The 66,727-nt window shown below is 38.0% G+C and overlaps 7 protein-coding genes and 2 pseudogenes across 7 annotated transcripts; 8 read left to right on the forward strand and 1 right to left on the reverse strand.

Annotated features, from left to right (window-relative positions):
* The first annotated feature begins 292 nt into the window (after window positions 1-292).
* Window positions 293-5,787, forward strand: LOC126803613 (uncharacterized). The gene is made up of 9 exons (XM_050531394.1): window positions 293-421; window positions 516-762; window positions 933-1,010; window positions 1,308-1,857; window positions 2,718-2,896; window positions 4,159-4,229; window positions 4,314-4,560; window positions 4,711-4,782; window positions 5,160-5,787. Exons 1-9 carry the CDS (start codon window positions 402-404, stop codon window positions 5,715-5,717), a joined length of 2,022 nt encoding a protein of 673 aa, XP_050387351.1. The 5' UTR covers window positions 293-401; the 3' UTR covers window positions 5,718-5,787.
* A 112-nt stretch (window positions 5,788-5,899) lies between these two features.
* On the forward strand, window positions 5,900-14,007 carry LOC126802756 ((+)-neomenthol dehydrogenase-like). The gene is made up of 5 exons (XM_050530451.1): window positions 5,900-7,574; window positions 7,654-7,900; window positions 8,084-8,161; window positions 8,542-8,788; window positions 13,477-14,007. Exons 1-5 carry the CDS (start codon window positions 7,555-7,557, stop codon window positions 13,785-13,787), a joined length of 903 nt encoding a protein of 300 aa, XP_050386408.1. The 5' UTR covers window positions 5,900-7,554; the 3' UTR covers window positions 13,788-14,007.
* A 333-nt stretch (window positions 14,008-14,340) lies between these two features.
* LOC126803614 ((+)-neomenthol dehydrogenase-like) lies at window positions 14,341-18,265 on the forward strand (annotated as a pseudogene).
* A 4,310-nt stretch (window positions 18,266-22,575) lies between these two features.
* Window positions 22,576-24,802, forward strand: LOC126802759 (short-chain dehydrogenase/reductase 2b-like). Its single transcript, XM_050530453.1, has 5 exons — window positions 22,576-22,751; window positions 22,930-23,180; window positions 23,318-23,397; window positions 23,645-23,821; window positions 24,189-24,802. Exons 1-5 carry the CDS (start codon window positions 22,732-22,734, stop codon window positions 24,564-24,566), a joined length of 906 nt encoding a protein of 301 aa, XP_050386410.1. The 5' UTR covers window positions 22,576-22,731; the 3' UTR covers window positions 24,567-24,802.
* Window positions 24,803-34,959: 10,157 nt separating this feature from the next.
* On the reverse strand, window positions 34,960-36,597 carry LOC126803615 (uncharacterized). Its single transcript, XM_050531395.1, has one exon. The coding sequence runs from the start codon at window positions 36,595-36,597 to the stop codon at window positions 34,960-34,962; it is 1,638 nt and encodes a 545-aa protein (XP_050387352.1).
* A 5,201-nt stretch (window positions 36,598-41,798) lies between these two features.
* On the forward strand, window positions 41,799-44,783 carry LOC126801938 (phosphomannomutase). The gene is given in 12 exon segments (XM_050529437.1): window positions 41,799-41,886; window positions 42,037-42,081; window positions 42,192-42,227; window positions 42,230-42,266; window positions 42,684-42,760; window positions 43,407-43,442; window positions 43,556-43,611; window positions 43,694-43,793; window positions 43,886-43,981; window positions 44,162-44,251; window positions 44,392-44,443; window positions 44,529-44,783. Coding segments are annotated over 12 exon segments (750 nt in total). The 5' UTR covers window positions 41,799-41,817; the 3' UTR covers window positions 44,585-44,783.
* A 449-nt stretch (window positions 44,784-45,232) lies between these two features.
* On the forward strand, window positions 45,233-53,115 carry LOC126803616 (putative threonine aspartase). The gene is given in 11 exon segments (XM_050531396.1): window positions 45,233-45,325; window positions 45,552-45,672; window positions 45,829-45,913; window positions 46,114-46,195; window positions 46,934-47,063; window positions 47,487-47,626; window positions 47,707-47,870; window positions 48,149-48,272; window positions 48,347-48,451; window positions 49,099-49,181; window positions 52,902-53,115. Coding segments are annotated over 11 exon segments (1,203 nt in total). The 3' UTR covers window positions 52,978-53,115.
* Window positions 53,038-54,845, forward strand: LOC126802428 (disease resistance protein At4g27190-like; annotated as a pseudogene).
* LOC126802427 (uncharacterized) lies at window positions 54,729-56,228 on the forward strand. The gene has a single exon (XM_050530055.1). It carries the CDS (start codon window positions 54,729-54,731, stop codon window positions 56,103-56,105), a length of 1,377 nt encoding a protein of 458 aa, XP_050386012.1. The 3' UTR covers window positions 56,106-56,228.
* The last annotated feature ends 10,499 nt before the right edge of the window (window positions 56,229-66,727 follow it).

Genomic DNA, 66,727 nt, shown 5'->3' on the forward strand with positions numbered 1-66,727 from the left:
AGGAAAACGTGTAGAATAATCTAGTAGTGGGAACCACGTGTCAAATGCACAATGGTCGGTGTGCAAATACCAAAAAACGGAAGGTGAATAAAATCGTTTCCTTTAAGTTATGAGAATCCAAATTCTCATGGAGTCAAAAAAGGCAATCCATTTGTTTTATATTTCTTCGTAGACGAATTTTCTATTCAAAGTTCCAGATCAGCGTATGCATTTGCGTCACCACAACAATGAACCAACTTGCTACAAGACTACTTATCGAAGCATATATATAACTTGAAGAAGGTGTTCCATTGTACAAACAAGCAAATTGCCATTTTCTTCATAGCTTAATTTTAAGGAAGAGTAACTTCCAGATTTCAGTTGTGCCAAACCTCAAAGAGAACAGAAGTCTGTAAACATCCATGGCAGAATCAACTAACAGGTAGTAATACCACTACTAGACACCTGTACTAGCGATCATCATTTTCTTCTCTCTATCTGAACTTGAACTTGCATTGCTTCTTGTGTTGTTCCAGGTACGCAGTTGTGACAGGATCAAACAAAGGGGTCGGATTCGAAACAGTAAGGCAGTTGGCCTCAAAGGGAATCACTGTGGTCTTAACTGCCAGAGATGAGGAGAGGGGTCTTAAAGCTGTTGAGAAACTTAAACAGTCTGGCCTCTCAAGCCAAGTAGTTTTTCATCAACTTGATGTGGCTGACCCTGCTAGTATTGCTTCTCTGGCAGAATTCATAAAAATTGAGTTTGGGAAACTTGATATTTTGGTATGACTGATTGAACCTCGTTTATCAAAAAGTTTGGTGTTGAGCTCATTAATAGTTCAATACTACCTTTCTCAATATATAGTAGCACCTAGATGTTTTCAACTGAGTGAATGCTTTGTTTTCCTTTGTTGGTAAAATAACATAAGAGTTCTGATTGTTGAACTTTGCAGGTGAACAATGCTGGGACTATGGGAGCTATAGTTGATGTTGATGGTTTTAAAGCTGCAGTTGCATCTGGTGCTGCAGATGTAAGTAGTAATTTTAATTTAAAGTTGCAATAATTAGTTCTTTATTGTTCCAATATTACTACACAATGAAGCAATGAGACTCTACGGAGCTATAGTTTACGCACTGAAGCAACACTTAGAAACCAAAGTTAACTTTGCCATTTTTTTTGCGGTTCATCTGTTTCATTTCCCGGCAGCATATTACAAAATTCAATTAATATCCATTGCCAACTAGATTCTTCTTAGTTTAATGTATTCATGGCCTAAGGTCCGTATAGAACGTAAAGAAATAACTGTTTTCCTTCTCTGTTCATTTAGGACTCGGGAGAGAGTGTTGATTTCAACAAGTTGTTTACTGAAACTTATGAGTTGACACAAGAATGCGTGCAAATCAATTATTATGGTGGTAAAAGAACAGCTGAAGCACTTATTCCACTCCTCCAGCTATCTGATTCACCAAGAATTGTTAATGTTACATCGTCGACAGGGAAGTTGAAGAACATACCAAGTGATTGGGTGAAAGGAGTTCTTAGTGCTGATGTCGAAAACCTTTTTGAAGAGAGTGTAGATGAAGTTTTGACAGAGTTTCTAAGCGACTTCAAGGATGGTTTACGTGAAACCAAGGGTTGGCCTTCTTTGATTTCAGCCTATACAGTGTCAAAAGCAGCAATGAATGCATATACCAGGATACTAGCCAAGAAATATCCTGGTTTTCGCGTCAACTCTCTCTGCCCTGGTTTTGTTAAAACAGATATAAACTTCAATGCCGGAGTTGTGTCTGTTGAAGAAGGTGCTTCACATTCTGTGAGGTTAGCACTGCTGCCCGGTGATGGCCCTTCCGGCAAATTCTTTGTTCAGTCTGAAGTTAGCACTTGCTGATGTCCTAGGAGAAGATTGATTCATATGCAAATAATTGTGACTTGTCACAAGCACCATTCATATATATTCAAATGAATCTCTGGTTTTTTAAGTGTGTTGTAACTTACGTTAGTCTATTGATATCAAATATAGATTCTCTTTACCTGTATAGCTTGATAAATATGATATATGAACTCATGATTATTATTTTCATTGCCAATCATTCTGTTGATAGCATTTTACCGTGCAATAACTTCTACATATAAGTAGTCCCTGCAAATAAACCTTTTTTTTCTTTTTCCAATGATCCTGCAATAAGACTTTGAAGTGAAGCTTATGTGGCCTATTGAAACTTGGTATTGAGGTTCTTATATGAACATAAGTCCAGATTAATAACTTCAGAGTTTGACTAGGAACTTATGAGGATTTTCTTTTTTTAGTTTCAAAACTCTTTTTCATGGTCATAACTCATAAGTCATAACTTCAATAATTGTGATGGAATCTCATAAACTTGCCACACCCAAATCTATAAAATGGCAGTGTCGGAAAAAAAAATCTATGAAATGGCACATTGATCAGTCATCTAGTCACCTGTATGGATTGCAGTATAGCACTCATTCTTATAGGATACAAAAACCAGAAAAGAAGGCTGAAACACATCAACAATGACAGAAGGAGATAACAGGTAACAGAAGCTACTTTGCAATTTTCAGTTAAATATCTGTAAGACTCTTTCCCATAACAATCCTCATATGTTTTTGTTAACTGCATGTTGATGATCTTTTCGATAATAAGTTATGCAGTCGCTACGGGTTCAAATCAAGGGATTGGATTTGAAACAATTAAGCTATTGGCTTCAAAAAATAAAAGGGGTCAAGGTTGTGTTAACTGCTTTAGATGAGAAGAGAGGTCATGAAGCTATTGAAAAGCTGAAAGATTATGGCTTCTCAGACCTTGTGGTTTATCATCAGCTGGATGTAACAGACCCTAATAGCATTGCTTCCCTTGTTGATTTTGTCAAATCGCAATTCGGGAAACTCTATATCTTGGTATGATTCCATATGTGATACACTTGTACATCTCTTTGTCATGCTAAGATTATATGAGCATAGCCTATAAATGAGGATATATATGTTCGTGACAAAGCAAGATTAGTTTTTATGAATTCGAAGTAACTATATATATCAGTGCTCATTCAACAGAGATGCATTGAATGTTCATGCCATAGGTAAAACAATGCAGGGATTGGTGGAACCATTGTAGACCCTGATGGAAGCTCTCAAAGCCTCTGCTGCTGCAGGCATGGCATGTACAGGGTAATATAAGCACCTTTAGTACATTGTTTCATTATCAGCAATGTGAGAAGCTGAAGTTATTGAATCATGAGTCCTCTCAGACAAGGTCTGAAGATAGTGTGTTCTCCAGTGAACTGCTCTAGTTTCACTCTGCATATGTAGCCTCAAAAGCAGCTTGAATGCATACACTAGATCATTGTGGCCAAGAAGTACACAAACTTAGGCGTCAATTGTGTCTGCCCCGGGTTTGTCAAAACAGAAATGAGCGTCAATGCTGGTGACCCTTTTGACCTTTTGAGTATATTAATTGTTTCAGTATTGTGCATATACTGTAAATCTAGTATTTCAAATAAAATTGTTTTATGGCATCATTCATGATATTATATAAGGACATTTTGTTTATGACAAAATGGCATAAAGTGCAGAAGTATTATAACAAAGAGTTCTCTCAATCTCTACGCCAAAAGAGAGACTAAGAGAGAAAGTTCTAATTCGGATATCTACTAATATTCTTATTTTTATAGCGTTATTTGTGTGTCAAAAATATTTAATCATTTTTAAGAATACACATGTATATTTGGGTGCTTATAGTTCATTGTCTATGTCTCACGTGACTGTAATCGTGACACATTTTCTAGTAAGGAATGCGCTTTTGATTTCGAACTTTCATGTTTAGGCCAACGATAGCCCATATTGGATTTCTCCTATTATATACTTTTTTTGGGTACAAATTTCTCCTATTATATACTTTAACGGACGTTAACCATTTACGAAAAGTAAAAAAAATCCATATACAAGTAAAAACAATTTCATATTTGATTCTTATCCAACCTTTGAAACCCACTTGACAGCCGCACCCCACAGGCCACAGCTCCAAATTCTCTTCTCTCGGTCTCTCCACTCAGAAAACAATTAAAGGAGGTGTATTGGGTTTAAGCAGCACCAGCAGCAGAGAGGAGAGCTTAGTGATGGGTGGATTTTGGGTCGGTAATCTTCCTTGATTCCTCGGTAATTAGTTTTCATGCAAATCTTCATTGTCGTTCATGTTCCCTTCCCATCTGATCATCATGGCAGAATTAACCAAGAGGTAGTTACACTACTACAAGTACACATCTGTCATAGCTTCATTGTTTTCTTCTCTCATTCTGAACTTGCTTCTTGTCTTTCACAGGTGTGCAGTTGTGACAGGATCAAACAAAGGGATCGGATTCGAAACTGTAAAGCAGTTGGCCTCAAATGGAACCACTGTGGTCTTAACTGCTAGAGATGAAAAGAAAGGTCTTGAAGCTGTTGAGAAACTCAAAGAGTCTGGACTCTCAGGCCAGGTGGTCTTTCACCAACTGGATGTGGCTGACCCTGCTAGTATTGCTTCTCTGGCACATTTCATCAAGACCCAGTTCGGGAAACTTGATATTTTGGTATGAATCGATCAAAGCTCATTTGTTTAAAACTTAATGCATGCCCTTTGGAATAATGCTCATGAACACTACCATTTTGAGGACTGATAAATTAAGAGATTGACATGAACCATGGTTTGTTATAACAGAAATGTTGTTCAACTTTGTCAGGTGAACAATGCAGGGATTGTTGGAGGTATAATTGATGCTGATCGTTTTAGAGCTGCATCTGAATGTGGTGTTGTAAGTCTTTTTAACTTACTGCTTTGTATTCCACTTGATAAAGCGATATCTGGGTTAATTATGTTGCTCTAAGCTTCTATTTGGTTTCATTTGTTTCATTTATCAGTACAGTATCTTACACTGCTATAGTATTGCCATAGTACTATCTACAACTAAATGCTTCACTAGTTCAGTGTCCTAATTGGGGCAAATGAGTTTGGTGTTTAATTAGCCAAAGATATTTTTTGAGTTTATACCATGCCTTCATATATTAATGAAAAGCTATCTTTACAAAGTTCATCGTCCTCCATAGTTTGTGATACTGGAGCTGCTGCTGCTAAGTTTGAGGGACTATAAAAGGTTAAGTTATTTTTATTTTTTCCTACTAATGCATGCAGGAAGGAGGTCAGAATGATTGGACAAAGTTCTTGACCGACACTTACGAGTTAACAGAAGAATGCTTGCAAGTGAATTATTATGGTGCTAAGAGAACAGCTGAAGCACTTATTCCACTCCTCCAGCTCGCTGATTCACCAAGAGTTGTTAATGTTTCATCCTCAATGGGGAAGTTAAAGAAAATACCAAGTGATAGGGTGAAAGGAGTTCTTAGTGCTGACGTTGAAAACCTAAGCGAAGATAGTGTAGATCAAGTATTGACGGACTTTTTAAACGACCTCAGAGAGGGTTTACTTGAAAACAAGGGTTGGCCTTCTCTGATGTCGGGCTATACAGTCTCAAAAGCAGCTATAAATGCATATACAAGGATTCTAGCCAAGAAGTATCCTGGTTTTCGTGTTAACTCTGTCTGTCCTGGCTATGTCAAAACAGATATAAACTTCAATAACGGCTTCATGACTGTTGGAGAAGGTGCTGCAAGTGTGGTGAATTTAGCATTGCTGCCTGATAATGGCCCTACAGGCCAATTCTTTTTCCGGTTTAAAGTATCATGTCTTTAAACAAAGATGGAGTTATGCAAATCCCTGTCAGCTGTAACTGATTGAATTTGGAAGCACTATTCTCATTACAATCCATCTTGGAGAAGGTGCTGCAAGTGTGGTGAATTTAGCATTGCTGCCTGATAATGGCCCTACAGGCCAATTCTTTTTCCGGTTTAAAGTATCATGTCTTTAAACAAAGATGGAGTTATGCAAATCCCTGTCAGCTGTAACTGATTGAATTTGGAAGCACTATTCTCATTACAATCCAGTGAATCAGCTATGGGGTATGTTTTAAGTTGCATAGCCCCTTGGAGATTGGTGTCCTAATTCCTTCTTGATCCCATAAATGATGCAACATGCAACTATTGTGAATTTGGGAGTAGAATGGAATAGTGATGAACAAAATGGTGAGCCGTGTTTCTCACACAAGACTGACGAGTGAGGGGACTTTATGCTTTTGCAGAATTCGATTGGAATGCTGCATTAATTCAAAACACCTGCCTCTAACATGGAGTGAGTCCTTAATCATCTTTATTTTACTATCTCAAGGAGTAGGAGTGATGAAGTGGTCTAGCAGTTTGACGAGATTGGTGAATTATCTGTTAAAGCACTCTCTGGGGTTTCTATTCAGTAAAACATGGTTGTTGAACATTGTTGAAGAATCATGTACCACTATTCAGTGGCAAGGATATGAAAGTGTTTGGAATCAGCTATCAGATCGGAAAACTACAAGGTGAAAATCTTTATTATGAAGGCCATTATTTCCGCTTCCCTGTGCATCAAACCTGCATCTTTAGTATGCATTAGTTGAGTCATTAATATCCCGTAAGCTCTTGATTTTCTTCAACTGAACAGGAAGTAAACTTTCTACAAATCTTTGTAATAGCTATGTTTAAGATTCGAAAGCTTTCTCCAAGTGGGTTTAAAAAAAAAAAAAAAGCTTACTCCAAGTTAAATGTCATCCATCACAAACATCTTTGAAAGCAATTGGAAACAAATCCATCCACAGCCTAAACCCTTTGATTTTACATTGGTTGGATCCCAATCATCTGAGTTAATCAAATTGACAAACCAGTGTCACTCAAAGTTTACATACTAAGATTGAAATACAGATATCATGATGTTAGTAATGTTATTGATGCATGCGATCATTCATATTAAGTTTCATTAGAGATGCACATGAAACAATCGTACTCTACCACCAAACTTCTGCTCACCAAACTGCACATTGGTGTAAGACCTGAGTTTTGATATAGTTTTTGTTTTGAATCCTCATGAAGACCTGCTGTGGTATTTAGACCATCTTTTCTCTACAATAGAAATGTTGGTTCTTCCAGACCAGGAGTAAAAGACATTACAAGTTTAAATAGAGTGCTCATTGAGAACTTTTAAAGTCTGCTTGAGAGACGCAGTTCATGATCACAGCTTCGGGGGTAATGCAACCCAAGCTTTGGAAAGGGGACAAGGATAACCATCCATGAAGTTAGAAACTAAGCAAGGATAAGAAAATAATCAAATATTGAATCTCAAGCTTTCCTCAAATTTGGGTACTACGATTTCAAGGTTTGAACTCCATGGAGTCAAGAGTTCATTCATAAGAGTCCAAATTTCCATCACAGAAATTTTCAGATTAACGTAGGCATTTGCGTCACCACAATAATGATTCAAGTTTTGTCAAAGATAATATTTCGTTCCTCGTTTCCATATCCACGTACTACAAGAATATAATATCCACGTACCACAAAGTTTTGTCACACAGTAGTGACAGTTCAAACAAGCAAATCGTCATTTTCTTCCAGACTTCAGCTCTCCCAAATCTGAAAGACAACAATAGTCACTCCCCATTTCATCAACCATGGCAGAATCAACTAAGAGGTAGTAATACTACTACTAACACACAACTGTAAGTTTCTTCTGTTTATCTCTTTTGTGAGTTTGGTTCTTGTTCTTCCAGGTATGCAGTTGTGACAGGATCAAACAAAGGGATCGGATTCGAAACCGTAAGGCAGTTGGCCTCAAAGGGAATCACTGTGGTCTTAACTGCCAGAGATGAGAAGAGGGGTCTTGAAGCTGTTGGGAAACTTCACGTATCTGGCCTCTCAGGCCAAGTGGTTTTTCACCAACTTGATGTGGCTGACCCTGCTAGCATTGCTTCTCTGGCACAATTCATCAAAACACAGTTTGGAAAGCTCGATATTTTGGTATATATACGATCAAACCTCTTTGAATTGAAAAGTTTATGTATTTGAAGTTGAGCTCATCATATCACCTTTCTCCAATAGTAGCACGTAAATTGATGTATTAGATTGAGTGGTGGTGTGTACCACATGTTTTCCTTTGTTAGTAAACGAACATAAAATGTTTTAATTTTTCAACTTTGACAGGTGAACAATGCTGGGATTTTTGGAGCTATAGTCGATGCTGATGGTTTCAGAGCTCTAATTGCATCTGGCGCTAAACGGGTATTAAGTCAATACTATTCACTTATCTCTTTGTTGTTCCACTACACTAGAAGGGGAACCTTCGATGAAGCAATGTTTAGTTAACTATGTTGCTCTTAGCTTCTGTTTCAGGTTCATCTGTTTCGTTTCTAGCACAATTCTATTGATAATAAGTTAGCAACTGACAAATTTTCAAAGAAAAAAAAAGTTAGCAACTGACTAACTAGATGCTTCATTAGTTGAATGTACCTGTGAAAGTTGTAGTTTAGTCTTTGGTTTGGCGACAGGTCGGTCTTTTTGGGTTGATCATATGCCTATTTACAACAGCTTTGACAAAGTTTGCCTTCTGAGAGTTCATGAGACAGTAAAGAAATAATTTATTTCCATATTGGTTCATGCAGGAAACGGCACTTAATGATTTCAAAAGGGTGGTAACTGAAACTTATGAGTTAACAGAAGAATGCTTGCAAATTAATTATTATGGTGCCAAGAGAACAGCTGATGCACTTATTCCACTTCTCCAGCTATCTAATTCACCAAGAATTGTTAATGTTTCATCCTCTATGGGAAAGCTGGAGAACATACCAAGTGATCGGGTGAAAGGAATTCTTAGTACTGATGTCGACAATCTAAGCGAAGAGAGCGTAGACATGATGTTAATATATGCCTTGAATCATCCAATCTGTTCTGGCGGCTTATCTGTATATCGGGTTATACTAGGTTATGGTTTCCTATTAGGACTAGTATATCGGGTTATACTAGGTTATGGTTTCCTATTAGGACTAGTATATCGGGTTTAGGGTTGTATATAAACAACCTATTGTGTGTTGTATACGAGCCGTTCTGTATTTTTCCTCAACATAATAAAACTGTTCTTCTTCTGTCCGTGGACGTAGCTAACACATCGTTAGTGAACCACGTAAATCTGTGTTCTTTCTTGCACTAGTTATAACAAATTGGTATCAGAGCCAGATTTATCTGGCCTGGTTGTGATTTCCGCCAAGAAAGATGTCTGGTTTGAATGTGAAGATTGATAAATTCACAGGGAGGAACAGCTTCAGTTTATGGCAGATCAAGATGCGAGCCTTGTTAAAACAACAAGGGATGTGGGCGCCGCTGGTTAAGAAGTCAGAGGATCAAGAAATCGCTGAGATGGCCAGTCTGGAGGAGAAGGCACACTCGACAATTCTGTTGTGCCTTGCAGATGATATAATCACCGAAGTCGCAGAGGAGGAATCTGCGGCTGGTCTGTGGTTGAAGCTTAAGAGTCTATACATGACGAAGTCTTTAACCAACAAGTTGCTTCTAAAGCGACGTCTGTTCGGTCTGCGTATGGAAGAAGGTACATCTCTAAGAGATCACTTAGATCAGTTAAACACTGTTCTATTAGAGTTGCGTAATATCGATGTTAAAGTTGATGATGAGGATGCTGCTCTAATTCTGTTGGTATCTCTACCTTCGTCGTATGAGAATTTTGTGGATTCTTTTATTGGTGGGAGAGATACTCTGACTCTGGAGGATGTTAGATCATCTTTACATACTAGAGATATGCGCCATAAGGCGACCGGTACTAGTTCGGACAGTCAGGCTGCAGGGTTGGTAGCCAGTGGAAGTTTGGGACATAAAGGTTCGGGGAAGAAGAAATATAAGAATCCAGTTTCAAAGGGTTCCAAATCCAATGATGTCTGTAACTACTGTAAAGAGAAGGGACATTGGAAAAACGAATGTCCAAAGAAGAAGAAGCAGTCTGAGAAAGCATCAGGTACTGCTGTTGTAGCAGAAGTTGACACCACTTCGGAAGAAGATCTGGCCTTGGTTGCAGATGCACACATACATCACAGGGATGTGTGGATTTTGGATACCGGGGCGTCTTATCATATATGTCCACGCAGAGAGTGGTTTTCAACCTATGAGCAGATAGATGGAGGCAATATTTCTATGGCAAACAGTTCTGCAAGTAAGGTGGTTGGAATTGGCTCAATAAAAATACGGACACATGATGGTAAATTCTGTACATTGAATGATGTTAGGCATGCTCCACACATGACGAAAAACCTGATTTCTTTGGGTCTTCTAGATAGCAAAGGTTTCAAGTACAAAGGCTCATGTGGAATTTTAAATGTCTACAAAGGTACCAATGTGGTTCTGAAAGGTGTCAAGCGAGGTACTTTATATATTCTGCAAGGTTCAACGCTGTCAGGCTCGGCTGCTGTTGCATCATCAGAGGTTCACAAGGATGATATGACCAAGCTATGGCACATGAGGCTTGGTCATATGAGTGAAAGAGGGATGCAAATTCTGTCAAAGAATGATCTTCTTGGTGGCCACAAGGTCAAGGATTTTAGTTTCTGTGAACATTGTATCTTTGGGAAGCTACATCGCAGAAAATTTCCTAAAGCGATTCATAGAACTAAAGGCACGCTTGATTATATCCATTCTGATTGTTAGGGTCCCTCTCGCGTTGACTCTTTGGGAGGTCACAGATATTTTGTGTCTATGATTGATGACTACTCAAGAATGACTTGGGTGTTCATGATGAAGCATAAAAGTGACGCTTTCAAGAATTTCAAGCAGTGGAAGGCATTAGTTGAAAATCAAACAGGGAAGAAGATCAAGAGGCTGCGAACTGATAATGGTCTGGAATTCTGTTCTGCTGAATTTGATGATTTCTGCAAGACTGAAGGTATTGCAAGGCACCATACAGTCCGGAATACACCACAGCAAAATGGTGTAGCAGAACGTATGAATCAGACACTTCTGGAGAGAGCTAGGTGCATGCTCTCTAATGCTGGATTAGAAAGAAGGTTCTGGGCAGAAGCGGTGAATATTGCTTGTTATCTGATAAATCGTGGACCACACACAGGTATACATCTCAAAACACCTTATGAGATGTGGTCTGGTAAGTCTGCTGATTACTCCAATCTGAGGGTTTTTGGGTGCTCTGCTTACTATCATGTAAGTGAGGGTAAGTTAGAACCAAGAGCTAAAAAAGGAGTGTTTGTAGGCTATGGAGATGGGGTTAAAGGTTTCAGAATCTGGTCTCCATCTGAAAGGAGGGTTATACTGAGTAGGAATGTAGTATTTGATGAAAATTCTATGTTTAACCTTACTATGAAGTCTGTGGTTGTATCAGAAAATTGTAGTGTTGAGAAACAGGTGGAGCAACAAGTCGCTGAAGATGTGAGTGAACCACAACAAGAAGATCAACACCTACATTCAGAATCAGAACAAATGGTTGCTAATCAGCATAGTTTGACTCATGAGCGATCTAGGAGACCAAACTTTGGGAAACCACCTACAAGGTATGGTTTTGAGGACATGTTGGCTTATGCACTACAGGTTGCTGAAGAGGTGGATCCTCATGAGCCGTCCACCTACAAGGAAGCAGTTACAAGTACAGAGTCAGCTCAATGGCTTGCTGCAATGGGAGATGAAATGGAATCACTTCAGAAAAATCAGACTTGGGAATTGACCAAACGACCTGATCAGGGGAGAAAGGTTATTACTTGCAAATGGATTTTCAAGAAAAAAGAAGGGTTGTCACCTGCTGAGGGCATCAAGTATAAAGCTCGAGTAGTTGCAAGAGGGTTCCATCAGAAAGAGGGAGTTGACTACAATGAGATTTTCTCACCTGTGGTCAGACATACTTCTATCAGGGTGCTACTAGCCATAGTTGCACATCAGAATCTGGAGCTTGAGCAACTAGATGTGAAGACAGCGTTCTTACATGGAGAATTGGAAGAAGAGATTTACATGACTCAGCCAGATGGTTTTCAAGTTCCCAGAAAGGAAGACTATGTTTGCAAGTTGAAGAAGTCCTTGTATGGACTAAAGCAGTCCCCTAGACAGTGGTACAAGAGGTTTGATAGCTATATGATAGAGATCGGCTACATCAGGAGTCCGTATGATTGTTGTGTCTACTACAACAAGTTAACAAATGGTTCCCTCATTTATCTGGTCCTGTATGTAGATGATATGCTGATAGCTGCAAAAGACAAGTCTGATATTCAGAAGTTGAAGGGTCTCCTCAGTGCAGAGTTTGAGATGAAGGATTTGGGAGCAGCTCGAAAAATTTTGGGAATGGAGATTTACAGGGATAGAAGTCAGAAGAAGCTTTTCTTATCACAGAAAGGCTACATCCAGAAAATATTATCCAGGTTTGGTATGTCTACATCCAGATCTTTAGATACTCCAAGTGCTGCAAATATTCATCTGTCTACTGCGTTTGCACCTAAATCTGCTGAGGAGAAGGAATACATGTCTCGAGTTCCTTATGCTAGTGCAGTAGGAAGCTTGATGTATGCTATGGTTTGCACTAGGCCTGATCTTGCACATGCTGTTAGTGTTGTCAGCAGATTTATGGGTGATCCTGGAAAGGAGCATTGGCAGGCTGTGAAGAGAATTTTCCGGTATCTCAAAGGTACGTCTGATGTTGGTCTCATTTATGGAGGTGATACAAACTGTTTGGTAACAGGCTATTCAGATAGCGATTATGCTGGAGATGTTGACACTAGGAGATCTATGACTGGTTATGTCTTTACTCTTGGTGGCTCTGTGGTTAGCTGGAAAGCTACTTTGCAGCCTACAGTGACTTTGTCTACTACTGAAGCAGAGTACATGGCTCTGACAGCCGCTGCAAAGGAAGGCATATGGTTGAGGGGACTGGTCAGTAGTCTTGGTTTGCATCATGATCAGGCTATAGTATATTGCGATAGTTTGAGTGCAATATGTTTAGCTAAGGATCAAGTTCATCATGAGAGGACTAAGCACATTGATGTCAGGTATCATTTTCTGAGAGATGAGAGCAGAATTAAGGTGAAGAAGGTGGGCACTGCTGACAATCCCGCTGATATGTTCACCAAGTCGGTTCCACACAGCAAGTTCCAACATTGTTTGGAATTGCTAAATGTTACAAGCTGTTAGTTGCCCTTTGGGGGCGAAATCTGAGGAAGAAAGAGTTTTCTGTACATCTGGCATCACTATGGTGCATCTGGTACATCTGTTATTTGTGAGAGGATTCAAGTCAAGGTGGAGATTTTTTAATATATGCCTTGAATCATCCAATCTGTTCTGGCGGCTTATCTGTATATCGGGTTATACTAGGTTATGGTTTCCTATTAGGACTAGTATATCGGGTTATACTAGGTTATGGTTTCCTATTAGGACTAGTATATCGGGTTTAGGGTTGTATATAAACAACCTATTGTGTGTTGTATACGAGCCGTTCTGTATTTTTCCTCAACATAATAAAACTGTTCTTCTTCTGTCCGTGGACGTAGCTAACACATCGTTAGTGAACCACGTAAATCTGTGTTCTTTCTTGCACTAGTTATAACACATGATATTGACAGAATTCCTAAACGACCACAAGGAGGGTTTACTTGAAACCAAAGGTTGGCCTTCTATGGGGTCAGGATATACAGTCTCAAAAGCTGCAATGAATGCATATACAAGGATTCTAGCCAAGAAGTACCCTGGTTTTCGCATCAATTCTGTTTGCCCCGGCTATGTCAAAACTGATATAAACTTCAGTACTGGTTTCTTGTCAGTTGATGAAGGTGCTGCAAGTGTGGTGAATTTAGCATTGCTACCTAATGATGGCCCGACAGGCCAATTCTTTTTTCGGTATGAAGTTCGAAGTCTCTAATCGAACATTGGTGCAAGTGATTCTTAATAATATATAGTAAATCACTTGCATAGTATGCTGTAAGAGAAGAACCAGTTAAGTATCACTTTGGTTCAATAGTTCTTGTTATGACGTATTTCATTATCACCTATGTAAACTTGAAAGTCGCACTGAAGCCGTGGGTGGCGAATCTCATTTTGTCTTCTTTTTTCCTAAAGAAATAGATGGCATGCTGTGATCTCATCTTCTTGAACTATATGTTTTTTTTATTTTAAGAAAAATGTTACAATCTTCTGGAACTAGTTCTGTACAAGACAATCGTCATTTTTCCTCTTTTGTATAATACTTTCTAAAATATGTTTATTACCATCCATGCAAGTCAGACTCAAACACTACGTACTTCCATGGCCTATATATAAATCTCAAACCCGTAACTGTAATATAACATCTCAAAATACAGAAGCATACTTTCGACTACATCTTGTAAACCATGGCAATCGATGCAGACGCAATCAAGAGGTATCTACTATTCTTTGATTTATTTCAGCTTACACCTTGATAATTTCGATCTTGTTCTGAAATTGCTTCTTATGGAATTGGATTCGAAACTGTGAGGAAGTTGGCCTCAAATGGAATCACTGTGGTGTTAACTGCTAGAGATGAGAAGAGGGGCCTTGAAGCTGTTGAGAAATTGAAGGAGTCTGGTTTTTCAGGACAAGTGGTTTTTCATCAACTTAATGTGGCTGACCCCGCGAGCATTGCTTCTTTAGCCCAATTTATCAAAACCGAGTTTGGGAAGCTTGATATCCTGGTATGGTCAAAGCTCATTTTATCTAAATTTTTTTTATCATTTTTGAAAATGAGGTTCAAATTCATTAGTAGTTCAAAGCTCATTAGCACATAGATGAAAGCTTAATTGGAGAATGGGGACTGCTAGAATATGACTGGCTAACATGTTGCATGGTTAACTATAAAGGATTATAATAGAGTTAAACTCTGGCATGCAACAGGTGAACAATGCAGGTATTGGTGGATCAATAATCGATGCTGATGGTGATAAAGCTGCAGTTGCAGCCTGAGAACAAATTGATTGGCAAAAGCTGGTCACGGAAACATATGAGTTAACAGAAGAGTGCTTCCAGATCAATTACTACGGAGCTAAAAGAACATCGGAGGCACTTATTCCTCTCCTCAAACTATCTAATTCACCAAAAATTGTTAATGTTTCATCGTCTATGGGGAAGTTAAAGTACATACCAAGTGATATAGTTAAAGGAATATACACTGATGTCGAGAACCTAAATGAAGCGAGAATTGATGAAGTGTTGACAGAGTTTCTTAAGGACTACAAGGAGGGTACACTTGAAAGCAAGGGTTGGCCTTCTTCTATGTCAGGCTACACACTTGCAAAAGCATCACTAAATGCATATAGAAGGATTCTAGCTAAGAGCTACCCCGATTTTTCGGAACGAGTATTGGATAATTTTTAAGTTTATAAATTTGTGAAATTCAATTAAACGAATTTTGTTTGTTAGCGAAGCGGTAAATCGAAAACGGAAACGTTATCGAAACGTTTAATTAGAAAAACGTTACGTTTCTGCGACGTAAAAAATCGACTTTTATTCCGTCGCTCGGTTGCAAAAACTTCATTCACGAAAGTTGTAGAGCTCGTCGATACGAGTTCGTAGACACACAGTATGCATTATTTGAAGATCGCATGAGGAAGTTACGTTCAAGGGAAGTTTGAGTTCCGAAAATGGGGATGTATAAATAGAAACTTTCCTGTTAGGGTTTCATTAATTGCTAAACTCACTTTGTTCCTCTTCTTCTCCTCGCGCGCGCCTCCTTCAGAGTCAAAGTCTGAAGACTGACCCGACCCGGACCCGAGCCAACCCGACCCGAGATTTCTGGTGCCGTCTGTCGTCCCCCGACCGCGCGACCAACCCAGATCGTCTCGCCTCATCTGTGCGCCATGCCTCGTGGTGATGGTTGGTATCGCTCCGCATCAGGTGGTGCGAACCGAAGGCTTGACAGTGACCCGATGACCCGGTTTCGACCCGGTTTCATTTCCGGCGATTCAAGCTCCTCCACCGGTCAAGTTCTCCTCTTCACCATCGTGCGATACTTGCTGTGTTGGTGGCTTGCACCCTTTCATGTCGGATGGAGAGAATCGAGGCTCGGAAGAATGGATGCTTCCTTGGAATCGGTTTGTTTGCTGCAGGGTGTTTCTGTGATTATGGCACCCATCCGACTTGATTCCCGGCCTTCCTCAACGTGGCAGTGGGTCTATGATGTCCTCCCCCTCTCAATACAACTTCCAATGGCAGTGAAGCAATCCAATTCAACCTCACTATGGCTGGGCGGTGCATTTGAGCTGTGGTGGACTTGATCCGAATGTGCATGTCATTTTGGCTAAGCAGTGCGTCCCTGGAGATTGAGCCTTGTATGGTAGAAATGAGGGTGCAGTTTGTAATGGCAGTTCTGATCAAGATGTTGTTGCCTAAGGTACCAATAGTTATTTTTTTTACATTGTTGACGGGTAGTTGTTGTGAAATACTTAGGATGTGTAATTTTAGGCAGCGATGTGTCATCACAAGTGTATCAAGTCTTAGTAGTGCCATGAGAATAATTCGAACTCCATTTATCATGCACTCATCGCGATTGAGTGATTATTACGAAAACAGTAGCATTACGGAGTTTAAATTTTTATGGTCAGTGAGCGGTTTAGATACTCAGTCGATTCACTTCCTAACCTAATGACGTTAATGTATTCAGTTAAGTACATTTGGGTGGTTTAACTCGAGTTTAATGGCATTTAGGGTGAAAAACCTTATTCGTTATTTACACTGCAAGGGATATTGAGTGTGATCTTGGTATGATTAGGTACTTGGCGGTTTTGGTGTGGTGGGGGTGGCAGTGATTCTTCACAATTGTGTGGAAGACGCAGCCGGATTATAAGGTGAGTAAAATTTCACATATTTACGAATCTACCCTTGCAGTGAATTCAAGATTTTTACAAGAGTTTAAATATTGAAATACGACATGTATATGATAAGTGGATTATATATATATTCGTATAAATGGTAAATAAGTACTTATATATATAGTTTGCTATATTATATACTGTTATGAATTCATTGGAATTGGTCATTTCGATGACGAGAATTAAATATTGAACATATGATTTAATTTGTACAATAATGAGTAGATTATTGTACATGGTTTTAACATTGAGAATTGTTAAATCGTTTTGTCTTCGGATGTGTTTAAGAAATATGACATGTATACAATAAAGCGGATTATATATATATTGTATAAATGGTAAATATGTACAAATATATATAGTTTGTTATATTATATACTGTTAAGATTTTTGTTTGTAAATTATGATCATTGTGGTGATGAGAATTTATATATTGAGTATGTGATGAAATTGTACAATAATGAGTAGATTATTGTACGTGTTTATATCTTCGGACCAGTCTTCGGACGTGTTGGCATGTCGGAACCTAGCCTTTGGCCGGGCGAAAGTTACGATACAGTTAGAGCTCTAGTCTGTCTGCCGGACATAGGGTAGCGAGGAGGTTGCCCGATGTCGGACTTCGGGTAGCGAGGAGGTTGCCCGAAGTCGGACTTAGGGTAGCGAGGAGGTTGCCCGAAGTCAGACGTTGGGTAGCGAGGAGGTTACCCAATGTCGGGCGTTGGGTAGTGAGGAGGTTGCCCAATGCCGGCGGTGTACTACGTGAGGGGTAACAGAGGTGTACCAGCGCTCATTTGTACCCGTATTATAAATGCATTTGGGTAAACAGAGGGGTTACCCAATTGCTCATGAGTACTTTCATTTTCATATTTTCGGGACAACCAGATGGGCCATCCATTTACTCATGGGTGCATTTATATTTGTTGATTTATGGATTTCCGTATATATTGATATGCGAGTTATGTTTTTATTTTACTCATACGAGCTGTAAAGCTTACCGGGTTTGTGTTTACAATCCCGGTACACCAATTCGATGGTGTAGTGGATAACTCCGCAGGTGTGGATTAGCGGAAATTGACGGACTGCTCAGAGAACTTGAAGTTATTTATTTCCAGCTGGAGCGAGGATTTTGTGTGACTATCTTGTGAGGTTGTTGTGAGGATTATACATTTCCATTTGTTATAATGTTGAATTATAATTTGGTTTGTAATAATCGGTTTGACTGAGTTGTATTTTGAACTCAGAGATGATCCGCTGTGGCATTTTAAATGATTTCGACATGTTAAGATTGTTTGGTGTTTAACGACTTTGAAATTTTGAGTTTTTATGCTCGAAATTTTGGGGTCGTTACAACTCTCTCTCTCCTGGATATATCAAAACAGATTTGAACTTCAATGCTGGTCCTATGCCTGTTGAAGAAGGTGCTGCAAATTCTGTGAGGTTAGCTCTGCTGCCCAGTGATGGCCCTTCTGGCCAATTCTTTGTTCGGACTGAAGTTAGCATTTTCTGATGTCCTTGAGAAAGATAGCAAATAAAAATCACTTGTCGATCATGAGTTAAATTTGGAACCAAGTACCGATTTTTTGTTTTGTTTTAATACTAGTGAATCACTGGTGTAAATAAGTATGTTGCAGCATACATTTATAATGGTATATCAAATACAGCAGAATTTCTCTGTCACAATCCTGAATTTCAAATGATAAAAATTTGAATTCGAAGCAATAAAAACTCAAAAACAATCTCAAATATATTGAAATCATCTTATCATAACAGTGTATCGAAGCTGAGTCCACGTCATGACTCAGTCAACTCGAATAATACACAACCAATGGAAATGTAAAATTCACTCAATCCTCACTACTAACAATAGAATGAAATCTTCGACAATCTTCAGTAAAAACCCTCTAATTCTGCTGAACTATCCCCTACACCATCAAATAAGTGCATCGGGATTATAAACACAAACCCGGTAAGCTTTGCAGCTTGTATGAGTAAATCAATAATACAACTCGCATATAAACACATAAGAAAATACGGAAAACATTTAATTATAAATGTACTCATGAGTCATTGGACGGCCCATCTGGTTGTCCAATAATATCTGAAAATATGCGTGCCCATGAGAAATCGGGCAACCCTTCTGTTTACCCAAATGCATTTATAATACATGTACTCATTAGCGCTGGTACTCATCTGTTACCCCTCATGTAATACGCCGCCAGACATTGGGCAACCACTTGCTACCCAATATCCAAAAATATGGGTACTCATAAGCCGGTAACCCATCTGTTACCCATAGAAGAAAATACTTAAAACATTTAATTATAAATGTACTCATGAGTCATTGGACGACCCATCTGGTTGTCCAATAATATCCGAAAATATGCATGCTCATGAGAAATCGGGCAACCCCTCTGTTTACCCAAATACATTTATAATACGGGTACTCATGAGTGCTGGTACACCTCTGTTACCTCTCATGTTAGTACGCCGCCCGACATTGGGCAACCACTTGCTACCCAATATCCAAAATATGGGTACTCATAAGCGTTGGTACACCTCTGTTACCCCTCATGTTAGTATCCCGATAGACAGATTAGAGCTCTAACTGTATCGTAACTGTCGCCCCGCCAATGCTAGGTTCCGACATGCCAACACGTCTGAAGACAGGTCCACATATCATAAAAACGTTTTAACATAACTCAAGTTAAAATCACGTACAAACGATCATCACATGATATTGTACAAATCAAAGTGACATGCTCAAATAAATAAATATCAACGCTATAATGAACTCATTCGCAAACGGAAATTACGACAGTATATAATATAGCAAACCATATATATGTACATATTTTACCAATTATACACATACACAATCCACTATATCATATACATATCATAGTTGATTCTTTTAAATTTAGCGTAATCATGAATCTCCGCAAGGGTAGATTCGTCACTGTGAGATTTTACTCATATTCACCATAGTCCATAATTACTAAAACCTTTTAAAAATCATTTATTAAAATAGTGTTTCACTTACCCATGAACCGTAGACGATCAAGTTCACGTAATTTAAACCAAAACATATTTTTAAAATAATTTTTATAAACTAGTGATGCAACGACTATGGTGACAACTCAACTAAATTCAATAATTATAATATTACTTCGATCATGATGATCATTGTGAGGTTTACTCACCTTATTTCCTGCGTGCAACTTTCACGACACTGAAAGTAGTTTCCTCACTCGTTTCATCGGTCACTTAATAGCATAATAAAATGCTTAGAAAATGATACGTAAAATATCAGGTGACAATTTAGTACAACTAAATGTTCATAAAACATAGTTCACAGAACACTGTTCATGGTTACTGTTTTACTAAGCACTGTTCCAATGTACTGTTTTACTAAAATACTGTTTTTACAGTTATTGTTACTGAATACTGTTCACATTTACGGTTTACATCGTACTGATCACCGTAACTGTTTATGACACTGTTCACATTACTATTCATGCGGTGTCACTGTTCACTGACCGCCACCAACGACTACCAAATTTCACCACCACAATCTAAATGATATTCCTAACAACTTCCTAGTTCACCACAAAGTCTAATTCTGAGCCTAAACACTTCAATTTAACAAGAACCGAAAAGCCCCAATTTAAAAACCTAGAATTTCTTTTCTTCGATTCTCCTAGCACACAACGATTGGGGTTAAATTTTTTGGAGAGTTTGTAGTATGGAAGGAGACCTTCAAAATAGGTCAAGAATCGTACCGATTGGTTGCCAGAGGAGGGAGATCCGACGAGTTGAAGTTCGGCGAAATATGCTTTTTCGGGAGAACTTCCGGGCTTCACCGCTCCTAAACGGCGGCGAGATGGCGGGTAACGCTACCACCAATCGACAGGGGATGCAGCAACCTTTTAAATGTGACCGGTGCACCGCTCTATGGTGGCCGGACGGTGGAGATCCGGCAGCCCAAAGTCGGTTGTTCGGGAGAGAGAATTTCTGGACTTTTTCGGGGGTGAACACTACCGATCCGAATTTCTGCTTTTTCTCCCCATTTTTCTCTTTAATTCCCCTATTTATACTATTTTACAAAAATGTCCAAATACCTTTTGATTCGTAACTTCTTCATACGAACTCCGATTTAGGTGTGCCACGTGTCCACGAATTCGTATCGACGAGCTCTAAGACTTTCATGTAAGACGTTTTCTAAGAAACCCAATGAGTCAAAAGTCAACTCTTAGACTCGTCAAATTGAACGTTTCTGAACAATTAATATTTCGAACCCTTTCGTTTTCATTCTCGGCTAATAAAATTGGACAATGACCAACTTAATTATATCCGGGAACTCATTGGAAATTAGATATGAATTTTTCAAGATATTACATTCTCGTTTAGAGTGTATAGCAGAATTTCCCCTATAGTACTCTTAATCTCAACTTGTGAAGATTGTTGTCATAGTCTACTGCTCACTGTAGACAAAAGTACCTTGGAAATCAAACTGGAAAATAAGTTTGCACATAAATACAGTACGTCCATGCAAAAAAAACTTTGAAATGAAGCTTTTGTTCAAGTGTTGATTAACAACTCCACAGGTAAACAATGCATGAATTCGTGGATGTATCACAGATCCTGAAGCTTATAAAGCAGCTGCAGGCTGTGGTCAAGATATGTTGCATTGAAACTCTTTAGCCTATTATAAAAAAAGCTCTAATCAAAATATCATGATAAATTTCTTTACATTGACACAGGATGATGTTTGAAAGCAACTGTAATGAGATAACAACTCAAACGATGGACTTAGCTGAAGTCTCATCCTTTAAGTGAGACAGAATCACCTGCCTTTTTTCAATTTCAAGTAATAAGGATCCCAGATAGTTCACTTGGTCTTGCTCATTCTGAATATGAGACAAATGTCAAAATGTAGTGTGGGTGCCTCGGTTTATTACGAGATACATGCATCTACGTTTACAGTTGTACTAGTAATTATTTCTAAGACCATTTGCTTAGACTACTTAACAATCACAAAAATAAAGTGGTAAAATATGCTAAACTTACACATCAGCAGCACTATAAACTTTCTTAAATGAGCCTCACCCCTAGTTTCGATGTGGTTCATAGATGTGATTCCCCATCTAGATGTGAAATACACTAAAAAATGGCATTACACTGATGATATATAATCAATAAAAAAAACTATGACAACATAGTTGTCTCCTATGATTATGAATAGAAATTATTTTCAACAAAGTCAACTACAGAACAAGAGCCTAATTGATGGTATTAGCAATCCAAAATTTACAAAAGAAGGAAAGCTAAAATCCCATGATTCCCATCAACAATGGCAGAAGCAGCAAAGAGGTACCTTCTACAGCTTCCCTAATACTTTTAAGAGTCAAAAATCATACTACTTTGCTGAGAATCAAAAATCAAAATCTAGTAGTCCACCATAAATCGATTCTGACCAAACCCAAGGATACAAAATTGGAATAAAATGGATATAAACATTGAGAATCTATGAAAACGGGAGAAGGTACAAGAAAAAGGAAAAGACGATATCATGTCTTGGTAACTCTATTGAGAGACAGGTGGAAACTGAGACTAAATCTCTGAAAACACAACGATAGATTCTTCAATCATGGACATTCGACGTCAATGCTGGGTTTTGTGTTAAGGGCAATACTGGAACTTTAAGAATACATTTTTTACTGCTGGGAAATGTGACATGGGTATGGAGTTGCTGCAAGAGGCAAATTGCACTGTTTGAAGAAACTAAACAACAACAACAACAACAACAAAAATATATATCGTCTTCCCCAATCATGACAATAAACTAGTCTTCTTTGATCTATCAGGACAAAGTGTGATCTAAATCAGAAATCACAGGATTGGGGGTCATAAAACAAAGTCAAGTTGTATAGAAATACAAGAATCACAAAGCTGAAAAAAACAAGCTTTCTAAAGCCATCAACAATGAAAGAATCGACAAAGAGGTAATTCCTACTGTTCCACTGATGTTTCTAATGAAGCTTTATATATAAAGTATAAACTTCCTTACGTACGATTACTTTCTCATCTTCCACCCCTCATCATGCTTTGTATCCAGTAATTTCTGTATGTAATTTCTGTATGATATGTGTGATGAGATTATTCTTCTTATATATGGATCAGGTATGCGGTTGTTACAGGTTCAAATCAGGGGATTGGGTTTGGAACAGTTAGGCAGTTGGCCTCAAGTGGGATTATGACTCTGTTAACAGCTTTAGATGAGAAGCAGGGCCTAGAAGCAGTTGAAGAATTGAATGAGTGTGGCTTCTCTGACCTTGTTGTTTATCATCAGCTTGATGTAACAGACCATGCTAGCGTTGCTTCACTTGCAGATTTTGTTAAAACCCAATTTGGGAAACTAGATATCTTGGTATGCCTAAAAAGCAACATACATAAGAAATCGAATTCTCAATCAGTGGTTTTGTACAAGCTTTTGCCGAAAATTTCTGATGAATATAAGCACATAACCGGAAGTAATAATCCATACTTGTATTGGTTTAATCTCTACAAGTAAACAATGCAGGTGTTAGTGGAACCATTAAAGATCCTGACGCTTTCAGAAATGCTGTTGCAGGTGCAGGTATGGCCAAGGTGAGTTTATTATCAAGTAATAAGTACTAGAATGTCCTACAGGATGAACAATCAGGATGGCATAATTTGTTTGAGGTTCCTTTTGGATATCGATACGAAATATAAACTTTTGATACTAAAAATGATGAAGTGAACATTTAAGGCAGCAGAACATACGTGTACCACCTCATATATATTCTAATCTTGCAATACAATGCAAGTCCATTATCGACGCACATTGAGATTAATTTCCTTTTCTTTGAGATAGGATGGTGGAGGAATCAACTGGAGTGAAGTAATGACCCAAACGTATGATCTAGCTGAAGTATGTGTGAAAACAAACTACTATGGTGCAAGGGAAGTTACCAGCGCACTGCTTCCTCTTCTCCAACTATCTGATTCACCGAGAGTTGTCAATGTCACTTCTAGCGTTGGGATATTAGAGGTATGCTGAGTTTCCTTACAGCTATGTCCTACACCAAGTGTTGCCGATGTAACCTTAAACATTGTAACCAAAGCTAGATAATATGTTAAGCAATCCACCATATCTGAAAATTTCTAACATGCAGTTCAGAAACAGACCAAACATGTACATCAGTTTTACAGCTTCTAATTAGCTAGCTTGTGTAATCACTGGCCGGGATGGTACCACTGCCATTTTGTGTATCTTAAGTCCTAACAACTGTAATTAAGTTTTGCATCATTACTTTTTGAAGTTCATTTGATTTCTTATTTTCTGTAAAGTCAAGCTCAAAGCCTGAAATGATTTATTTACTGTCTTAACTCTCTTATACATGTTGTTTGATCATCAGCATATACCAAATGAGTGGGCCAAAGCGGTGTTAAGTGATGTGGAACATCTTACAGAAGAGAGAATAGAGGAGGTCTTAAGTGAGTTTCTAAAGGACTTCAAAGAAGATATGCTTGAAATGAAAGGCTGGCCTCCTGTCCCCTCTGCCTATACTCTCTCAAAAGCAGCCTTGACTGCATACACAAGAATTATGGCCAAGAAGTACCCCAATGTATGCATCAATTGTGTTCATCCTGGATTTGTTAATACAGATTTGACCTGCAATGCCGGCATCCTAACAATCGATGAAGGTGCTACAAGTGTTGTGAGGTTGGCAATGGCTCCAAATGGTAGTCCTTCAGGTCTTTACTTCAATTTACAAGAAGTTTCACCCTTTTGAGTAACATCAACAGACCCTTTTTCAGTTTCATGCATATATGAATCCTCGATTAGTTCATAAGCAAACAGCATGTACATCCGGTTCTGAGTTCAACTAGAAGGCTCTTAGCTAGTGCTAAACCTCTAGATGCTGGAAACTTGTGACCAGACCATTGTTTCAATAAGTGTGCTCTTGTGAGAATTTTTTTTTTCAGTGGCACAGCTACTAGAATTTGTTGAGATATAAATCTCTCATTGGAAATATGGGGCATTACTAATGAGTTTATAAGGGTTTGGGCCGCCTTATTTACTATAAATTGGTTTTATATGTGAATCTCATATCACTTTATCATATTAGATTTAATTTTCTAATCCAATTAGTACGTTATCTATTCAGAATTAGGTTGATTAACATCGTTTCCTAACCCATTAGTACGGTATCCATTTTGTGCTAAAAGATCAACTTCTTCGTTTGTGGCAATGTCTAAATATCTAGTATATACATATATTTTTTGGTTAGTTGTGATGTACAGAGCCGGTCCTAAACATTTAAGGGCCTAGTGCGAAATTTGAAATATGACTTATATAGAAATATATACATACATATATATAAAGATTGTTTAATTCTTCATTGGAAATTTGCTCTAAATTGACGTATTTATTGACTATATTTTGTGGTTTTTAAATAAGAAAGTATCAAGACCTCCTTTTTGAGATTGAACCAAATCATAAGTTCTTCTCTTTTTATAAGTTTAGCTATCATACTTGATGAATATTTTATAGTAGGAGCCACTGAGAATTATATAGGTAATTAAAAAAAAGAATTATGGGTGGGGTTTTTTTTTACAAGAAAAAAAATTACAACTTGAATCCCCTAACACAACCACTACCCACTCGATCAAAAAAGAATTATGGGTGGGTTAGAGTGTTTGGTCATCACCCCCCTTTTGTTTTGCGATTTATAAATAGGGGTTTTTGGCTGATTTTTTTTATATAAAAAAAGTGAGTGTTCTCCAAAAAAAAAGTGAGTGTTAGCCTGTGATGGATCTTGAACCCAAGATGTCTACTAACTTAGCCAATAATAAGTAAGCTCCCTCGCAAACTGGACAGAAGTGCTTAATGCATCTAAATTAATTTTAAAATATATTTTTATTACAATGTTATTTTTTGTAAAATCCTACTTCAGGGCCTTTGCCGGAATGGGGGCATTGTGCGACCGCACCAATGACACTCCCCCGCGGCCGGCTCTGGTGATGTATGTACATACTTTGCTTGGAAAGACATCGTCAGTTTTTAAATATTCAATAATGTAAGAAAAATTGTATCCTTTCGATTAAGAGACATCGTTTTTTTATTTTTTGTTTCAAGAGTCTGATGTTATTTCTCTTTCTTGACATCAGTTTTGTCATTATCTTACTAAATCACAAATAACTATGAAACTCACATTTGATTCAAATTAAAGAAATTGCATAAAAATACAAAGCAACAACATGTACGCAAGCGTCATCTGTCTACAAACTTTGGTGACAAAACTGAAGCAAGGTCTGCTTCTCGGAAGCTAACGTTTCACTCAACAAATCTCATAACATAGGTAAACGCACTACATGCATAGTACGCACAAAGGAAGAAGTTTCATACCAAAACTAAAACATCTAAGGATGAATCTGATTAGACTCACAGAGCAAGTAGACATAGGTGGGTCCGTGGGTGAAACACCGAGGCATTAGTGTTGGTTGAATCACTTAAGTATTATTATGTGTATTTATGGGTGAAACTACCTACTCCCAAGTATAGGAGGTCAAGTTTTAGTAAGAGAAAGTGTAGAGTATCGTACCCAAGGGATTAGGGGAAACTCAACTCTAACTAGATTTTCGCAAGAAAAACTAGAAAAACATGCATTCTAACTTTTTACAAGTTCACAACCTTAGTCCTTTGGAAGCTAAGAATCATGGAGATGATATTAACAAGTGGTAGTGAATCGACTTGGTTGATTTTAGAATTAATTTAAGTAAACTAATTCTTGCACTAAAACAACAAAGAAAGGTAAATGTAGAGATAGAATCAAAAGATGAGTAGAGACTTAGGCATTGCACCTAGCCTTACTCATGCACAAATGTAACTCAAGATTAATGCATAACATGTTTGACAAACTTCCCCCTAGTACTTTGGTGAAGCTACCAAGAAACCAACTAATCATGCAATTTAACAAAATCTTTTGGAGCCAAATTAAATCACAAAACCTTAGTCCCAATTATATTACCTTATAATACAAGTGGGTTATGTACCACAAACATAACACCCCCTTAGAGTAATTACACTCATGGCACAAGCATTAAGTTCATGGTAAGAAATTCAAGCAACTTAATATTTCCCATAAGAAACACTAAGCCACCACCTAAAGGCTACCCATGCTCACGGATTCAAGAAGTTGTCAAGTTCAAGTTCCGATTCATTAATTATCTAAACATGTTTCTAGGTGACAAAACTAGTAACACATTTAGTAAACATTTTAAGTGTTGAAGCCCATAGATTCAACATGCATCAACATCAATTAAAAGTAAAATGAATTCATTAGCACATGAGTTTGGTTAGGGCTAGCCTAGCCTCAAATCCAACTACTCACAACCCATTAAATACAACAACCCTTGAAAATTAAATACATCAAAAGAGAAGTAGAGTAAAGAGAGAAGAGATTACCAAGGGTTTGGTATAAATGATACCAAACCGTACCTCTAAAGGTTTACTACCCACAAAGATGTAATAAGAAAGAAAATGCTTCTAAGTATGGTATTAATGGGTTCTAACAAAAGAAGAACTCCATGAACACCATACTTTATCCACACAATCTAGAAACAAAGAACAAGGGTTGAGAAAGAGTATGAGTAGAGGATAAGAGAGTGAAGTGACCCAAATCTATGAAACAAGTTTGTGATTGATCAAGAGTGTAAAGGATCTTTAGTTTTTGGTGAAAACTCAAGACACTTTACACTTTTCTTTGCACAACTTGATATCTATGACTTAGGCCTAAGAAAACTATGTTAAAACTATGGAAAATATGAAGTTTTGATGGAGTTTTAGTGTGGTGAAGGAGAATGCACGAATTTGTGAAGAATGAGGGTATTTAAAGGCCTTAAGGTCACAAATGAATGGTGGAAATGTAAGGGGATGAATGGTTAGATATGGTGGACAAATGTAGAAGCACAAATTGTGGATCTTGTTCTTGAAATGGTCCCATTCATTTGTCTTCTTCTATTTTAAATTTAAATCCCCAATTCATGGAGCACAAATTGAGGATCTTGTTCTTGAAATTGTCTCCTTCATTTGTCTTCTTCTATTTTGAATTTAAATTTTAAATTAAAATTTACAATTCATAATTGACCAATATGCTTCATTGACTTATTGACTTTAACCACCACCATTTCCGGCAACCACCTTCTCATCGCCGGAGTTTAACCGGCATTTTCCGGCGTTGACTTTTCTTTTCTTATGAAATCTCCACATTTGCTCTTTTTGGCTTGAAACTTTCACCCGAATCCATAATGTGCGCTAAATCCACTCTTCTTGACGTGTTTCCGATCATTTGCACATTTTCCTAGCATGAGTAGGAAACGTAAAAAGATATAAATAAATATACAAAAATATAAAGCAAAAGAATAAGAATAAGGCAAACATTACTAGGTTAATATTAACCTAACAAACTACCTCACACTTAGACTTTGTTTGTCCTCAAGCAAATCAAAACTAAACACAACCAAACTAAATGGGTCACTTGCTTCCATCTTGAATTCAACCAATTCCTTTAAAGGACCATGATATCAATTGAGCATGATTAGAAACTAAATTTTCGAAATGCAAGGCTAATAAATGGATTTGGAATGTCATGCTCAAGAAATTATATATATGCGTATGCCATGTGTGTCATCTTAAAGTCATCCATATATGATTAACTTGGACTACATTTGTCTAACCATCAAACTCACATGGATACACTCATTTTCACTCAAGTGTTTTTGGTTAGTGTTTACACTCAAAAGCAATTCAATGGACACGCTTTCTATAGGCTTGTTCTTCAATCTTTTCTCCACATGATCATTACATGAGTTCTCTCGGATCACAAGGTCTTTTATTTTCGTTGTATAGGGCTTAAGGTAGAAGCTTAAGAAATAAAATAAAATATATCACAAATTCTAAGCCTCATAGTAAGCAATTCTCTTGTTGAGATCCCATAATACACTTTCACAACTCTATGTGCTTTGTAAGTTCTTGATTCCACAAACTCAAGTACAACTAGACTACTAAATTATTCTCCTCACTTTTTTTTGGATTTTTTTTTTGCAACAAATTTTTTTTTATTAGCACTAATTTTTGGTGACCCTAGTCCATATTTGATTTTGATTGATTCTTTTGATATTGTGAACATGTCTCAAACTCATTTACAAGCACCAAACTAACAATAGGACTCACATTGCTTACCACTTGGCTTAGAGAGGATAGAAAAAAAAATGTTTAAGTTTAAGAATGGTAGACATTTATGGTGGTAAAGAAATGAAAAGGCTAACACAAAACTACATAGGCTCAAATTGGCTTACTAATGGAAATTTTTTAAAGGATAAAAGCTATTTGGCCTTGGTGGATACCTAATGCCTTGGTCTTCCCCAATAACAACTCATGCCTTGATAAAAGTCTCGAAAGATTTAAAGCAAGTTCTAGATTGCAAGCACAATGAATTGATCGCACAATGAAACAACTAGTGCATTAGAAACTTTTATGCACTCTCATCGGCTCAAAATCTCACATAGGCAAAGATCGTTTCAACAAAAATAGTCCTCATCTTTCACACATGAATGCATTTGAAATGACATAGGCAATATGACTCTAAACATATGTGAGCACAAAATGCCAAATCCTCCTATTAACAAAGCATTGATTTTTAACCGCTAAACATGCTCAAAATCAATCTATCCAAATATGATGATTGTTTTGTTATTGGCACCAAGCAAGTAAACCACAAACAAACTTGTTTTTTCATTTTTCAAAATATCTTAATTTTTATGGATTTTTTTTATAAAGTAAACATAAAAAAAATTATAAGGAATGAAATTACTTAGCCTTACACCTCACACTTAATTTACACATTGTCCTCAATGTGCCGTGAACAATAGTGAAATAAATATAAGGTATAAACTATGTATATTATTTACCACATGCTAGTCAATACAAACTAACCAACACAATTGTCTAACAAGCACCTCACACTTAAACTTTGGATAATCCTTTCAATAAAAGCTAAATCTTTTGTGTTTCATTCATTGGTCAAGTATGAAATGACTATCCAAACTCTCATTGCCATAATTTATTAACATGGAAACACAAACACAACTAATCATGCTTAGAAAAATGAGAGTGAAGGATAAGAAAACGCAAACTCTTTGAAGATCTCATATAGCTCCATAGTGCCAATTGTGGATGGTGAAAACCCACAAAGCTCGTTGGTCCTTGCAATCCCTTAGCTCCATCTTATTATGCTAACCCTTGGAGTCCGCCAAGACGGGTTTAAGTTTAAGGACATTAACAAGGTCCATAATGCTTGCTCAAATGGTGAGAGGGTCCTCGAAGTACTTCACCTCCGCATAAGTATCTTTTGGTGCACCCTCTAGGTAAGGCTTTACTCGATGACCATTAACCTTAAAGGTAGATCCATCTCTTAAGTTCTTCAATGTGACCGCCCCATGACTAAATACTTCAACAAGCTCAAATGACCCAATCCACCTTGATCTTAGCTTGCCGGGAAACAACTTTAATTTGGAGTTGAAAAGAAGTACAAGTTTCCCAATCTCCAAGTGCTTGGTTTTGATCCTTTGGTCGTGGTATGCCTTAGTTTTCTCTTTATAAATCTTTGCATTCTCATAGGCATCCATCCGAAGCTCCTCTAGCTCACAAAGCTCTAACTTCCGCTCCTCACCACACTTTTCTATGTCAAAATTGAGGGTCTTCAATGCCCAATAAGCCTTATGCTCCAACTCAACCGGTAAATGACAAGCCTTTCCATAAACAAGGCGATATGGAGACATTCCGATAGGTGTTTTGAATGCGGTACGGTAAGCCCATAGAGCATCATCAAGCTTCATTGCCCAATCTTTTCTAGTTGTAGACACCACCTTTTCAAGGATGCTCTTTATCTCCCGGTTAGATATTTCAACTTGGCCATTTGTTTGGGGGTGGTATGGTGTCGAGACTTTGTGCTTAACCCCATACTTCTTCAATAAGGCCGCAAATGACTTGTTCATAAAATGGGAGCCTCCATCACTAATTATTGCTCTAGGTGTGCCAAATCTTGTGCAGATGTGCTCTTTAAGGAACTTGAGCACGACCTTGTGGTCATTTACCTTGGTGGCCACGGCCTCAACCCATTTGCTTACATAATCAACTCCCACAAGGATATAGAGATAGCCATAGGAACTTGGGAAGGGTCCCATAAAGTCTATGCCCCATACATCAAATATCTCCACTTCAAGCATATAGTTCAAAGACATTTGGTCTCTTGAGGAAATATTGCCTACCCTTTGACAACGATCACAAGAGCTCACATAAGAATGTGCATCTTTAAATAATGACGGCCACCAAAACCTAGAATTAAGTACTTTTTGGGCCGTTTTCTTTCCTCCATGGTGACCGCCACAAGCTTGATCGTGGCAAAAAGATAAGACACTTTGTATTTCTTCCTCCGGAATGCATCTCCTCACCAATTGATCCTTGCATTGCTTGAATAAGTATGGATCATCCCAAAAGTAGTGTCTTGCTTCTCTAATGAGTCTCCTTCTTGAATGGAAATCAAATGTCTTAGGAAAGCATTTCCCCCCACTTGCCAAGAAGTTAACCAAATGTGAAAACCATGGTAGCTTCTTCTCAACAATGGAAAACAACCTCTCATCCGGAAATGATTCATCCAAAGGCACCCCATTATCTTCACTTTGATGAGTAAGTCGAGAGAGATGATCCGCTACCAAGTTAACCTTGCCGGGCTTGTCGACAATTTCAATGTCAAACTCTTGAAGAAGTAAAATCCACCTCAAAAGTCTTGGCTTGGCATCACTCTTAGACAATAAATATTTGAGTGCGGAATGATCCGTGTGGATAATGACTTTAGACCCCAAGAGATAGCTTCGGAACTTTTCTAAGGCAAATACCACCGCCAATAACTCTTTCTCGGTGGTAGTATAGTTTACTTGGGCATCATTCAAGGTCTTGCTTGCATAGTAGATGGCATGTAAGAGTTTCTCCTTGCGTTGTCCCAACACTGCTCCCAAGGCATAATCACTTGCATCACACATAATTTCAAATGGAAGAGTCCAATCCGGTGAGCAAATAATAGGAGCATTGGTAAGCAACTCCTTTATCCTCTCAAATGCCTTCAAACATGCTTCATCAAATATAAATTGAGTCTCCTTGGCCAATAGATCACAAAGAGGCTTCACTATCTTGGAGAAATCTTTTATAAACCTTCGGTAAAAACCGGCATGCCCAAGAAAGCTTCTTACACCTTTTACATTCACGGGAGGGGGCAACTTCTCAATGATTTCAACCTTTGTTTTATCTACTTCAATCCCCTTCGATGATATTTTGTGGCCAAGAACAATCCCTTCTTGCACCATGAGCTGACATTTCTCCCAATTAAGCACTAGATTCGTCTCTTCACACCTCTTAAGGACAAGGGAGAGATGATCAAGACATTTTTCAAATGAGTTCCCATACACAGAAAAGTCATCCATGAAGACTTCTACAAACTCAAGCAACTCGGCAAGAATGGCCATGACAAACCGTTGGAAGGTGGCGGGTGCATTACATAATCCGAAAGGCATTCTTCGGTAAGCAAAAGTTCCATATGGGCATGTGAAAGTTGTCTTCTCTTGATCTTCGGGGGCAATTGGGACTTGATTATATCCACTATAGCCATTAAGGAAACAATAGAATGCTTGTCCCGCAAGCCTTTCCAACATTTGATCAATGAAAGGGAGTGGAAAGTGATCCTTCCTTGTTGCAGCATTCAACTTGCGGTAGTCGACACAAACCCTCCATGTGTTTGCAATTCTTTGTGGAACCATCTCACCCTTGTCATTCTTCACTACCGTCATCCTCCTTTCTTAGGCACCACTTGTATTGGAGACACCCATTTGGAAACGGAGATAGAATAGATGATTCCATTATCAAGGAGCTTAATAATCTCATTCTTCACCACCTCTAACATGTTGGGGTTCAATCTTCTTTGAGCTTCCCTTCTTGGTTTTGCTTCATCCTCCATGTAAATATGGTGCATGCAAAGAGTGGGACTCAACCCCTTTATGTCACTAATCTTCCATCCAAAAGCACCCTTATGCCTCCGAAGAACATCAAGAAGTAAAGTCTCTTGTTCATGTGACAAGCTTGAAGAGATAATGAGGGGCAAGGTGCGGGAATCATCAATATAAACATACTTCAAATGTGCGGGAATAGGCTTCAATTCAATAGGGGCCGAACTCAAAACCGAAGGATTAACATTCATTGAGAGATAATTGATAGTGGCATGCACCTCACAAGTCTCATCTCTTGAATAGTAACCATCCTCTTTTGTGGGCAAAGGCAAAGCAAGATAAGTGTCAAGGTGATCCCCGGCTTCCAAAGTTTCATCCTCACAAAAATCCAACCCAAAGTGTGCTAGTGCCGACTCAAATGCATCATTTGTTGAAGTTTCATGAAAAGTGTGCTCCACCAAGTCATCAATCTTGTCTTCCACTTCAATAGAGTAAACTTTTTGCAACCTCATGGGCTTCTTTAATTCATCAAAGATCTTGAACCCAATTGTGGTGTCATACACGGTCATGGTGAGCAAACCCAATTTCACATCAATCTTTGTCCCCGCTGTGGCCATAAAAGCTCTACCAAAGATAATAGGGAGATCATCTTGGTAAACATCCTCCATGTCAAGAATAACGAAATCGGCCGGTATGACCAACTCGTCAACTTGCACTAACACATCTTCCACAACTCCTCTTGGATACCTCACACTTCTATCGGCTAGTTGGAGAGAAATTTGTATAGGCTTGATGTCGCTCAACCCAAGATCTTTGTAGACACCATATGTCATCAAATTTATGCTAACCCCCAAATCCATGAGTGCCTTCTCAAATGGTCTCTCACCAATCTTGCAAGGAATAGTAAAAGAACCCGGATCTTTGAGCTTGGGCGGTAACCTCCTTTGAAGCACGGCACTAATTCTCTCATTCAAACACACATTGTCATCATTCTTCAATGTACTCTTATACCGCTTGTGAGCAATGTTTTTAAAAACTCGCCTCAAGGCTCGCCTGAGGCTTAAAAAGCTCAACACTTAGTCGAAAACGCCTCGCCTTTCTAAAAAAGGTGTACAGGCGCAAAAAGCGTTCCACTAAGGCACAAAAAACGCAAAAAACGCGCACCAATGCGCAAAAAACAGGAGAGGAGCCGCATCACAGAACCCAAAGAGATCAAAACTTCATCAATTCAATAAACTAAGAACACAAACACGTAGATCACGAAGTGGAGATGAGAATCTTTACCATGAACAACCCAATCGGTGGTCAGAGACGTCGGAAAACGCTGCAAATTCGCCGGAAGAAAATCCAGAATAGTCGGTGCTTCCCCTCTTCGATTCTCCCTTCTCCGGCGGCGGTAGGTCGAGGCATGACATGGGGAGGACGACAGAGAGGACGAGGTCACAACGGACTGGTGCGCTGGCCGGAGACGGCCTGACGGCGGCGGAATCATGTCGGGAAGTCGCGCGGTCGTTGGGTTGCAGAGGAATAAGGTCGGGACTCGGGAGCTCAATCTGTTTTTGGGATAAAATGAAGCTTCTTGTTTTTCTTTCCAATATTAATCATAGCCAATTTACTGATCCAATGGCTAGGATTTAATTGATCAATTTCTACGGCTAAGATCGCACCGTAACTAATTCCCATTTTCCAAATACATTCCTTATATTTCCAAACTTTATTATATTAACTCTGGAACCTAGAAAATTCTCTGAAATTTTCTACGTTCTCGTCGTAACGTATACTTTAATATCATGCTCTTCGATCAACAGATTCACTTAATCGAAACTCACAAATAATATTTTCGAGCATTTACTGAATTAATCACCGAGATTATAAAATAATCACCATACGATCTCAACTTAGCTCGTCAATAATTTCGGGGCTTACAGTAGATCAAGTTATGCTGGTAAACTTTTTGAATTGTATGGTTCTAGACTTTTGCTACTTTACTTAATATATGTATGCATGACAATTGTTGTGTTTTATAAGCTATTCTTCAAGTAATATGTATAAGAATAATAGTTACACTTAAATAAGTTTATTTATTATTTTTATGTTGCAAGGCTTACGCATTTTACGCTTTACGCCTTAAGACTCTATACTCTCGGAAAAACGCCTTGAGGTACGCCTTAGCGTTTTAAAACACTGCTTGTGAGTGCACAAGTCCTTGAGAAATTTAGCATAAGTAGGAATGGTCTTGATTGCATCAAGAAGAGGAATATTGACCTCTACCTTCTTGAACACATCAAAACACTCCATGGACTTCTTCTCTTTCTTACTTAAAGCCTTCTCTTGGTATACCGCTTGTGGAAAGGGAAGTGGCGCTTCTTCTTGCATTTCTTCCACACTAGACTTAGATCCACTTGCTCCCATATTGTCATTCTTGGTGTTAGGCTTGCCTTGGCTCTTCAAATACTCCTCACTATACCCCAAGATCACTCCATCATGTCCCAAAGTATCCTCCATGCCTTTGTTCTTCTTTTGAAATCCGGGAGGCACTCTTGACACTTTAGGATTCAACAAAGGTTCCGTTGGTGCATCCACCTCCTTATCATCATCATTAGGAGCAACCTTATTGTCATATACCTTCCCCCTTCTCAAAGTTCTTATGGCCTTGGCTTGGTTGATTCGTGGATTCTTCTCGGTCATGGAAGGCAATTCTCCTTGCTTCCTTTCTCTCATCTCATTAGCCAATTGCCCCATTTGCGCTTCAAGCTTATGCAATCCTTGAGTAGTGGAGGCCACATCATTTCGAACACTTTGAATAAGCTCATTTTGATTTGCCAAAACCTTGGCAAGCATCTCTTCAAGGCTTGATTTAGGAGCATCCACTTGAGGAGGATGTGGCACTTGAGTATTAGGAGCTTGAAAAGGAGGTCTTGCTTGATAAGGTGGCTTAGGATAAGTATTGCCACCATAACCTCCATTAGTCGCACCTTTGTTTCCTTGAAAGCTTTGGCTCCCACTAGCACCTCCATAGTTGCCACTCCCTTGATTGTTGCAATTCATACCTTGGTTCCCACCCCATGAGAAATTAGGGTGGTTTCTCCATCCGGGATTGTAAGTGTTGGAATAAGGGTCATTCTTCAGTCTTGAATATGCCATTTGCTTACATTCTTCAATGATCTCGGGAAAAAAATCTCCATGAGGGCAAGATAGAGTGTCATGATTCACTCCTTCACAAATTAAACACACTTGTGGCCCTTGAACCTCATTAACCTTCTCACGGCCTCCTTGCTTTTCTTGCTTCAAAAGCATATCAAACTTCTTATTAAGACTTTCTTCTAACCTCTTAAACTCTTGATGCACATCCAAGCTTGATGCCTTGACTTCATATATGCCACCGGTTTTCGGTTGAGTTGCTTCCCTTAGAGATAAATGTGAAGAAGAAGGCTTGCGAACTTGCGGGTTATTATCCCACAATTGAGACCGCTCCGCAAGCTTCTCTAATACTCGATGGGCTTCATCCGCCACTAAGTCCATGAAATCACCATTGCTTGCATTATCAACCTTCTTTCGAGTCTCCGATGTCAAGCTTTGATAAAATAGGCTCATAAGCATATCTTGAGATTGGCCATGATTAGGGCAACCAAGCTCAAGATCCTTGAATCTCTCCCACGTCTCATGAAAGAGCTCATCTTGCTCCTCCTTAAAGGTCATCAACTCGGTTCTTCTTGCATTAGCCTTTTGAGGAGGGAAGTACTTCATAATAAACTTCTTTTGCATATCTTCCCATGAACCAATACTATTGGATGGGAGCTTGTTCAACCACATCTTCGCCTTTTCTTTCAAGGAGCAAGGAAACAACCGGAGCTTGAGCGCTTCTTCCGTCATGCCATTGAGTTTGATATTTGCGCATGCATCCTCAAACTCACTTAAGTGGTGATAAGGATCATTGTTCGGTAACCCATAGAATGTTGGCAAGGTTTGAAGAAAACTAGGCTTGATCTCAAAAGATGATGCACATGGAGGAAGAACTATGCATCTTGAGTGTGTAGAAATTGTAGGCAAGGCACAATCTCGGATAGGTCTTTGCTCTCTCAACTCATCCCTTGGTTCACCATCCGCCATGACTATCTTGTATATTCTTGGACCAAGATTAGGATTCAATTTCCGTGCCTCTTTGTCAAGATTGAACAACCTCTCAAAGGTGGCTAGGTCATTAACCACTAGTTCCGGACTTTCCACATTCTCACTTGAATCACTTGAATCTTCCCCAAACAAACTAGTAGATGCAGAAGCCTTGAACTTTTGTCAAATCCCAATGGGAGTCTCTTGATCGGTGGGCTCTAGAATCGTTTGTAAACCTTTTTCACTCTTAGGAGATAAGGACATGAACACCTAAGGAACAAATTAAAGATCAAGTAAGTAAATAGCAATCAAACAACATGCAAAATATATACAAGAAATTAAAATTGCAACAATAATTATTTAGATTTTTTTTTTAAAGAATTTACCATGGTACTTGTAAAAAATTTCTAGAAAATTAGAAACCAATCAAAACTTGTAGTGAGAAAAACAAAAAGGATAAGGATTTTCCAAGTTGGCGTAATTCCAACTCAAGTGTAACGAAATTGGCGTAATTCCAATCCAAGTTTGGCGTAGGTCCAAACAAAGTGCGTTTTGGCGTAGTTCCAAAATAGTTTGGCGTAGTTCCAAACAATGCACTAATTAGCTTAACATTCTTCTTTTCGGTAACTCTTTTCGAATTATGACCAGGTAAGCGTAGGCGCGGCTTTGGTAGGTGAGACCACTTAGTACACGGCACAACGTCCGGGATAAAATCCCTATCCACTTACCTAGACATCATAATCCTACTAAGGTGCGCCTATTTGGAAGAGCGATAAACAAATACGTTACAAAAAAAAAATCCAAATCCGATTCACTTAGTAAAATAGAAGAGGAATTCCATCATTGGGTGTTGTTTACCACTCAACTTTTCGATGAAGAGTGATTAAACTCGACGGTACAAGGATAAAGCCCCTAATCCAATTTACTTTGAAATTTACAAGTTCCAATCAACCTCTAATTCTAAAGAAAGTGAGTACCTTATATTTAAATTTACAAATTTTAACCAACTAGAATGTGAGCTTGCACAAGTAATAAGTAAATAATAATTAGGCAAGATTACTTTTCCATTTTAAACATGCATGCAATTTATTTTCTTCTTACCACAACTACCATTCCACTTATCAAAAGTACTTGTGCCAACTTCAAAAGTAAGGTAGATATTTACAAAAATTAAACATAAAAAAAAAGTAAACTAGAAAAAAAAATGGGTTCTCTAGTCCCTTAGAAACCTAATAGGAATTAAGTTTTACCTCAATCCCCGGTAACGGCGCCAAAAACTTGTTGGTTGAATCACTTAAGTATTATTATGTGTATTTATGGGTGAAACTACCTACTCCCAAGTATAGGAGGTCAAGTTTTAGTAAGGGAAAGTGTAGAGTATCGTACCCAAGGGATTGGGGGAAACTCAACTCTAACTAGATTTTCGCAAGAAAAACTAGAAAAACATGCATTCTAACTTTTTACAAGTTCACAACCTTAGCCTTTTGGAAGCTAAGAATCATGGAGATGGTATTAACAAGTGGTAGTGAATCGACTTGGTTGATTTTAGAATTAAGCTAAGTAAACTAATTCTTGCACTAAAACAACAAAGAAAGGTAAATGTAGAGATAGAATCAAAAGAGGAGTAGAGACTTAGGCATTGCACCTAGCCTTACTCATGCACAAATGTAACTCAAGATTAATGCATAACATGTTTGACAAACTTCCCCCTAGTGCTTTGGTGAAGCTACCAAGAAACCAACTAATCATGCAATTTAACAAAGTCTTTTGGAGCCAAATTAAATCACAAAACCTTAGTCCCAATTATATTACCTTATAATACAAGTGGGCTATGTACCACAAGCATAACACCCCCTTAGAGTAATTACACTCATGGCACAAGCATTAAGTTCATGGTAAGAAATTCAAGCAACTTAATATTTCCCATAAGAAACACTAAGCCATCACCTAAAGGCTACCCATGCTCACGGATTCAAGAAGTTGTCAAGTTCAAGTTCTGATTCATTAATTATCTAAACATGTTTCTAGGTGACAAAACTAGTAACACATTTAGTAAACATTTTAAGTGTAGAAGCCCATAGATTCAACATGCATCAACATCAATTAAAAGTAAAATGAATTCATTAGCACATGAGTTTGGCTAGGGCTAGCCTAGCCTCAAATCCAACTACTCACAACCCATTAAATACAACAACCCTTGAAAATTAAATACATCAAAAGAGAAGTAGAGTAAAGAGAGAAGAGATTACCAAGGGTTTGGTATAAATGATACCAAACCGTACCTCTAAAGGTTTACTACCCACAAAGATGTAATAAGAAAGAAAATGATTCTAAGTATGGTATTAATGGGTTCTAACAAAAGAAGAACTCCATGAACACCATACTTTATCCACACAATCTAGAAACAAAGAACAAGGGTTGAGAAAGAGTATGAGTAGAGGATAAGAGAGTGAAGTGACCCAAATCTATGAAACAAGTTTGTGATTGATCAAGAGTGTAAATGATCTTTAGTTTTTGGTGAAAACTCAAGACACTTTACACTTTTTTTTGCACAACTTGATATCTATGACTTATGCTTAAGAAAACTATGTTAAAACTATGGAAAATATGAAGTTTTGATGGAGTTTTAGTGTGGTGAAGGAGAATGCACGAATTTGTGAAGAATGAGGGTATTTAAAGGCCTTAAGGTCACAAATGAATGGTGGAGATGTAAGGGGATGAATGGTTAGATATGGTAGACAAATGTAGAAGCACAAATTGTGGATCTTGTTCTTTAAATGGTCCCATTCATTTGTCTTCTTCTATTGTAAATTTAAATCCACAATTCATGAAGCACAAATTGAGGATCTTGTTCTTGAAATTGTCTCCTTCATTTGTCTTCTTCTATTTTGAATTTAAATTGTAAATTAAAATTTACAATTCATAATTCACCAATATGCTTCATTGACTTATTGACTTTAATCATCACCATTTCCGGCAACCACCTTCTCATCGCCGGAGTTTAACCGGCATTTTCCGGCGTTGACTTTTCTTTTCTTATGAAATCTCCACATTTGCTCTTTTTGGCTTGAAACTTTCACCCGAATCCATAATGTGCGCTAAATCCACTCTTCTTGACGTGTTTCCGATCATTTGCACATTTTCCTAGCATGAGTAGGAAACGTAAAAAGAAATAAATAAATATACAAAAATATAAAGCAAAAGAATAAGAATAAGGCAAACATTACTAGGTTAATATTAACCTAACAATTAATGTGCGCTAAATCCACTCTTCTTGACGTGTTTCCGATCATTTGCACATTTTCCTAGCATGAGTAGGAAACGTAAAAAGAAATAAATAAATATACAAAAATATAAAGCAAAAGAATAAGAATAAGGCAAACATTACTAGGTTAATATTAACCTAACAATTAGGCATGCAGCCACGCACACCATGATTCATGCATTTGGGTTAAACTAAAGAGATGGACCAGTAGCATTTAAAATTTGCTGATCAAGTTTCTTACTATAAATTATAGAACAAAATGGAAAAATAATAATAATAATGTTACATTGTAATAATTTTCCATGTCAGATTCTACAGCATATTCTCTTTAATCTCTTCTCTGCTGCTGCTTTGCTTAGATCTGAAATAATACACACCCTTTTACCAGTCTACCTCAACTCTCAAGTTACCCATCTCAAAAAAGAAGAGGGAAGCTTCATTCTCCTTCAAACAACACGTGTCCATCAATCACTGGCTCGCTTCGTTCACTCAGTTCAATTGGGTTACTGCATGATCCTCCTCCATATATAACACAACTAGTTCTGGGCACAGGGCACTGCAAAAAGATCTCTGCTTCACACTCCTCCTCTCTTTCGGCATTGACCCCATTACAAGGTGATCCCTAAATCCTTAATATCTCGAATCTCGTCCACTCTGAATCATAAAGTTTCAATCTTTTCTGTGTTTATCTTGTTGTGTTTGACATAAAGTTGGGTTCTTTGGTTTCAATACTTGATGGGTTTAAGTGTAATGCAGTGTCAAAACATTGTAATCTTAAGAGTGAAAACTTATTGGGTTTGGGTTTGTAATGCTTAAATTATTGGTTTTCATCATCTGGGTGATTGCTCATTTCATGTTTGCTGATATTAGGGGTGGGCATAAAAAACGGAAATTCCGATCCCGTCTCGATCCCGTCCCGAAATTCATAGGGACGGGACGGAGGTATAAAAATGGTCGTCCCGTCCCGATCCCGTCCCGCTTCATAATAGTGGGACGGGACGTGAGACGAATAATTTTTATTTTCTATCCCACTTCGTACCCGTCCCACCTTTAATGAAAACTTAAAAATTCTTATATATTTGTATCAAAATGAAACTAATTTATGTTCTTAATAACTCCAAAATTATATTAATTCAAATAATAATGGTAAATTATAATATTTTGAACATAATATGCATTTTTTTTGTTAAAATTTCATTATTGAATGTTATTTTGTTATGAAAAAAAATAAAAATATAGGTTTTTATTTAATTTAATAGGAATGTGGGATTTGTCCCGTCACGTCCCGATCTCGTCCCGTCCAAACCGGGATTAATCCCGAGTGAGATGCATCCTTAAAAACCCTCGTCTCGTCCCGATTCAAAAGAGTGGGACGGGACGTGGGATGAGCCCCGTCCCGTCCCATCCCGTCCCGTGCCCACCCCTAGCTGATATTGATGATTGCCTATTTTAGTATTCTAGAGTGGAATTCTAGCTTTGAATCCAAAGGGTCCATTTTGGACAAGCTTGCAAGTACTGATGCTAAAGTCTTTGATGCAAAGATCTGAACTTTAAGATGTGCCATCGTGTTAATTGTGAATTTGGTGTGCAGGAAAAGTAGCAAAGTGTAAATGGCTGGTCTGAAGCATGGAGTGATTGCCTTGTTTGATGTTGATGGGACTCTCACTGCCCCCAGGAAGGTATAGTATCTCTGGCTCCTTGTTTCCTTCGGATCTCTATTGTATTTCAATAGGATCTTACACAACAATTTACTAATCAATATGTACAAGATCGAAAAAAACATGCAATTGATTATTTATCTAATCCAATACATTTCATGGGAATGCTAGGATGTTACTCCGGAAATGTTAGGATTCATGCGTCAACTCAGGAAGGTACATAACTTATGCGTCTGGCAATTTACAACATATTCAGGGCTCTTTTTCTGTAAGGGATTGGGTGGTGAGTGTTTAAGTGGATGATCATGTCCTTGTTCGATTTTCAGGTTGTTGCAGTGGGAATTGTGGGAGGATCCGACCTTGTTAAGAACTTAAGATAACAGAGCAGCTTGGAAAGGCGAGTATATAATTCTTCATTTTTAATGTAACCAACAACTCCAGATGAAGTATGCTATAATCATGTGTAATGGAGCACTGATTTCAAACTTTATTAGGAGCCAACAATAAATATAAAATCCTTGCTGATTTTTAAAATTCTGATATTATTTTTTACTGGATCTCGACTGTCTAAAAGTCTCAATGGTTCCTGCATTCTGTCCCAAACCTAAAGATCCATGCAAAAATTATATCTTTGTTTGTTCCATCTAGAATTGGCTTAACAATTGTTGCTATGAGTCGGTGGTCTTTTCTATTTCTTGTTACTTTTAAACATCTTATGATATTAGATCTGAGGGATATTCGGACTATATAAGTATTTGTCTTTTCAGTCGCTTCAAAGATCAGTTTACTCTCTATTAACTCTACTTTCATCTTTGCAGTTCTTGATGACCACGATTATGTATTTTCTGAGAATGGTCTTCTGGCTCACAAAAATGGGAAGCTCATTGGCAAACAGGTATTTCAAAACTTGCTTGTGATAATAGAGATGAGTTGTTATATTCAAAGGCATCTGCTGTTTTAGTGATATTTAGATCGTTATTCATAAGCATCATAGTGCCAAAAAGATGGTTTGATTGTAAGTCATGATCCTTTGCTAGATAAATGTACGACTGAGACCGGAAGGAAAAAAAATCTACTGATCTTATACCCTATATATGAGCAAAGTATGTAATGTTGACACAATTACCCTTTTTTTCTGAAAGAACGACAAGAAGAATGTGGACATGCCTCAAGCAAAGATAAATATATTGATGTGCCAGTCTTATTATATGAATCCTCCTAGTTTATTTTATGAGGAGATATCGTGGCCAATTGAAGGTCAGGTAGTCTATTAGATTGAGGTAATCATATGCTGTAGCCTGTAGCCAGTAGTTTCTTTATGGCCCATCAATTGTTTTACTTTTCCAGATTCCGCTTTAATTTTGTTTTTATTTGTCTGAGATTCTTCATTTTCCCATACTGTAAAGCTTTTAACAAGATTTAGATGCTCACTATTGACTATTGGTCTATGATAGGATCCACAACAGTGCTTTATTCTTTTTCCATGTCCTGCATGTGTTGATAAATACCAGATTGATCCGTTTTGCGTTTTTCAATTGTAGAGCTTGAAGACACATCTTGGAGATGATAAGCTGAAGGTATATCCTCCATTGGTTGTATTGGACTATTGGCTTTTGGCCTTCTGTACTTACATGAGACCTAACGAAACCTGGGCCTTTGTTTTGAAATAGATTTGTTTACCCTTGTGCAGGAATTCATCAATTTTGCACTTCACTATATTGCTGATTTGGACATACCGATAAAGAGGTTAGTGGAGTAGGGAACCTTTGCTGATGTTTAACCTTTGTAGTGGTGAAACTTATACTCTCATTCTTAACTGAAACTGTAGGGGTACATTTATTGAGTTCCGAAGTGGGATGATCAATGTATCACCAATTGGGCGAAACTGTAGCCAAGAGGAAAGAGATGAATTTGAAAGATATGACAAGGTTAAATACTAATGTAACCAAATTATTAATCTGTTAGTTTGTTTAATCCGTTATGAATCATCACATATATTAATCACCATATGGATTTACAGATTCATAATATACGCCCAAAAATGGTTTCTATCCTTCGTGAGAAGTTTGCCCACTTTAACCTGACATTTTCCATTGGAGGACAGATAAGCTTTGATGTAAGTGACAGTTGATATTCTTAATATGTCATATGCTTCGATGAATCTTGGGATAAGTGTTAAGCTAATTGCTTGTTCATTTTTCCTCAGCAAGAGCCTTATAATGGCTTTGTAAAGAGTAACAGGTGGTATGGGTTTTTGTTGTAACTGAATTTGTATGGTTAACAATGATTCCTACAGGTTTTTCCTCAAGGTTGGGACAAGACATACTGCTTGAGATACCTAGAAGAATTTCAAGAAATCCATTTCTTTGGTGATAAAACTTACAAGGTCAGTCCTTACTTCTTATAATCTTACCCTCCACCACAGTTGCAGTTTCCATTTTGACAGCATGTTGGCTCCTCATGTTTTATTTACATATTAACCTTCATTTGTTTGGGCGCTAAGACTTGAGATTTAAATTTCTTCAGGGAGGAAATGACCACGAAATTTATGAATCCGAACGAACCGTGGGTCATACAGGTAAAGTCTACATCTCAAGTTCCGGCTACTTACAGCCGTCTCCTCATTGATTATACTATAATAGTAATGCTCTACCCTTTTGCAGTTACCAGACCTGAAGATACAGTCGAGCAGTGTGAAGCTCTCTTCTTCAGTTCCTGAAACCAATCTCAAATGAATCCCAGTTTTTTAACAATAAGCAAAATTTGTATGCCATATGTAACTCTATATATTACGAGACAATGTTGAGCAGAAGTTGGAAATTTGTAGTATTTAGACACAAGATGTTATGTCTGCACTGTATCTTGTACCATTTGTTTCTATATGTCAATCTAAAAAGCAATTTCCTTCCTCTTCTCTGCATCGACATTGCAGAGGCTTGTTGCCTAGTGCCCTACATGGCTACATAGAATTATTTTCACTCAATTGAGCGATTTGTGTGATCATGACAATATCAGGTCACAAGTCAATTAACTCCAGACATTGTCAATTAGTGGATTAACTTATCATTGCAGTACAAATTTACAACCAAAATTCGTGGTTCTTTTTGTGAGGGTAATGTGGGCAGGGAGGTAAAATGGTGGAGATACTTCAAACTTCAAAGGGTTAAAAGTTATTATGGTGTCTCTCTGAACTGAAGAAGTTGCCAAATGAAGGAAATAATTGCATAGAAATAATAATTCTTTTTTTCTATAATTTCACTTTTGACATAAAAAAACGACCTTATTGAGTCTTTGTCAATATTTGCAGAGCCGATTTACAACAAAGAAAAAACCTTTCTCTTTGAAACCCTTTTGATCAAATTCCGAAATGGGCTTTGTCTTTAACTGTTTTTATGTTCTTGGTTTGCTTCAGGACTCTGGTAGGTGCATAGATGCTGTGACTGCGGCTAAGTGTTGGGAGGTATGTTTATATTGTTATATGTATGCAAGTAGTCAATGTGGGATTCAGAAGCCTTGCAAGAATTTACCACTGTGGTTTGGCTTTAGCTCTAATGATATGATTGTGTGTTCATAATTAGGCCGGATTACAAAAGCAAGATCGGTTTTTTTTTTTCATTTGTTGTTGGTATTGTTGGGAAGTTGTTGATAGGTTGCTTCTGTTTTTGAATGAAACTGCTTTCTTGTAGGATGATCCAGTCACGAACGCAGGCAGAGGGTCTAATTTGACAGAAGATGGGCGTGTAGAATGTGATGCCAGTATTATGGATGCGAACTCTGGAGCATTTGGGGCTGTTGGAGCATTGCCAGGTTTTCTCCCAACTGTTTATTACATGATTTAGTAATGATGCCACGATATTGTTTATCTGGAGACTGCTGGTTATCTTTAGTTGTTAATGTGTTAGGACTGATTTGTACTATGCAGTTTCCCATTACTGAATGTTTCTTGCTTTTGATGTATACCAGGTGTCAAAAACCCCATCAAGGTTGCTGCTTTACTGGCCAAGGAGCAAATGCTGGGTTCCTCCCAGTTGGGCCGAATACCTCCCATGTACTATTCTGTCTCCTGCTCAGATAACTGTAGCATTCTTATTCTAATTATATCTTTTGCTTCAATAGTATCTTTTATTTTTGTTCCTCACATATCTGTAGATTTTAGTAGATTCTTTCGTTGCTATTCCGCTTTGTTTCTTTTTCATTGTCCATCATGTTCTTTTACTTAGTTTACTGATCAAGCAGTTTGATATGTAGCTTCCTGGTTGGTGAAGGTGCCCACATATGGGCGAAGTCCAAGGGCATTGCTTTGTCAGTAAGCACATCAGCTGCTGATGAGGTAATTTCTTCTACTTAGTCTTATACGATTGTCAACCAATTGTTCAGAAATCACTAATGTCATTGTATGTGCTGTATTTAAAATTCTAAGGCTACTTCTACCATGAATTTCTTTCTTAGAATCGATTAATTAACTTCTGAGACCAGGATGTTGCACTTTTCTCCTCACTGGTGCATTTTGTGTAAAGTCCAAGGGGAAAGTGTGGATCATGTCTTTATGCACTGTGAGGTGGTTAACATTTTATGGAAGAAGTTATATAGGGAGGCAAGAGTGGACTGGAATCACTGAATAACTCTACTAGAGAAGAGTGAATTGCTAAAAGAAAACTCTTCAGCTTTTGGTAAAGGGAGAAAGGCCAGAATCCTTTGGGGTTGTGGGGTGCTGGCAGTAGTGTGGGTGGTTTGGATGGAAGGAAATAAAAGGTGGTTTGAATCATATGATGGGGTAGAGAAGGAAGACCTGTGGGAGAGAGTTAAGTTCTGGGCATCACTTTGGGCTTGACAACTAAGGACTTTAGGGATTATAGTCTTTCTTCTATCATTCTTAATTGGCAAGCAGTTGTAGTTTAAGCCCTGATAGCCTAATCCTTGGGTTAGCATTATCAGATGTGCTGCTAAACTCTGTTCTATGTGGTCCCTTTATTTTCAAAGCGGATTTTCCTTGTTGTTTATTGCCTTTTGTTTTGATAAAAAGTTGTTTCTTAAAAAAAATAATAATAACTTTTATGTCCCAAAACAGTGGCTGGTGACCGAAAGGGCAAAAGCACATTGGAAAAAGTACAAAGCAATGGTAGATGATGCTAAAGAAAGGACATAAACTTCTGCTGTTAAATTTCGTTGTAGTCCTCAAGAGGCTTCTGGAATTCCAGGTACCTAATCACTTTTTTTCTCTAAAAAATAACCAGCTATTTCTTTTTTCAAATTATTTACAGCTCATCTTCTTTCATTTACATATCATGTTGACACATCAATGAGTTCCATCATGACTGTTATTGTGACCTTACTGTACCATAATATGTAAGAGATGTTTTAAACCAGGGTTCCAAAAGTAACTTACCAATCATTTCCAAATTGAAAACAATTGTCATGACGTACTGTAATTCCAGTTTATATCAAAATATGTTCCAGAAGGAGCTTTATATTTCTCTTCTTGCTTTGCCCTGCGCACAGTCTGATGTAATCCAGCTTAGCAACAAAGTTTTGGACCCGTTATTTCTCTAGTAAATATATAATTGGTTATTCATTCTTGTGATAAGATGCTAGTTTTATATGATGTTGCATCTATGTTTCAGAATTAGAAGCTCATTTATGTGATTCCTTAAAGAAATATGGAGCAGAGGAGGATTGCATCATGGACACAGTTGGGGTTATTTGTGTGGACGCTAATGGTCCAATTGCATCTGGAGCCTCAAGTGGAGGCATTGCATTAAAGGTGACTTTTTGTACGAAAATATTTCCTTCCTTTGTTCCTAATGACTAATAATCTACACAGCTGCTTGTATTTATATACAGGTTGGTGGGCGTGTGGGATTAGCAGCAATGCATGGTTCAGGCTGTTGGGCATCCTCCAAAGGTCTATTTGGGGTTCCATGTATAGTTGGCTGTTGTGTAAGTGGGGCTGGTAAATCTCTGATGAAAGGATTTGCAGCTCGAGAGTGCTGTGTCTCTTTATCACTGTATGTTAGACCTATATAAATTTTTCAGTGTGTGTTTCCTTGACTTGAATTTTATAAATGAAGATAGCCTCATACATAGATACATGCACCAAGAAGACTTCAATTCCTGCTTTCATGCATATTGAAGTTCCAAAACATGAATTGATCATTAGTTGGTACTGTTAAACATTAAATCTGAAGACCTCCCTTTCAATCAATTGCTCTGTTCATATGCTATGCCAATTTTTGTCTGCATAAAGATCAATTATGTCAACCTGACAGTGATATTCATTGTTTAGTTCACAGGCAGGTCCAGCCTCTGCTTGCATGAAAGTTTTACGCTTTGTTGTTCAAGAAAGTAATCAGAATTGTACTGATAGAAGTGGCGGATGTCTAGTTGTGCAAGCTGATGCTCCTGTACTGGTGAGTTCCAAGCTTGAACCCCCCTTCTTTTTTTTTTTGGGTGCTGGCTTCATAAAGTTAATAAGTTTTTTTAGGTTTCAGGAAGTTCTCCAAAGTTAAAAGCTGTTGAGATTGCAGCTGCTTACTCTACCTTATCCTTTGCTATACGATTTTTTGGAAGCTCTATGGAGCGACCCAAGGTATGTCAGTCCTTTCCATTTATTAATTTTCATGTTTTGAACTCAAAAGCTCTTATTGTGTGTTTATACTCCATTATTCTTGTGTTGTTCTTTCACAACAACCTCATCTTAATAAGAGAAAAGTCCTTCCCGATATCCGGTGCAAAATGTATTATAGGATGTTTACTAAGTTGGCAACTGAGGATCTGAATCAGAGACACCAGTAGATCAATCGTTGATGTCATTACCATCTATAAATGTTACACATACTAAAATACAAGGGTATTACACTGATAAAAAAGTTTTATTGAGATTATAAGAACCTTCTATTATAGTTAAAATCAACTAAAATATGTAATGAAAAACATCAACTAAAATATGTATGTATTGCTAATGACCCTGACATGATGCGTCCAGTCCATGACGTGCAATTTTGCCTAGATCTTTGCGTCCTTGACACCAATTGTTTGTGTAGAATGGTATTTTTTTCATTATAATTGGAAGTAGATTGGCATGTGTTTTTTAAGTAAATGTGTTTGGTAGCAATGGCTTGAAACATCAATATTGTTTGATTATAATGCCTATCATTATGCATGTATTAAGATAAGATATGTTTTTTTATCCAACTTTCCTGTTTGATATCATAATGTAAAACATCTTCATATCAGGTTTCAATCCTAAGGAGTACAAAATTACAACGCAATACTGGAGTAGACCATTTTGAAGCACGAATTGATCTTTCTGCTAAAAGGTAGCTATGACTGCAATCCTGGTGTAAATACCATGTTTGGAGGTCAAGTCATCTGTCTCCGGTTGATGACTAGGTTTTTACCTAAAGTTTGTGTTCAAGGGCATCTGCATCCTTTATTCCTTTTAATTCTACCATGCGTGGAAAAAGCTCGAGGAAAACTTGTTTCACCACATGTTCCTCGAGTTAAATCTGTAACGACCCCAAAATTTCGAGCCTAAAAACTCAAAATCTCAAAGTCGTTAGAACACCAAAAACAATCTCAATGAAAATGAAATCATTTAACGTGCACAGCGGATCATCTCTGAGTTCCAAATACAACTCAGTCAAACCGATTATTACGAACCAAATTTATAATTTAACATTACATAAGATGGATCTGTAATAATCCTCACCATCTCTCACAAAACTCGCAAATAAACCACACTAATCTCACACACCAATCCACACGAGAAACTTCACCACAAGCAGGGTACGAACGACTTCGAGTCTCCGGAGTCATCCCTCAATCTCCACTAATCAACACCTGCGGATTTATCCCCTACACCATTGAATTGGTGCACCGGGATTGTAAACACAAACCCGGTAAGCTTATAGCTCGTATGAGTAAAATGACAATACAGTTCGCATATCAATATATACGAAAAATCACAATCAACAAATATAAATGCCCTCATGAGTCAATGGACGGCCCATCAGGTTGTCCCAAAGAAATATGAAAATAAAACGCTCATGAGAAATTAAGTAACCCTTCTGGTTACCCAAATGCATTTATAATACGGGTACCAAGAACGCTGGTACACATCTGTTACCCCTCTCGTAATACACCGCTGATATTGGATAGCCACCCGCTACCCAACATCCAAAACAATCTGAGTACCCATGAGCAGATAACCACCCGTTACCTCACATGCAGTATTACGCTGATATTGGGTAACCACCCGCTACCCAACATCCAAAACAATCTGAGTACTCATGAGTAGATAACCACCCGTTACCTCACATGAAGTACTATGGCTGACAGACTAGAGCTCTAACTGTATCGTAACTTTCGCCCGGCCAAGGCTAGGTTCCGACTTGCCAAACATGTACAATAATCTCACATCATATTGTACTAAATCACGTCCAAAGACAAATTAACTTTTTAATAAACTCAATGTTAAACTCACGTACAATAATCACACATCATATTGTACGTTTCAAAATTATGCTCGATATAATCGCAATAAAACTCATAACAGTATATTATATAGGAAACTATATATATTCGTACTTATTTACCATTTATACAATATATATATATAGTTTACTATATCATATACATGTCATATTTCACAAACACATGCTCAATACACAATTTCTCGTCATTGAAATGACCGTTTCTAATGAATTAATAACAGTACATAACATAATGAACTATATATATATATACTTATTACCATTTATACAGTATATATGTAGTCCACTATATTGTATACATGTTCGTAATTCATTATTAAATACCCTTGCAAAATATTGAATCACCGCGAGGGTAGATTCGTAAATACGTGAGATTTTACTCACCTTATTGACTTGAGCGTAATTCCACAATTCCCGAAGATAATTCTTTTCCTTGATTTATCGATCACCTTGAAAATATAAGAAAAGAATTTAGGATCGTTTCGTAAACCTTTAAATGCCGAAACAGTAATAATCGGTTACTGTTCAGCAATTTTCGGTTTTACGAAGTTACTGTTCAGTATTACTGTTCACTGTTACTATTCACGGTTACTGTACAAATAAATATTATATACGTATTTCTGTACGTATAAATATTATATACGCATTTCTGTACGTATAAATATTATATACGTATTTCTGTATGTATACGTACTGTTTAAATGTAAATACAATCTCAGTAAATAAAATTTACTAAATTACCCTTTTACAAATTACTTTTTACATTTACTGAAAGTAATTTATATTTACATTCACCGTAGGTAAAATTTAATTACATTTACCGTACGTAAATAAAAATTACATTTACATTTACCGTACACAGTAAATTACCAAAATACCCTTCTCGGAATCACTGTTCACGCGCCGCCGCACGTGGCGGCGCGTGGGGTGCACGCGCCACCTCCGGCAGGCCGCGCGTGGGGCCCACGCGCCGAGGCTAACCACGACGCGTATCACGCCACCGCCACCACCAAACTTCTTCTCTCTTCCTTCTCTACTTCCCCACGGCCTCACGCCGCCCCTAGCCTACTTCACACCCCCACACGCGCCACTCATCGCGACGGTGTCTCCCCCCCCCCTCTCTCTTCGCTCCTTCCCCTTCCGATCCACAACAACACTTCACAAATCAACAAAACAACCACACAAATCGATCAATCATGCAAAACCCTTACCTCGACGAGCTAGGGCACCACCGGAGGTCGCTGGAGGCGGAGATCGACTGTGGCGACGGAGTGCAGCCTCGGGTTGAAGCGCGAAGGCTCGCGACGGCGCGAGGAGGTGCGTCAACCTAGGGGTCGCCTGCGGAGGGTCGCGCGACACTCCCTGGATCGGCGGTGAGAGTCACGGAGGTCGGAGTTCGCCGGATCGGTTGGAGGAATTTCTGAGAGGAGAGGGAGAGGTTTTCGGGGAGAGAGAGAAGAGAAAAAGGGAGAGGGAGGCGCGGGTATGGGTTTCCAGAAATGGAAACCTTAACTCCTATAATTAGCTATTTATACTAGTTTCCAAAATCGGAAACAACTTCTAACATTAATAACTTTTACGTGCATCGTCCGATTAGAACGCGTCACATGTCCACGAACTCGTATCGACGAGCTCTACAACTTTCGTGAAGAAAGTTTTCACCAAAGATCGACGGAATAAAAGTCGATATATTTGTTACGGATACGTAACGTTTTTCAAATTAAGCGTTCCGATAACGTTTTCGTTTTCGATTCCCGACGTTACAAAATGGAACGAACACGATTTAATATTTTCGAAAAGTTATAACTTTAGAAATAGTCGATTAACTCGTCCCGAAAAATCGGGTTATTACAAAATCACCAACTGTTTCCTTTCACAGATCACATTAATCCATCAATTTCAGAACTCACTTTTTGATTACCATCCGTGAAGGCTAAATTTATGAATCTCTTTCTCTCTTTGGTATATCAAAAACTCAAAACTTGTTTGATTTGGAAGTTGAGAAATAAGATCTACCTCAATTTTAGACTTTTAACTTAGCGGCTAATGGCAGCTCTACTCAATACAGCCCCTATTTCAGGGATCATGTATGCATAATGCGATGAGATTATCCAATTCAGGATCCTTATCCAGAAAGCCAGTGCTCTTAGGTCAACGGCTGACTGGTCAACGGAAACAATTTTCCATCTAAATATTTGCTGAACAAATCAAAGTCTATCCTCCTCTATGTTCCATTAATTCCCTTCTTCAAAAAGAAATATGTTCCACTGATTCCCTTCTTCAAAGTCTAAATATGTTCTACCTGTTTCTTGTTATTCAGCTATTCTTGCTGGCCTGCTGCTTTCCTTCAAATTATTTCCCACTTGCTTGTTCTTAAGACCTTGATTTCACTTTCTGCGGCTTTCAATGGCCTCAAGCTCCAACACAGCCTCTGCTGCATCACTTCCTTCATGGTCTCGTTGTTGGAAGTATGATGTGTTTTTGAGTTTCAGGGGTGTAGATACTCGGAAGGGTATTACATTTGAATTATTTGATCGTTTGCAGAACAAAAGAGGAATCAAAACATTCATGGATGACCAAGACCTTCAAGCAGGGGCTCCGATTTCCCCGACTCTCTTAGCAGCAATAGAAGAATCAAGGTTTGCGATTGTTGTTTTCTCCCAGAACTATGCTTCTTCTACTTGGTGTTTGGAGGAACTTGTAAAGATTTGTGAATGCATGAAGGAGGAAAACAGAATTCTTCCACTTTTTTATCATGTTGAACCTACTGACATTCGATATCAAAAAAAAGTTTCGACGAAGCTTTCACTAAGCATAGAAACTCTAACCGACACGAATCTGAGAAGATGCAGCAGTGGAGAGATGCTTTAGCAAAAGTGGCAAATTTTTCTGGGTGGCATACACAGAATTATAGGTAAGCATCAACAAACAATGTTCAGTAGCAAGAGTTCATATTGCATCTTTTGAATTTATCATTAGATTTCCTGATGGATATTTGACCATTATATTTCCTTGTAGGACTGAAAGAGAACTTGCCGATGCCATTGTGGACTTTGTGTGCACTATAGTACAACCAGTTGAAATCAACATTGGAGATTTTGAAGCATTTGAAGCAACAATGGAAGCCATGGACAAGGTTATGAAAGCACTAAAGGATGACCAGGTCTCAACTGTCGGGGTGTATGGAATGGGAGGGGTTGGGAAGACCACCATGGTCAAACATGTGGGTGATCCAGAGCCCTGACTTGACAGAAATTCAGCAAACATTGGCAGAGCTGCTGGGGATCGATTTACAAGGGAAGTCACAAAGTGGAAGAGCCTCTAGATTGAACAAAGAGATAATGAGGAAAAACAAAATTCTTATAATCTTGGATGACATTTGGGAGAGAATAGAATTGTCAAGCATAGGGATTCCCAGCTACAAGGAACTTCACAAGTGCAATTTCAAAGTCCTACTGACAACAAGGATACAGAATGTTTGTCATGCCATGGACTGCCAAGAAAAGATCATCCTCAATGTCCTCTCGGAAGAGGATTCTTGGACTTTATTTATGAGAAATGCAAGGTCTTTCGAAACGACCATTTTCAGGGATGTAGCAAGGAAGGTAGCTAAAGAATGTTGTGGTCTACCAATTGCATTGATAGCTGTTGCAAGGGCACTCGGAGATAAAGATCTGAGGGAATGGAAAAAGGCAGCTCAAAGACTAAACAAGTCTCAAACTGCCAACCTTGATGACAAGGGTGATGCATCCCAATGTATAAAGCTAAGCTATGATTACTTGAAAGATGAGGATTGCAAGTCATGCTTCTTGGTTTGTAGCCTGTTCCCTGAAGACTATGATATCCCAATAGAAGACTTGTTCAGGTATGCAGTCGGAAAAGGTGTGTTTCGTGATGCTGACACGATCGAAGAAGGTAGAGAAACACTACATATGATCGTCACATACCTTAAGAATTCAAGCTTGCTTTTGGATAGTGACAAAGAACTATGTGTAAGAATGCATGATGTCGTTCGGGATACGATCATGAAAATTGCACTATCTGAAGATGGCCATGGGTTTTTTGTAAAAGCTGGCTGCGGTTTAGAGGATTGGCCACGTCAATTACATGAAGGCTACTCTGCAGTGTCACTAATGGGGAATGAAATCCGCACACTACCAGAAGAGTTGGTATGTCCTAAACTCCAGGTTTTATTACTACAAGATAATTGCAATATAGAAAAGTTCCCAGAGACCTTTTTCCAAAGTTCCAATGATTTAAGGGTCCTAAATCTTAGCAACACTCATATTATTACTACCTCAATCATTCTGTCTTTTAGCCAACCTCCATGTTTTGCATTTAGATGATTTGAAGATCATAACCGACATTTCCATGCTCGGAAAATTGACAAAACTCGAGATCCTTAGCATGAGAGAATCAAACTTGGAGGCACTCCCAAAAGAAATAGGAGATTTGACCAATCTGAGGATGCTGGATTTGACAGGCGGACAAATTGTCACAATTCCATCAAAATTGTTTCGGAAAATGCATAAACTAGAAGAATTGTACATGGAATGTGGGTTTTGGGACTGGGGGAGTGAAATTGAGGGAGGAGAAGGAGAAACTAATGCTGGCTTTGATGAGTTGACTAGCTTGCCATGTTTAAGAGTTTTGAAGGTTTGGATCTCCCATTCAAATTGTATCCCAAAAACTGTTGAGCTCAACCCGAATTGGATTCAGTTTGATATTTGTATTGGAAGAGACGACGAAATTGTGGTCTCTCAATATTGTTATAATTCAGTATGCTTGACTCTTGACACATCCCTCAGCACATTACCGGATTGGTTCGTCTTCGTGGTGATAAACAGGGCAGAGAAGCTAGAGTGGATAGAGTGCAAGGGGTTGATTGATTATTTTGTTCAATATGAGCATGAGAGCAGGTTAGATAGACTGAAGTATCTCTCTGTCACTGGTTGTGATGAGAACTCAAAAGAGTGGAAGAACTCAACAACGTGGTTTCCAAGAAAACCTGTGTTTGAGAACTTGGAAGACTTGCATCTCAGTCGAGTAGATTTCATGAAAGAGTTGTGTCTTGGTGATTTACCACAGGGCTCTCTATTTGGTCTGAAGTTACTTGAGGTTGACTCTTGTTGTAACTGGGGGAACATACTTTTGCCATCAAAATTGTTGCAGAGAGTGCCAAATCTGGAAACACTAATTTGTAATGATGTTGATGGAATGGAATATGTATTTGGATGTGAAGGATTCAAGCCAGAAAAATCAAAACTGAGAGACTTGTCATTTGTGGGTTTAGATGCAGTGCGAAGCATATGTAATGGTCCTGCTCCACATGCAATGTTCCAAACACTTAAAATTTTGTCCATTGAACGATGCAGCTTTGTGGGAAGCCTTTTCTCCTATGAGGTAGCTCAGTATCTTTATCAATTGGAAGACCTGAAAGTTGCCTTTTGCCCTTCTTTGGAAAGAGTAATCGAAGCAAACAAGGAAACGATGAACCAGAAGAGGACTGTTTTTCCAAAATTGAAGAACTTAGCCTTGATGAGACTTCCTAAGCTGTACAGTGGAGGTGCTACTATTGACTTTGAGTGTCCTTTACTGGAATGCTTGTATTTGAAGGACTGCTCCCAGTTTTCATCTTCAACCTCGGCTTCTGACTTCCACAGTAGGAAAAATGTCCAGTTCAATGATGAGCAGCACTACCTGTCTCTATGGGAGAGGTATGCCTTTATCACACGTTACTTCAGTTAAACTCGAATCAATTTTTGCTCCTAAGAAAGGGGACCTCCTCTTTCTGCAAAACCACACCCCTCCTCTTTTTTTGTAGTTAATTTAGAATTCTCCCTCCTCACTGTGATGTTATCATTGTTAAGACTCATAACTAAAAGTAGTGTGACGCGCCAACCTATTCATGATGCTTCATTAGCAATCTTCAATGCCATTACTCGTTCTACAAAGCCTACTATTTAGCTAAATATGGAGAAAGACCCTCCTACGCTAAAGATATATAAGAAAATATTTCATTCTTACAATGAATTTAATGGGAGTTATGTGGATTGATTCAATTAACTTACGGACACCTTAGATATTTTATGGTGTTGGTTACGTGTTATATCATTATCCACTACTTAATGCTGCTTATGCTATAGAATCAAAACACCTAGTCCGGGTTTAATTTCCGTAGGTGGCGATGATTTGGAGCATATTATATATTGGATCTTTGATGGGCTTCATATCCCAATATAACAACCCGATCAGTCTTACAATAGTTGACTATGTTGATAATCTTGATATTTGGTCATGCTCTCCAAACTTTCATATCAAGGGTTATTCAATTTTTTGCATGCACCGTTACTTATTCAACTATGCCCACCATCATTGAATTTTTTCACAAAAAAGTAGTCAATATGTGCGAGAATTGACTAGCACTTGCAATACTTGAGCTCGGCAAGATTGAAGCGGATCTACAATCTTTAAGCTAAGTTAGATGTGTCATATTACGCTGCCATAGCGCACAATGATGGGTCATTTGGTTAGTTTAACATATGAATAAGTATTTGTGTTGGATATGAACTTCCAACTATATTCGCTAATGTTAGTAATCTTGAGAGGTGATCTCATTTTCTGTTATAGTTACAGATTGTCACTTTGATGAGAGTCTTCCCGTCGTTAGGAGGAGGTAAGAACAAAGGTGTTCATGTGGAACGACTTGGAATTGTCGTGGTTTGTCCCCACTGTGTCTCATCATGATCCCCAAATCTCAATTAAAGTGACGAGATCATATAACAACAATCTTCAAGGGTTAATGTCTCAGTAAGAAGACAAGGCGCTACCCAAAATTGGGCAACCAAGAAAGAAGTTGCCATTGCGCCGCCGCCATGGGATGGTGGCACGGCGACGCCATAAACATGGCAACATAGCTTCATAGGCCGTGGCTCCTCAAGGAACGTAGGAGGCCACCTAGTTCGAACCCGCTCAAGGGAGATAGCAAGTATGGCACAAACTTGATCCTTTGATCAAAAGATACTCATCCGTCTCATGAGAATTTCTGGATTATCATTATCATTAGGAGACGCCTCAATGACATAGCTTATCCATATAGAGATCTCTACAAAGAAATTATACTAGTGTACATGAGGACGTGGGATAATGAGTTAGACATCGAACTATATATCATTGAAAATATCAACGTAGTAACTTTGGACTACATGGAAAGTAATGATGCAGCTTAAACAAAGAGATATGTCTCTACATAACCGAAGTCATCGCTACAATAATAAATCCGATTGGATTTGTTAGAAAGAGTAGTGAGACATAGAGTTTAGACTCATGATGAGTTATCACTTACCTTATGGCACAACATCTCTCACGAAACGCCTTGGAATCAACTATGATGAGATTTGCTCTCGTAAATGGATGTCATTGCATTCCATTGCCTTGTTAGTTAGGCACTTTCCAAAAAACTAACCAAGCAGCTTTGGAATGTGGTCATTACACATTTCTATAGGATCGAAATCAAGAGATATGAATGAAGGTTCCTAAACGAAATTCATTCACCCAAATCAAGTAGCTCTAGACCACAACATGCGTTTGCAAAAGAGTTTTGAAATGATCACTAAGTGACATCTTGATTAGGAAGAGATATGGTAAATTATGCCCCTACATGTTTATTCCGAATTAACATATACATTGTACTATGTATCGAAAATCCGAGGTTAAGAATGAAAAAGGTTTGGGAAAGACATGGTCTCGAAATGTAGTCGAGGATTGTAATATTGGTGATTATTCATCAATCGGCTTAGGCACTCTAAAGGTATAACTGAGGCCTACATATACTCCGATGATCAATCAAAGTCTTTACTCTAAAGAGAGATCTATTTCATCAAAGGAAAAGATGACGAGTGTTAGGATTACAAATTCTCTATATAAGTACACTAGCGCATTGTAGTACTTATCGAGATATAAGACTTGACTGCTCATTCATTGAGCTAATGGCACGTTTACTTACCCGGAATAGAATTAATATGGAATATGAATCGAAAGGAATGAGAGAGAGAATTGAATAATACGGAGGAATATGAAAGAAACTAGTTACGATTGTTGTTGTTTACTTGCAATAAGGAATAATAATTAAATTTTAATTAATTACTAAAATAGCCTTTTTACAAATCGGATAAAACTTTCTCTTTAGTATTTCCTTTGCAACACTTGGTCAAAATATGCAACATATATGTAACGTTGGAAATTTATAAAATCAGTGCAATTACTTTGGTTCTGCCCACTTGATCAGTACATATCAGAATCTAATCAGAAAACAGTAGCACAATATAATACATGAGCACACACTATAATACATGAACTCTCCAATTGAACAAAATTAGCAGCTGCCTATTGGAGTTTCCACAAAGAAATACTCCACTGTGATGCATTTTATCAAGATTTCACCCAAAAGTTAGTTCCAACTGCAATGAAGATGTCATGTCATCAGTAAGATGCAAACAGTGAGTCCATCTTCTGTTTTCCCACTTCTTCACCGGTTGATAATCATGATGATGATGCTCCTTGGTCTTCTTCCCTGTTATCATGGGATCATATGTTAATTGAAAGTAGTTATTTGGACAAAATGATATAATTTTAGGAGACTATAAATTAGACTATAAATTATATCATATTGCAAGATCAGACAATTTAATGTTGAATGCTTCACATTTGATTAACTAAATATAGAGCCAAATGCAAGATAACAAACATCAAATGAAAAAGAAATTAAGTATGTCATTTTATAGCTAGGCTAATTAAGCAGATGCTTATTAAGGTACTATGTATTGTCTACATGCAAAACCAAACACACAATTGAGATATTCAATTCAGAGACACAGATGCAATCTCGCGGCTGGCATTGTGATTCGGAGGCGATACTGGTGAGCATGAACTTCCAAGCTTGGTCTTTTTCCAGATCTCCAGCTCCATATCAAATTCACTTATTTTACATGAGAGTATTAAGAGACATGTAACCCACTACTTATTGTCAATTCCTTAACAACATGATTGAGGCATTGACTCGATATTATTCTATATCTTCCATCTGCTCTATTGGGAGTAATAAACCATATAAGTGTTTTGAATCAGGGATCAACATATAAACTATAACATGAAGATGTTAGTTTGGACTTCACTAATAAGTTCATATATAATAAATCTCCTTATGAAGTATAAAATGAGGGCATTGAATATTCTTGATGCATCATTTTCCAAAGTACTGGCAGAAGTTTACCATCTCTTTTTCTTCTATCTGCCATGATAGGACTTTTATGTTTGATAAAAATGCGATTGCAGTGCACTGAAACATGGACTATTGATGAAGACCAAGGAAAAACAATTATATATGGGAACAAAGATCTGAGAGTAATTCTTTGATGTAAATCTAGTAAAGCTAATTACAACATCTCAAAGAAGATCTCATCTATGACTAATCTAGTGACAGTAAGTTAAACTAACTCACTTAATATAGCACACATGTGAACCTTAGACTATCTGAAGTGCAACTAGAGGAACAAAACCAGCATACACCATAGAATTCTTGAAAATTATGAATGACACCATCAATCTCCTTTTGTCTACATGCCAAACCATTATAATGATTGAATTAAACTTACAAATTACATAAAGCAATTGGTTAGCAGAAGATTGCAAAATCTAATGTATCTGCATAATCAAAACAGAAAGTGAAATATGAAGATGAGCCAAAACAGATATTGCAATTTGATCAGCACCTCATACACTGAATTTGAGCCCAGTTTCTTCCAAACACCGTCTCTGTCTATTTTAGTCTATCTATGAATATGAACATATTTCCTTAAACTCAAAGCTAGTTACTAGAGGTGGCAAATGGGCTCAAAAACCAGAGCCCGGCCCGGACCCGGCACGTTAAAATTTGGCCCGGCACAGCCCGAGTCCATTAGCAGCCCATCCCGAACCCGTTATTGTAATGGGTCGGGCCTGACCGAGATATTTGGGCTCATAGGCCCGGCACGACCCGAGCACGATAAATTCATGGGCCGGCCCGTTAAACACATAATTTTATATTATTTCTATCAATATTTAAACAATTATATATATTAAACTTGAATATTATACTTTTTAAATTAAAATGTATTGATTATTTCATTATTTTGACTACAATATTATCAAAATAGTGAATAAAACGTCATTATTTAGAGATATGTAACGTTTTAAAAATAAAATTATGAATTGTGTTGTAGTATTTTATTTATTTTACTACTCTAAATAGTTATATAAAACAAATATTCAAAGTACATAATATTTTTTATTTTAATTGTGTCATATAATGCTAATGGGCGGGCTGGCCCGACATGAGCTTGGGCCGTGGGCCGGACCGGGTTTAATATTTAAGCAAATGGCCCGGCCCGAGCCCGACACAATAAATAAATGGGACGGCCCGAGCACAGTTTGGCCCGTTTAAAATGGACCGGCCCGGCCCAGCCCAGCCCTTTTGCCACCTCTACTAGTTACCAATAAAATTGCAAATTATTTTCTTTGATTTTGTCAAAATAGTCGCTTTTAACTGGAATTTGATATCAAATTCGTCTGTCATCCAAGAAATTGAGGTTGAGATTATGAAATCAATATCGGAAATCCAAATCAACACCACAACAGATCAAATAATTCAAAAAGAATAGAAAACACCCAAAATGATAAAAATGCAGATACTATGAAAATTCAGCAAAACCCTTAAACCCACAAAATTTCATACCCAATTCAAAAGGATAGACCAAAATGAGAGCATAATTACACACAAATGCACAAGACTCTCGAGAACAAAGATAAAAGCATTGATCTTTTACTAAAAACTAAACCAATTGAGCCTGAATTTAAACTTGGAAATTTAACCCTGCAGTAACATAAATGAGAGAGTAAATTGAACAGGATCAGATTAAAGAAGTGATCTTACAGCCTGTTGAGATCCAACATATTAGTTACAGCAGTAGGAAAAGGCCCAACAATCGAGACAACATAAACCTCCCTGCAAAATTTGAACTAAAATCAAACCCTACAACACTCTTTAGTAATCAAATCGAATCGAAATAATTGAATGATTGCTTACAACTCAGTGACGACTCAGTAGTCGCCTTGAGCGGAGCAAGTGATACCAGACTAGGGAGGGAGGTCCCGTCGCCGCAGGGATCGTCTCCGAAAAGGCCTTGACATCAAAGAACAAAGGATGAGATCGAACCTAGCAGCAGCAGCAACGTTCTTCGTTTCTTCGTTTCACGTTCTTCTTTCGTTAAGAATGAGAGATCGCTGCTGAGACATCAGTTGGGTAAGGATATTTTTGAAAGAAATTTCCATTCCGACCTCCCCCTTAGTATTACAATTCTAAGTCTCTTCCGGAATTCATTCCGGGTTTTGGAGTTGGGCCCCACCACGAATTCCATTCCTCTTGGCAATTAAACGCCAGAATGGAATTGATTCCGGCGGAATACAACTCCATTCCGGGTAAGTAAACATGCCATAAGTGTTGCTCGGAGCTACGTAATGCCTATGGAATGGCACAAAAACATCATTTTAATACCTAAGGGTATGGGCTTGTTTAATCCCTATATTGAGAAGAAAGACACAATCTATCCAGATTCGTAGGTCGACTTCAACGTGACCTACATGACATTCTACTTAATGGAAAATCATGAAATTGGTATCATTGGAAAGGTCTATGTGTCTACGTTCCATAGAAACCAACCATTCAATCATATCTATCATATTGAGCGAGATATGGCTATTTTAGTAAAGTATGACAGTTCTGTCCGGGAACTTGCATACCAGTCAACTTCCGTTGAGATTTGTTATCTCCGAACGAACTAGATTATGAATCATATATCATTATAAAGATAACGGTTTGTTCATACCTATTTCCTAGAGAAAGATATGACTGATTAAGCGATAGAAGGTCATGCTACGTAAGAATCTAATTTTCAGCACGAACTTAAGTTTTAAGTTTTCAAGCAGCCTTCTCCTCATGATCAAAGTGAAACTGATCATACGACATGATTAGCTAATCATTGCCGAAGACCACATTTGAAACACATGCTAAGCATTGATGTGCTAAGGTTGATAAAGCTCCCATGATTATATATGAATCAGGGGGAGGTGCAGACATTCGAGGAAGTCTAGTACATTACATGTTAGTTTCAAATGTGAAGGGTGCGTTGAACTCTTTTCTCCTTCGACCAAAGTTATTTTTCACCCATAAAATTTTTGTTACTTGGCAAGGTTTTTAATGTGACAACATTGCATGCACCATTTATGTCTAAAAACGGCTCCCTTGATCAGTATAGTTATCAGGGGGGATGTAGACATCAGGGAGAGCCTACCCTACACTTGTTATCTTCGAAATGAAGATTGATGTGTTATGCTCAATATGAAAGTACCGGATAGACGAGCGGAACAAGGGGGAGTGTTTTAGGAAACTCACTATATGTGTGTCTTGGTCTATTCTATATTGAATAAGGAATAAGAATTCCAAGTAGTAATCGGTTTACTATTACTACTAGTGATAGGTTTCCTACTTTACTTATGTTATGTCCATGCAATTCTCTATATATAGAGGCTCCTATCAATGAATAAGATGATTTTAGTTTATCTCTTCATTCTCTCTCTATATTTATTATATTTCTCCTTAAACAATGAACACCCTTCTAACATATGTTTTTTTTAAATGAGATGATATAATTCAATAAAAAAAAAGGTAAAAACTAAAATCTGAATTGAAATAAAATAAAATAAATAATCTCATATGCAGATAACTTCTCCCTAAAAAATTGTCCACTTTTTGTGCACACAAGTAGTGGATGATGGTTACTAGTGTATATATATAAGAAATTATAAAATTAGATAAATTCCATGACTTGTTTGTGATACTGATACCAACAACTCCACTGTAGATTTAAAAAAAAAAACTCAAAGTGGAAATTGTTAAATTCGGGTTCGACTCCCGGCAGCGAAGAACTGTCTTGCTTTCTTTTTTCTTCTTTCCTTCCTCCCCCTCAATGGGGTAAAGTTGTAAAATGAGCTCTTTTGACCTTCATGATAATTTTGACATACCATAACCTTGCATTTGTTTCACAATTGAGATTCTCACATCCTGGTGGTCGAGTTGGTAATAGTCTTAATGTGAGAATCTTCCGTACCTAAGTTTGAATCTTGCCAACACTACTTGAAATTTAAATAGAGGTTTATTCTTAGTGGCCAAGGGGAGAAGGCGTTTTATAATGACCCCATCAGTGCGAATTAGACTTTTAGTGTCTGGGCTTAGAAAGATTTCGAGACGTTGGACGTTAATTATATCTAGAAAAAAAAATTGTAGTTCAAACAAAAAATAGAAGCATATTTTTTGAAACTTTAGTATGGGGGAAGCAAATAAGCTGGATCCAGGTTTGGTTACTTAGTACTTGAATGAATTCTATTCTTTGAGCTCATTCCAAGACATCAATTTTGTCACGACCCCGAATTTCGAATGATAAAAATTCGAATTTGAAGCCATGAAAAACTCTAAAACAATCTCAATAAATCGAAATCATATTATCGTCCCAGCGTATCATTACTGAGTTCATAAAATATCTCATATTGATTATTATAAAACCAATTTATAATTCAAGCATTATAACAAATGGAAATGTAAAATTCTCTCAATCCTCACTACAAAATAAAATAAAAAAACTTCGAAGTCTTTAGAGTAGTCCGTCAATTCTGCTAATCCACACCTGTAGAACTATCCCCTACACCATCGAATAGGTGCACCGGGATTACAAGCACAAACCCGATAAGCTTTGCAGCTCGTATGAGTAAAACAACAATGTAACATGCATAGTAATACAAGAGTAAATACTAAAAACATTCAATTATAAATGTACTCATGAGTCACAGGACAGCCCATCTAGTTGTCCAATAATATCTGAAAATATAAGTGCTCATGAGAAATCGGGCAACCCATCTGTTTACCCCATTACATTTATAATACGGGTACTCATGAGACCCAGATACTCATCTGTTACCCCTCATGCAGTACACCGCCGGGCATTGGGCAACCCATCTATTACCTAATATTCCAAAAATATGGGTACTCATAAGCTGGTAACCCATCTATTACCCCTCAGGCAGTATACCGGCAGACAAACTAGAGCTCTAACTGAATTGTAACTGTCGTCCGGCCAAGGCTAGGTTCCGACATGCCAACACATCTGAAGACAGGTCCGAAGACAGAAAAATGTTTTAACATAACTCAAGTTAAAACCACGTACAATACATTTCTCAGATGTTATTCCACAAAAAGATAGGCGGTTCATGCTTAAATAAAACAAATATCAGGGTTATAAATAAACTCATTTGAATAGGAATATGACAGTATATAATATGACAACTCATATATATGTATCGATTTTACCATTTATACACATACACAACCCACTATATCATATACATATCATATTTCGATCTTTTAAAATAAAGCGTAATTATGAATCACCACCAAGGGTAGACTCGTCATAGTGAGATTTACTTACCTTATTTTCCTGAGCGTATTTTCCACAATACCGAAAGCAAATCCTTCACTTGATTAGTCGATCACCTAGATTGGATAAGAAGTGATTAGAAACGTTACGTAAAACCTCAAATGCCGAATCAGTTACTGATCAGCAGTTTATGGTGTTTACGTATTTACTGTTCACGTACGTACTATTTACGTATTACTGTTCACGTACGTACTATTTACGTATTACTGTTCGTGTACGTACTATTTATGTATTACTGTTCATGTACGTACTTCTTACGTATTACTGTTCTAGTAAATACTAATCACTTAATTACTTTTCAGAAAATTACTTTTACAATTATTATGCGTAAATTACTTTTACAATGACTGTGCGTAAATTACTTTTACAATTACTAGACGTAATTTACTTTTATAATTATTGTACATAATTACTTTTTACATTTACCGTACAAAAATTACTTTTTATAAAAATTACTGTTTTGAAATCACTGTTTACGTGCCACCACGTGCGGCGACGCGTGGGGTTCACGCGCCACCTCCGGCAGTCGCGCGTAGCGCTCACGCGCTCCCCCCATAGTGGCAACACGTGGAGCTCACGCGCCGCTCAAACCGGCGCGCGTGGCTTGCCCACCGCCGCCCTAAATCTCTCATTTCTTCTCCTCCTCCCTTCCACGGCCCAAAGCCGCCTCCCTACACCTCCACAACCGCCCACGCGCCACCTACAACCACTCCGCTCAAAACTCAACAAAATCATAAACATTCAACATGAAAGATGAAGAACAAGCAGTGGTGATCCCAACCATACCTTCAACGTAACCCAGATCGCTGGGGTTTGGCCGGAAAATCGCCGAAAAGTTCCAGAAATCCCAAATTCTTCTCTGACGTCAAAACCTTCGATTGGAGCTCCAATTTCGTGCTATACACCACCCAAACGTCGATTAGCGAGGATCTATGGCTCCATTCACTGGCGGCGGAGTTGTTGCAAGGATCGCCTCTTGTCGGCGAAGCTTCTCGGCGGTGAGGGAGGACGCGTCTAGCTCGGAGAAGGGAGAGACCGAGCTTGCGAATGGGCCGGCGGTGAGAGACACACCGCCCAGAGGCGCGAGATCGGCGGCGAAAATGTTTCGAGAGGGAGGTCGGGTCGAGAGAGAAAGAGAGAGAGAGAGAGAGAGAGAGAGAGAGAGAGAGAGAGAGAGTGACTACGGGGAGAGGAGAGAGAGAAGGGGAAAATGGTTTTTGTTTTTGGAAACCCTAATTCCCTAAAATTTCCTTTTATACTTCTTCTAAAATCGGAAACTAACTTCCGTCGCTAATAACTTCCACATACGACGTCCGATTAGAACGCGTGCGTGTCCACGAATTCGTATCGATAAGTTCTACAACTTTCGTGAATGACGTTTTCAGAAACGAGCAACGTAGTAAAAGTCGACTCATGAGTCGTGGAAACGTAATGTTTTTCTAATTTAGATTTCCGAAAACAGTTCCGTTTTCGATTTGACATCGTCGTGAAGCGAAAAATGCGACTTATTAAATTTTCCAAATTTATTCAATTCTAAGAATTCATACAAATTGAACCCGAAAAATCGGGTTATTACAAATCCAACATAACGCAATAAAAAAGAAAAACAAGTCTACATCTTGAATTTGAGCATGAATGATTGGAACAAAATGATTGAAATGTTCTGAAATCCCAAAAGTGGAATGGCCACCAAATGGGAATGCCAACTCCATTTGGAAACGATTATTTTCATTGCAATTGAAGCACTCTGACCTGATGTGGTAAAATTTTGCGCAATTTGAATCTTTC

This window comes from Argentina anserina, chromosome 7 (genome assembly GCF_933775445.1).
Source record: "Argentina anserina chromosome 7, drPotAnse1.1, whole genome shotgun sequence".
Classification (NCBI taxonomy): Eukaryota; Viridiplantae; Streptophyta; class Magnoliopsida; order Rosales; family Rosaceae; genus Argentina; species Argentina anserina.

What these genes read in the sequence shown, in the direction of transcription:
- LOC126803613 (XM_050531394.1), top strand. Translation starts at nt 402, where the DNA reads ATGGCAGAATCAACTAACAG. An exon ending in ATGGCAGAATCAACTAACAG is followed by an intron (nt 422 to 515) that starts GTAGTAATACCA and finishes GTGTTGTTCCAG; the next exon opens with GTACGCAGTTGTGACAGGAT. An exon ending in CTGCATCTGAATGTGGTGTT is followed by an intron (nt 4,783 to 5,159) that starts GTAAGTCTTTTT and finishes TAATGCATGCAG; the next exon opens with GAAGGAGGTCAGAATGATTG.
- LOC126802756 (XM_050530451.1), top strand. Translation starts at nt 7,555, where the DNA reads ATGGCAGAATCAACTAAGAG. An exon ending in TTGCATCTGGCGCTAAACGG is followed by an intron (nt 8,162 to 8,541) that starts GTATTAAGTCAA and finishes TGGTTCATGCAG; the next exon opens with GAAACGGCACTTAATGATTT. An exon ending in TCTAAGCGAAGAGAGCGTAG is followed by an intron (nt 8,789 to 13,476) that starts ACATGATGTTAA and finishes ACTAGTTATAAC; the next exon opens with ACATGATATTGACAGAATTC.
- LOC126802759 (XM_050530453.1), top strand. Translation starts at nt 22,732, where the DNA reads ATGAAAGAATCGACAAAGAG. An exon ending in CAGGTGCAGGTATGGCCAAG is followed by an intron (nt 23,398 to 23,644) that starts GTGAGTTTATTA and finishes TCTTTGAGATAG; the next exon opens with GATGGTGGAGGAATCAACTG. An exon ending in CTAGCGTTGGGATATTAGAG is followed by an intron (nt 23,822 to 24,188) that starts GTATGCTGAGTT and finishes TTTGATCATCAG; the next exon opens with CATATACCAAATGAGTGGGC.
- LOC126803615 (XM_050531395.1), bottom strand. Translation starts at nt 36,597, where the DNA reads ATGCAAAAGAAGTTTATTATGAAGTACTTCCCTCCTCAAAAGGCTAAT.
- LOC126802427 (XM_050530055.1), top strand. Translation starts at nt 54,729, where the DNA reads ATGCTCGGAAAATTGACAAAACTCGAGATCCTTAGCATGAGAGAATCA.